Below are 72,089 nucleotides of genomic sequence, written 5' to 3'. Positions count from 1 at the left end.
TAAACCCACACTCATTCAAACCGGATAGCAATCCGGTTCCCTATTCGACGGGCCAGTCCTGTCCAGCCCGATCCGATTCTAACAACATTGGTGAGAATTAAATAACAATGACACAATTTTTTCAAAATTTTGGTAACATAGTAAATTGAACTTGATTGTAAATGATAGAAATAAATTTATAAAATTTTATGCACTTCCGACAACAGTAGGCTTAAATATCACCCATATCCCTAATTAAAACTAAGATAAGTCTAAAAAAATTACGTACTCTCATATTTTGTCAAATAAGTATTTGTATAATTTTTTTTTTTATCTAAAACAGAGATTAAATTTCATTTTACTAAAAATTAAAAATCTCAAAATTTAAAATTGTTTAAAAGTAATATATTTACTATAAAATCAAATTTTTTATTTTTTAAAATCATTATTTCAGAGTTTTTTTTATCTAAACATTCACTTTCTTCTCATCAAGTTTATAAATTTTTACACATACGAACACTCAAAGTTTTAATTTCAGTCCTTAAAAAAAAACTAAAAATCTCAGTATATCTCCTAGTAAAGAAAACATTAGACCATTTGAAAAAATAAAATCCATAAGGATTTTTGTGCTTTTTATTTTTTTAGACTTTAAGTTTACTTGGCAATCTTCCTATAATCCAATAGGAAGATAAAAGTAAAAAACAAAAAATAATTGGTGCGTGGACTATAGTAGAATTTTCACGCGTCCACACACTGAATACGTTAGCTTTCGAAAATTGAAAGAATATGACGTGACCCTCTTTCCCTATCTTTATCCTTCTTCTCCTTTCTAAATAAAGCTAAACCCTCCACTCCTAACTATACCCACACTCTCTTCTTCTCCACAGGAGAGATTCATAACTACTCTTTCAATATGGCACCATTCCTTTTCTTCATTTTCCTTACCCTCTTCCCTTCTTCTTCCCTTTCCCGCGACTTACCTAATCCTACTACCACCACCACCGTCCTCGATGTCTCCTCCACTCTTCAACAGGCTCAGAGTATTCTCTCCTTCCAGCCCCAATTCTCTCAACAGGAGCAGGAGCAGTCTCTTCCTTCAATTTCAAATTCTTCATCGTCTTTCTCACTTGAGCTTCACCCTCGTGAAATTGTCTATAAAACTGACCACAAGGATTATAAGAGTTTAGTCCTTTCTCGTCTCCAGCGGGACGCAGCTCGTGTTAATGCTATTACAACCAGGGTTGAACTTATCCTCAATGGAATTTCAAAATCAGATCTCAAGCCTTTGGAGACTGAGATCCAACCTCAGGATTTATCAACTCCGATTACTTCCGGTACCAGTCAAGGAAGTGGAGAGTATTTCTCTCGTGTCGGAGTTGGAAGCCCGGCGAAAGAATTTTATATGGTTCTCGATACCGGAAGTGATGTGAATTGGATTCAATGTCAGCCTTGCTCCGATTGTTATCAGCAAACGGATCCTATCTTTACTCCATCGGCGTCGTCTAGCTACTCTCCTCTCACTTGCGATTCTCAACAATGTAATTCTCTGCAAATGTCTAGCTGCCGGAGTGGCCAGTGTCTTTACCAGGTTAATTACGGCGATGGCTCTTTCACTTTTGGGGATTTCGTTACGGAAACGCTGTCGTTTGGACGGTCAGGATCTGTTAACAACATTGCCTTAGGTTGCGGTCATGATAATGAAGGATTGTTCGTCGGCTCTGCTGGTTTGCTTGGTCTGGGTGGTGGTCCGTTGTCCATGACTAATCAACTCAAAGCGTCGTCGTTTTCCTACTGTTTAGTGAACCGCGACTCATCTGCATCTTCCACTCTTAACTTCAACTCCGGCCCGGTCGGCGACCCTGCCGTAGCTCCCTTGTTGAAAAGCAGTAAAATCGACACATTTTACTACGTCGGACTCACCGGAATGAGCGTCGGCGGTCACGCGCTCTCCATTCCTGAATCAGTTTTCAAGTTAGACGAGTCCGGCAACGGCGGGATAATCGTCGATTGCGGTACGGCGATTACTCGGTTAGAAACTCAGGCGTACAATTCATTACGAGACGCGTTTGTGAGCATGACTCCGGATTTGAAACAGACATCCGGTGTAGCATTGTTTGACACGTGTTACGATCTATCAGGGCAGACGAGCGTGAAAGTCCCAACGGTGTCGTTTCAATTCGCAGAAGGGAAATCATGGGATTTACCAGCAGCTAATTACCTTATCCCAGTAGACGGAACAGGAACTTACTGTTTTGCTTTCGCGCCGACGTCGTCGTCTTTGTCTATAATAGGAAATGTGCAGCAACAAGGGACACGTGTCAGCTATGACTTGGCTAATAACCGTGTTGGATTTTCACCCAATAAGTGTTAAAAGTTAAAAGCTAAAAAGTAGATTTGGATAGGTTTGTTTATTTCTGCTTTCTGTGTAAAATCACCATTTCATCCCTGGGTAAACAAAGATGAAAATGGACCTATAGAAGGACATAGTGGAATTGTCATTATTAATTATAAATTGTTGTTATATTCAAATTCGGAAGTAGTAGGACCCATCTTAACTAAATAGCAGTAACTGTAGTGGGTGGGAGATGATAAATAAGAGTGGCATGTATAGTAAAATAACTCAATTGTAAGGGTGATAAAGGAAATAAATGAAATGAGCTGTAATATGTAAATGGTTGCATGGGTGACACGTGGAGGGTGAATATTAAATGGTGTAGTGAAGTTGCTTTATCCCCGGGGAAAAGGTTTGTCTGTTTGTATTGGGGTTGGGTGGGAGAATAAATTTTAATTTAAATATAATGTGGGTGGGGTCCAGGGTCGTATAGAAGTCCGTGATATGAGGGAACAGATCACATGAAATGGTGGGGAAGGTGTGGGGTCACGTGGAAGTGGAATGGTCGTTGTGGACAACATAGGTAGCCGAGAAATAATTGTGCTGCACAAGCAGCAAAATATGGTTCTATGCTATTTGGGTCCCAATTATTCACGTGGTGTAATGACCGTGATTGTCGGCAGATTTTACGTCCGTTAGGGTTTTATTTTCTTGTTTCCACTCTTTTGATTAAGTTGGCAGCAGTAATTTCTGGGGTGGACTTGGGGAAGTCAAACAGACTGATTGAATCTATGTCGCCTACTTAAAAGTTGCATGTTTGATTGGAATTAATGAAGGTTGAGTAGAATGTTGGCAAAAGACATACTCAATATCTGAATTATTCGCGGTTTGATTTATCTTTGATTTATCCATTGTTTGTTATTATTGAAAAAAAACTGTTTTCTAAAAGTAGGGATTTGTTAGTTTTTATAAAAAAAAAAAAAAAAAGTTAATTTTCAGCTATAAAAGACAAACATCAATTATAGATTTTCCGAGGTGAACGTGATCTCCCTTTCCGTCATTCTGACCATTGCCCTATCCTCGTTAAGCTGGTTAAATGTAATCGGCTTAAAGGGAATAAGCCTTTTAGGTATCTTATTGCTTGAGATTCACATCCTGAGTTTAAAAATTTTGTTAAAGATAATTGGCAACCCCACTCTAACGTTCTCCTTACCGCTGAGGGGTTCAGGAGGAATGTGGTGGGATGGAATAAAAACATCTTTGGCCACATTATCAGAAGGAAAAATAAACTTTTAAGAAGAATTGAAGGCATTCAACGTTGTTTGGAGATCCGCTTCGATCACAGTCTAAATTGTCATCTTAGATCTCTCCAAAACGAGTTGGAAGCAGTGCTTAGACAGGAAGAACTTCTTTGGTTCCAGAAATCTAGGAAGACTTGGATTAAGGACGGGGACCGGAATACCAGGTTTTTCCACCTTTCGACGATTATTATGAGGCAGAGGAATCAAATCGATGCTATCAAAGACTCCAATGGTGATTGGGTCTTTGAGGAGGAAGATATTCGTCGCCTTGCCCTTGATTTCTACAAAGACCTTTTTAAAGAGGAAGAGGTGGACCTGAATAGTGCCCACTCTGGGATATCCTTTCCTAGGTTGGGGGAGGATGCTATTAAGAAAGCTTTCCATCATATTGACAAGAAAGAAATTGATCTGGCTTTCTCCAGTATTGGAGCTACTAAGGCTCCGGGGATCGATGGTATTCCTGCTAGTTTCTACCATAAACATTAGGATACTGTGAAGGAGGGCATTTACAGTTTTGTTATAGGTGTTTTTGGTGGTTCCAACGATATTAGGCTGGTTAATAAAACCCTCCTGGTTCTGATCCCAAAAGTTGAAAAGCCTTCATCCTTTCTTCAGATGAGGCCGATCAGTCTTTGCAATGTGTTATATAAAGCTATCACTAAGATTGTGGCTAATAGAATCCGGCGTATTCTTCCGGAGATTATAAGCCAGAATCAAGGGAGTTTTGTTCCTGGCAGGCAAATGATGGACAATGTGGTTATTGCTCAGGAGGTGGTCCACTCCATGAAGATGAAGAAAGGTAGGAAAGGGGTCGTGGCTCTCAAGCTGGATCTGGAAAAAGCTTATGACCGATTAAACTGGAGTTTTCTTCTGGATAGTTTGAAGAAAGCTGGTATCCCGGAGAGCTGGAGGAAATTGATTGAGGATTGCATTTCCTCTCCTGTTTTCCAGGTTATGATCAATGGAGATATGTCTGACGAGTTCTCTCCCTCCAGGGGAATCCGTCAAGGAGATCCTATGAGCCCCTTCCTTTTTGTTATTGCTATGGAAAGATTGTCGCACCTGATCCAAGAGGCTGTGAGCAAGTGGATTCTCCATCCTGTGTCCATCAACAAATATTGCCCTCCTATTACCCATTTGTTCTTCGCTGATGATGTGATGCTCTTCATGGAAGGGAATGAGGAGTAAATTAGTACGGTAATGGATATCCTTAATTGTTTCTGTGCTGCTTCTGGCCAGAAGATTAATATCCAAAAGTCTCGGATGCTTTGCTCTAAGAACATGGACAAAGGCATTTATAGAAGACTGAGTGATCTTTCCGGCATTCCCCTTACTCACTCTTTGGGTAAGTATCTTGGGGTCCCTCTCCACAGTGACAGAGTCTCCAAAGCCTCTTTTAAAGAAATTTGGACAAAACTAATGGTTTGTGTGCTAGTTGGAAAGCTAATTCTCTTTCCCTAGCAGGCCGTCTAACTTTAATCCAGTCTGTCAATTGCGCGGCTCCTAATCATATCATGCAAGCCTGTAGACTGCCTGAGCCGGTCCTCAACGAGCTTGACAAAATTAACCGGCGTTTCCTTTGGGGAGAGTCTGGAGAAGGAAAAAAGATTCACCTAGTCCCTTAGAAGGAGGTCTGCCAGCCGAAAAGCAGGGGGGGTCTTGGTATTAGACAAGCTAAGGACAACAACAAAGTCCTTTTAATGAAGCTTCTCTAGAGAATGTGGCAATGTCCATCCTCTCTTTGGGTTCGTCTTCTCTGTGGTAAGTATCGAAAAGACAAAATCTTTGGTGGCCCTAAGGAGAGAGTTGTCAGTTGTTCCTTCCTCTGGAAAGGGCTTAGCGTTGTGTTTGCAGAGTTCTGCTCGGGGGTTGGCCTGGAGGTGGGTAATGGTAAGTCCATCAGCTTCTGGTATGATACATGGATTGGTGATAAACCGCTTGTAGAGGTGTGTAGCTCCCCCCCACCTAGTAACATCCGTAACTGGAGAATTGCCGATGTGGTGGACTCTGAGGGAGATTGGATCGGGTCAAAGTTTGATATCTTCTTTAGCCTGGAGACTCTCCTTAGAATTAGAGGAGTTAAGATTAGTAATCATGAGGAAGATAAGGATAGGCATTGCTGGGCCCTGACTAACAATGTCGCTTATTCTTGCAAGTCAGCCTTTGAAGCTTTTACCCCTAACAGGGCCGATCCTCTCTCGGATACTTGGAAATCCATTTGGACCCTTAAAATCCCTTACCGTATTAGGAGTTTCCTGTGGCTGGGAGTCAAGAACATGTTGCTTACTAATTCGGATAGGCACAGACGGCACTTGGCGGATTCAGGAGCTTGCAGTAGATGCAGAGGCCATGATGAAACTTTGTGTCATGCTCTGAGGGATTGCTCTAGAAGTAAAGAGGTGTGGAAGAAAATTCTCCCTCACCACATTCTTCCTTCCTTCATGGCCCACTCTGAGTATAACTGGTTCTCTGATGGTGTTAGTGGGAAATTAATGGCTAACATGGAGCATGGTGACATTTTCTTTGCTATCATCTGTCACCAAATTTGGAAGTGGAGGAACGAGGAGATTTTTGCTGATAAAACTGTCTTTATTCCTGACTTACTTGATTTCTTCTCGAAAAAACTCTCTATTATTATTGAGAGCTTCAAATGGAATTCCCTTGCCAGGTCTACCCAGAAAAGAGAGGTCCACCGCGTTGGTTGGAGCAGGTCAGGAGAAGGGGTGGTGAAGCTGAATACGGATGGCTCCTGCCTTAGCAATGACAAGATTGCTGCCGGAGGAGTTCTTCGTGATGCGGGTGGCGTCTGGCTGTCTGGGTTTACCCAGAACCTAGGGATGGGTTCTTCCTTTTCGGCGGAACTGTGGGGTATTCTCTCGGGTATCAAGTTTGCCATTAGCCTGGGTGTTAAGAGGTTATTTGTGGAGTCTAATAACATGGAGGCAATCAACAAGATTTCTGATAACCAGGCTATTTGTCTTAACAGCCAAAATCTTATCAAAGCTATTTTAAGGCTTCGCCCTTCCTTTGAGTTCTTAAAGTTCAGCCACATTTACAGGGAACAGAACCGGGTTGCGGATCGCTTGACGGCAGCTGGGCATGAGGGGATGTTAGGTGTTTCTACCCTTTCTGATCCTCCCATCTTTCTTTCGTCTCTTCTTTTAGAGGATAGGATTGGGGTTAGCCTTCCTAGGCTGATCCCAGGTTAGTTTTCTTTGTTTGTTTGTTTTCTTTTCCTGTTCCTACCAAAAAAAGAAGACAAACATGAACTATTTAACCAAACATCTAAAAATCTCAATTTTTGAATGAAAAGATAAACATGAAAAGAAAACGAAGTAATCAAACAATTCTTAATGTCCGATATTTTATTTTAACATGTTAAAACTCGGTTAATATAGGAGTGGTTTTAATATTTTAGAAGCTTTAGATACTTTCATACTTATTTTTCTATAAATTTAAAATTAATATATGTAAAAGATAATTAATGTTTGATTTAATGAAAAAGAACTAATTGAAGATCAAACATTTTAATAATTTGCAATATTAAGGGAAAATAGATTTAACCTCGTATATAAAATATGCAATTTCAAATAATAAAGAAAGATAAGTTTTTTTATATATGCAATTTTATGTTTTGATTATCCTACAAACCTCTAGCATTCTAAATACCTAATCAGACTTGAAATTGCACATACATGTTAATAAAAAAAAATCATGTTCTATTAATGAGGATAAAGTTGTACATCTTATAAATGGTAGACTTAAAATTGTATTGCTTTATACGCTTAGGCTAAATGTGCTCTTCCCATGATTAAATTTGTTATTATTATTAAGAGAAAAGTGGTGAGGCTAAATGTGCTCTTTCCAATAACCATGTGACTAAATTTGTTATTATTATTAAGAGAAAAGTGGTGAAATAAATTTTGGAGCTTCCCGTTGTGTTATTGTTATCGATTTTCAATTCCATTTAGCATAATGTACTATTAAATTTAGACACGTTATAATAATTTTTTATGAAAATAATTTTTAATAATTTATATTTTAATAATTATTATATTATATTTGAAATTAGTTTTAAATTTTATATAAAAAATGAATGAATCCCTTGGACCCACCTCTAATATCATTTATATCTATTTATTTGATTTCAATATATTATTTTATTTGATATTTTTTATCTTTAATTATATTTGTACATCTTATTCACTTTATATGCATTTGTAGTTTCAGTAATTTTCACCTGGTCGGTAATTTGGTCAATCACCATTTAAATTTAAACTTATTAAAATCATATGGTGGAGATTAAAATCATTGTAAAACTTAAATTCATACCTCTTAAAGATTTAAACTTACTATAATCATGTGGTGGAGATTAAAACCATCGTAAGGTTTAGATTCACACCTCTTAAATTTAATGGTAATTGACCAAATTCACATGGTCAGTTACTTACCCATCGAGTAATTTATATTTTTTTTTGAATGAAGGTTGGGACGCGAAGGAAGGCCGGGCATCCCAACTAGGTTGGCACCCCCAGCACAACCAACAACCCGTTTATTAATAAAGAAAAAAAAAATACAGAGAGGAGAGAGAGAAAAGGAAAAAAAGAAAGAAAGAAAAATAAAAGGATTACATAACTCTAATATGCGCTACATTGCATAAGTCATCAAACACGAGAGCCTGACAGAAGTAGGGAGCCGAGTGCCACCAGCAAGGGGAAGATGCCAACTGCCCATGATTCGCGAGCCGATCAGCGGCCTGATTTCCTTCCTTAAAGATATGAGAAGCTCTCTAATTCATAGCTGACAGAAGTCTTCTGCAGTGCTGCCATTCTCTTTTGATTTTCCAGGGAACCTCAGCTTGTCTGTTATTCAGAAGTTGTACTGCATACATCGAGTCAGATTCAATCCAGATATTATGCCAATTTCTGTCCCACGCAGCTTTGACGGCATACACAATTGCCTTGCGTTCATCGATGTGAGCCTGCGCATTCGGAATCGGAAAAGCGAAGCATCCGACTACGAATCCTCTTGAATTTCGAAACAGACCACCAGCTCCTGCTTCGGCAGTAATACCAGACGCACCATCAGTGTTTACTTTCAGCCAATGAGTCGGTGGGGCAATCCAGCGAACAGTCACAAAGTCAGGCTCCGGAGGCGGTCGGACAACATTAACCTCCATTCCTCTGAACTCGTGTATCAAATGACGCAGTCTGTGCTTGAGGGTTTGGATTGAAGGAAGCTCATTCTCAAAAATAGCTTGGTTCCTTACATGCCAAATGAACCAGATACAGGAAATCACAGCAAAAGTCCAAGACTTTCTTCTACTACGCCTTAACCTATGTTCACGCAACATATTGAAAAAATCCTCAAAGCAAGTCGAGTACCTGGTAGTAAAATCAAATATACCGAATATGCTGTTCCATAGCTCTTTCGAAACAGTACAGTTCACAAAAAGATGGTAAGCTGATTCTTCATGGGCTCTGCACAGTTCGCATCGTTGGGCAAGCGCAATTCCACGAGCTTGCAGCAGAGGTTGAATTGCGAGCCGACCGTGCAACAGCTTCCAACAAGTAGCAGCTCGCTTAGGAGGAACGAAGGGATTCCATATGAACCTGCTCCAACTCACCTTATCCCCTTGAACAAGATTCGAGTAAACATCCCTTGCCGTAACCTTTCCGGAGTCCGACGGCAGCCAGACGCACAGGTCAGAATCATCAAATGCCACCACTTGATGGATATTAAACTGAACTTGAACAGGTAGTTCCTGAAGATTGACCCAAGCCCCATTGAGTCTGTAATTCTGAATAGGTTCAACCAACTTAGCTTGCAGTTTTATGGGAATGTTGATTTGATCTGCAATTGACGGCACAATCCATTTGTCAGTCCAAAAATTCAACCCCGAGTTCTCCCCAAACCACCAGACAGCATCATCTTTTATTACTTCAAAATTGACTCTAATCGAAGACCAAATGGAGGAATTTGAGATGTATCGCTTAGCCATACCAGAGGGCTCCAGGAATCTGTGACGGACCAAACTGATGATGAATCCCTGTCCCTGAAGGAGATCCCAACTGAACTTCGCAAGCAAGGCAGAGTTAAAAAATTTCAAGTCTTTTATACCTAATCCGCCATGAGCAATTTGTTGGCAACAAATTTTCCAAGGAACCACTATATTCTTCCTTTGATCCCTGTCACCAGACCAAAGAAAATTACGAATAGCTCTATTGAGTCTTTTTAAAAGAGCACTAGGCCAACGATACAGAAGAAAAGAGTGCACAAGCGCTCCTGTCAGAGCAGATTTGATCAGCGTAAGCCTGCCAGCAAAAGAGAGAGAGTGACCCTTCCAGAGACTGAATTTAGAGAGGAATTTATCAATCAAAGGGTTCAAATACTGAGATCTGGGAGCTCCTTGGAATAGCGGCACCCCCAGATAAGTAAAAGGAAGGTCAGCATGTCGAATTCCCAGGATATCAGAAAGTCTGGCTCTTCGCGAAGGAGAGATAAAATTGCCAAAAAGAGCCTGTGATTTGCTCCAATTCACAGCTTGTCCTGAGAAATCCTCATGTAACTTGAAGAAATCCCTGATGCACTTCATGTTTTTCGTCGAAGCTTTAGCAAAGATCATCATATCATCTGCATACAGAAGATGAGAAGGGAAAACAGCATTGTTGGTATACAACATGGGATCAAACTTGCCCTCAGCAATCAGCTTAGATATCCATCTCCCCAGAAAATCTTCAGCGATTCCAAACAGAATGGAGGAAAGCGGATCACCCTGCCTAACCCCACAAGAACAGGCAAAGAAGCCTTTAATTCCGCCCTGAAGAGAAATTGAGATTCTAGCTGATCTCAGAATCTCCAAGATCCAGTTTCTAAATTTCAGAGAGAAACCAAACGATTCAAGAATGGCCAGCAGAAATTTCCAGTCAAGGGTGTCAAAGGCTTTTCTGATATCGATCTTGAGTGCTATGTTACCTCCGAAACATTTCTTTTTAAGCATGTTGATACCCTCAGAAGCCGCAACTATACAGTGGTGAATGCTTCTGCCTGCTATGAAGCCAAACTGGTTGTCAGAAATTATTCTAGAGGCGATAGGCCCAATTCTGTCAGCAATAATTTTTGAAATGATCTTGTAATTGAAATTCCCCATAGCTACGGGTATGAACTGATGAATTTCATCAGCCCCTTCCACCTTCGGGATGAGAGCCATAATGCTCGCGTTCAAGCCAGGAAGCATGATACCAGAATCAAAGAAACTGAAAACCATTTGACAAACGTCATGGCCAACAATATCCCAAAAGTGCTGATAGAAAATACCTCCGAATCCGTCAGGTCCAGGCGAGCTGTCTGTACTCATACTGAATACGGCTTTGCGAATCTCATCTGCAGAGGGTCGCTGCGTAAGAATTTCATCGTCCAGCTCTGTGACACAATGCGGAATAACTGATCTAACATCTTCGTAATTGACATGCCTCACTCTGCCAGTGAAAAGATCCTCATAGTAGCTCACAACGTGCTGAGCAATTGTGTTTTCATCATTGACAAGATTGTTGTTAATTAGGAGGCTTTCTAGAGAGGATTGGACCTTTCTAATTTGGGCAGACCTATGGAAAAAAGCAGAATTACGATCTCCAGCCTTTAGCCATTTTTCTCTGCTTTTGTCCCTGAGAAACAATTCTTGTCTGTAGAGATGCATATCAAGCTCTTGTTGAGCTTCTAATTCTTGTGCAAACCGGGTGTCGTTACAACCCTCTCTCGAAATGCTTTTCTGAATCTCTTCAAGTTTTGACTGAGCATCCTTTATGTTGTTATCAACCAGCCCAAAAGTCTCTTTGTTCCAAGCCCGTAGTTTCGGTCTTAGGGCCTTTAGTTTGTGACATAGCAGCTGCGCCGGCGGGAGAGAGATATTGTAAGAGGACCAATGATCAGACACCAAATTTCTCAGCGAGTCATGCGTGGTCCACATAGAGAGAAAACGAAACCTGCTTCTTCTGACAGCTCCAGAGGCACAAGAAAGAAGGATCGGGGAGTGATCTGACTTACTTCACGGAAGAATGGAGCAACTTATACTGTCCCAGCTATCAATGAAATCATCATTCACCAGAGCCCTGTCCAATTTGCATTCTACATGAGCCACCCCTCTTCTCCCATTCGACCAGGTGAATTGAAGACTAGAGCTATCAATTTCTGTCAATTCTCCGTTTCTAATGAATTCTCTGAAGTCCCGACAGCTGCCTTCAGAGGGGCTAATTCCGGTTTTTTCATGGGCACCCGTAAGAGCATTGAAATCTCCCAAAACAAGTCTTTTGTTGCAGACTTGATTAGATAGAAGAGAGCTCCAGAGCATTCTTCTTCTAGAAGCCGTGTTGCTGCCATAAACAAAGGATATCTGATAACTCTCCTGGTTCAGACTATATTTTAGAGAGATATATTGATCGTGACTGATAACAGTTGAGCACAGCCCACTGTAACCAACCTTGCAGAAGACCCAAACTGAATTATTTAGATTGTATTCAATGCGTTGCATACCAATAGAGTTCCAGAAGATGGGAGAGATTCTGTCAAATTCAACCATAGGCTCGGCTAAGCACAATAAATCAATCCGATTAGATATGCAGAGCTGTTTAAGAGCCCTCTGAGTTCCCTCGTTCAGAATTCCCCTGCAATTCCAGAACAGAATCTTCATCAGAATTAAACAGTAGAACCACCGCGCCCTAACAGACGCAACTCGCCTTTCTTTCCCTTAGCTTTCTTGCGGGTCGTTATCCAGTCACTTCCTTCAGCCGCAAAATCATTCTCAGAGCAATTCTCCCTGTTATGAGTCCGGATCATTTGTTGAGTCCATTCAACTGATTCTGATAAAACATCGACCCCTTTGGGAAGATCTACATGAGTCTGGATTTCAGGGATCCTTGAATTAGACACAAATCGCCTTTCATCATCACTGGGATCATCCCAGGCATCATAGACTCCTTTCTCTGGGTTCTGCTTGTGCGTTTCGGAATGGTGGATGATCACTTGCAAAGAATTGTCAGTGGGATTTCCAGCTCTCTCAACATCTGCAGAGTGCACAGGGGATGCAGCCACGTTATTCTGTACCGAATCTGCAAGCGGAGCTTTCTTCCAAACCGAGGTGGAAGGTTTAGCTTTTGAACTCCTTTGCGGATGAGGTTTTGGAGCGTTCCTCCTGCAAACAGAAGAATCATGTCCAATAGAAGAGCAAATATCACATAGCACAGGCAGGTTCTCATATTCGAGAAATACCCAATGTTTCTGATTTTCAGTATCAATCCGTAGCCTGTCTTGAATGTTCAAAGAAAGCTCTACATCAATGAGTACTCTAGCATAGTGTCCAAATTCACCGTTAACAGTGTTGTTATCAAATCTAATAGGTACGCCTACGGCTCTAGCAATACTGGCAATAATTCTGGTGTCCCAGAATTCCCAAGACAAATTATAAAATCTTACCCAGACTTGCGCAGACGTGGACTTGTGCATATCAGGGTTGAAGCCGGGATACCACGGAGAGAATCTGATAATTCCGGGCCTTAAAGAGATAGCTCCATGCTCCCAAATCACTTGCAGCGCCTTTTTCATTGGGCATAACAAATTGGTAGAATCCCTTACCTAGAGAAATCATTTTCCAATCTAGTTTATGTTTCCATTTTTGATTGAGCTGTTGTTTGAGGTCTGCGTGCTTCCATGGCTTCTCTCCTTTATTCAGAGAAACTCGCCCAATGACTGAGAACTTAACAGCTTTGATCCTTTCCTCATAAATCTTCTGTGAAATTTTCACTGCCTTAAAGCCCCCTTCCTCCGTTACCATCGACGAGGAGGAACAGGCTGAGGTAAGCGGCGTCGGTGGAGGGATTGAAAAAGATGGGATTGATTTCTTAACAGCCTCTGCGAAAGATGTTGCAGCAGGAAGCGAACTCCTGTGATTAGAGAAAGTGGAGAAGGCTTTCCGATCAAAAAGGTGGGCAATTGCAAATGCCGGACCATCGCCGGCCGACGAAAACTCCATCCAGCCGCCGCTAGGTCGAACCTCAATCTTCCAATCTTGAAAATTCAGGAATTTATTAAAAAAAAAAAAAAAAAGTTCAGGAATTTATATTTTTAATAATAGTTCAGTTTTTTTTAATATAAGTGATGTAATTATAAAAAGTTTATAAAAATCTCATGCATGAAATTCAATTTGAAACATAGATAAAACGCTCTTTATCTTTTTATTGAATTAAAGTTTTAAAATTAACTAATTTGATAAATATAAAATTAATATAGCAAAAATAAATAATTGAGAATATGATGTTTAAAAAAATTTAGGAGTTAAATCTACTAAAATTGGAATCATTTCGATATTTTAATATATTTTTTACTAGAATGTTCAAGGAAGATTTATAATTTAAAATTTGATTATAAATAATAAAATTTAACATTTGCTATAAAAGAAAGAATCATTTGAAAATATATGACCACCCTCCTTGGGTTAACTTACAGAAAAAGTAAAGTTAAATTTGACTTAAGTTTGATGAATATTTTTACTGAATTTGATGGCTTATAATTATATTTAAAGTGATGTGATTAAGTTACTTATTATAATAATGGTATCATTTTGACCTTTGACGAAATCTCAAAATCAAAATCACCCAAGCCAAGCCAAGTGGGCCAAACTGTTATGAATAAAGTATTGTTTTATATGTTCGTTCACATGTTTTTCATGACTTCAATTTTGTTTTGTTTTGTGTTTTTTAAGCACCTCACCTTATATAAAGATATCAAGCATTTCACTTAATAATAATAAAAAAAAGGTTTATGAGCCACGATGCTCAAAGATAAGGCTCCAAGTCTAAAATTAAGTCCGACATTGTTAATTAATTTTGTTTCAGGCAACGTTTAGGATGCGTTTGGTATATCGTAATGTAATGTAATGTAATCAAAGTTGTAATGTAATCAAACTTGTAATGTAATGGTGATTTCATTGCCACCGTTTGGTAAAAAAATGATGAAATGTAATTACCATTACAATACTTATGTTGGCTTAGTTAAATGTAATCGCAAAATTTTATTTACATAATTAAAATCAACAAAAAAAAAACATGAAAATCGTAAAATTAGTATATAATTTTCCGTGTTTTCATAGTATTTTTTTTACATTTTTTTCGGTTTTTTTGTTTTCCATTTTCACCGTTTTTTTTTCTATTTTCTCATTTTCTTATTTTTCATGTTTTTTTTTTGCTTTTTTTTCGTTTTTAGGTTTTTTAATTTTTGGGTTTTTGAGAATGATGAGAAGTGAGATTTGACAAATAAGAGGTTAGATAGAACTTTAAAGATAGAAATTAGGATTACTTGTTGGATGTAATGAGAATTCAATCCATTTTTTTTTTTTTTATGTAATGGATATTACAATAGTTGTTAAACAAAATTTAATCTATGGATTTCTCATTCCATTACAACAAAATTTTAAAGTGCAACCAAACATGGTAATGACCCTTCAATATAATGGGCATTCCATTACAAAGCCCATTACATCTCACCAAACGGACCCTTAGTGTTTTTTTTAAGGTCTTTTACATGAAATTCATATATATAATAATATTTATTATTTAGCCAATATTGATAATTTAATTAATATAATATCAAAAGTGTAAGTTTTTATTTGATAAATGCCAAACCTTGTAACTGCTTTAGTGGATGAAGTTATAGTGGGAATTCGTCTAATTGCCCACTTGACTTAATTGATAATTTTAATTGACAAAGTTATAAATAATTTTAAAAGTTGAATTTCCATGTAATTTTCCCTTCTTTTAAAATTGCAGAAAATATAGTTTTTACATCCTTAATTTTAATTTGAAATTAATTGTTTTATCCGGTCTAAATTTTGTAATGTATTGAAATTCTGGACGAATTGATAACTTTATCAAATATTCTTGCTCAAATTTGTAATTTATTAATTAATTACTCTTTCCTATTAGAGATTGTGTAACATGCAAAAATTTGGACCGGTTATCACGAATTCGTAATTAATCAATTAATTAGGCAGTATGTGTCTATGGTTTTTTAGTGGAGGAGATTGTGGATAAACAGTTGAGGTTACTGAACATGGAAAAAAATAGTTAGGAAGTATTTTTTGTTGAATGTAAAAAAAAAGTTGAGAGAAGTTACCCAAAGAGTATTTACATAATAAGTAGAGGATTTTGCAGGACATACAAAATCAAATTCAAAAACTAAAATTTCAATGTTATTCTAATAATTTTACCCATTATTTTATTCCAAGTATTCTCTGTTGCTAATCTATTCAATTCACGTAAGTTTGTTATGCAAATTCAATCTAAATTATTTCTCCAATTTTATGTGGCTCTAATTCTAATGAAGGATAAATATCACGTATTCTATAAGTTATTAGATTACATCTTGTAGTGTGAATAACGTTTGATATGATTTGCAGCGGAAGTATGAATCACAACGATCTTCGTATTACTAGCCACACGTCAACTATACCGACATTAAACAGAAAAGGAAACAACTGATACACGAACTAAGATCGACTGTAATAGTGAGAAGGGGGAGAGGCAACCTTTTATCGTCTTTAGGTTATTTATCCATATTAGATTAGATAACTAAGTTTATAGGGAAAGACAGAAGATGGGCCTCAATCTGTTATTCCAATCATGTGTTTATCGGAACTGGTATTTATCGACATGGGATGGTTCAAATTGTAGAAATTGGACAGAAATTGCTAATGACATGAGAGTGGGAGGATTACTTCAATGAAGCATCTATTGTGGCTGACGGGTTCAAAGGGGCGAGAGAATTTTTGAATTTTTTTCTTTAAATTTGAGCAATTTCGTGATGCAATTGGTGTATTTGATGTGTTGTCTGCTTGATTTGGAAGGTAATTTTTGTGTTTAGGCTGTAATTTAGATTATAACATGTGAATTTCCTTCTCTCAATATATGTAGACGAGGTGTTTGATGAAAAGTCTTAAATGAATGCAATACTCATCCATTTTTCATTGAGGATTACTTCAATGAATTTGACCAAAATGAACTTGGTAGTTCATATCACTTTGTTTTGGATGGTTATAAAATCTTTGGTTTTGTTTTAAAACAGTTTAACGGACCAGATCATTTTGTTTTGGTTGGTTATAGAATCTCACAATCCTGTGTTTTTGTCACAATAGATTTACTACTTTCACGAAACTTCAGGAAATGAGAGAACTTGATATAAAAGAAACACATGTATAAATCTGGTCCCCCAAGCAGGGGCGGATGTAGGGGGCATTTGCCCCCCTAATGTTTTGGGTCAGGAGCAATTTTATCCCTAACATTTAAAATGGTACAATTTTATCCCTAATGTTGGAAGCTAAGAGCAATTTTACCCCTAACGTTGATAAATTGAGTCAATTTGAGAAATAATTCATCAAACTGTCTTCTCGGTCATGAATAATAGTGTCTGAAATTGATCCAATTTATCAACGTTAGAGGTAAAATTGGTGCAAAATTACAAAATTGATATGCAATTGGTGCAAAATAAAGAAAAAAAATGACTGTATTTTATAATAGTATCTGAAATTGATCCAATTTATCAACGTTAGGGATAAAATTGCTCTTGGCTACAAACATTAGGGGTAAAATTGCACCATTTTAGATGTTAGGGGTAAAATTGCACCTGACCCAAAACGTTAGGGATATTTGATGCGTAACAACCCGAGAATCCTGGAAATGGATGATTACGAGTCGGAAACATTATAATTTACGTTTTTTGTAAAAAAAAATCATGAAAATAATGCATGACAATTGAACGATTTTGCATTTTTTGTCACAAAAAATTGAACAATTTTGCATTTTTTGTCATAAAAAATTGAACAATTTTACATTTTTTGTCTAAATTTTTTTTACATAGAATTTTGCCCCCCGCCCTCTCAAATCCTGGATTCGCCACTGCCCCCAAGTGAGTAATCAATGGGAAAAGACTAGGTTAAACCCTAGCCTCATCTCTATTGGAGTAGATCCATTCTATATGTGTTCGTTCCGTTTGAAGAAAGGAGTTCTGTTTGAAGAAAGGAAGGATTTCAAAGAATCGATTTAGTTGTTGAATCTTTCTTTGATTACGGAAGACTTGCCATAATCATACTCCAAATATTTTTTTTTTCACAGTTTCTAAATAAGATTTTTAATCTCTTATATAAAAATTGTAGAGCTTTCTAGATACATCTTACATTATATTTATACATTAATTAAGTTAAACATCATATAGTTTTTGACCGGTATTATCCTCTCTCTTTATTTTACATGATATACAGTAGTTTTAGTAAAAAAGTATATATATTAAGGTAATAGGATGAATATATTGAGATAAAAAAGCATATCTGTTAAAATAATAAGACGGATCGGATAATTAAAAAATAATGAGATAAAGGTTTGAGATTGGTACACTTATGAATACTATGCCTATAGTCCATCTCTGGATACACCGTATCTTCGGGGGAAAAAGGGGTCTAATTCAACCAGTTGTATCTTTGGCAACTACTTTCCACTTTTGGAATACACGAGTAGCTGATGTTTTCTACTTAAAAAAGAAGTTTATATATATGGTAAGGCCAAAAACATTAGTTAATAAAAAGATATGTTAGGTTGAAATATTTAATACATGAAATTAATTCACTCACCCACCTACTTCAGTTGTTACCTTACCTGCATCCATAAATTCCCTTTATCATCATCTCCATCCAACAATACATCAATTACTTAACCATCTTACATTTAGGGCCAAACCAACACCTTACTATGATTGCGGCTCTCTTCTAGATCCCCAGCTAGCCCTATCCTAGTCCAACAATCTCCTTTATTTTCTAAGTTCGACATCAATTTTTTATTATTTTTTCGGATTATCAAGAAAAGTATCAATTTAAGTTCTACATACACACTAACACTATCATTCCTTATGAGAGAAGTTAGAATTTCTCCCTATTGAGGAGCCCATGTTTTTTCGCCGCACCAAACCCTGTTCCACCCTCAAGCAAACCCTCGATTTTTACCGCAGCACCCAGAATTCAATCCAATTTCCGATTGTTCACGACCATCCCTCAATCGCAATCTCAACATCAAACTGCAGCACTCCACCCATCCGATATCCATCCTCAGCCACAGAAAAGTCATCCTCTAAATTCCCTTCTACCCAGGAACCCTGCGATCCCCATCGGCACCACACAAATCCAAGAAGAGTCTTTCCTCAGCTACGCCTATAACGCAAACTTACCAAGCGGTAATTTCAACAAACCCTTACCTTCGACGCAAATCAAACCACCAGCTATGGATAAACTTCCCGATGCCATACATAGCATAACCCTAGAAGATGAGGCAGCAGCAGGTTTAGTTCTCCATGTCGAGGACACCACGCTCCCAGCCAGACCAACATCGTGGAGCCTGATAGGAACTTTCGTGACATCAAGAAGTATCAAAACCCAATTCATAAAGAATGTTTTAGCTGACCTATGGAGCCCATCAAGAGGTATATGCATACTAGAGCTAGGACCAAACTCCTATCAGTTTGAATTCTTCCACCCAGTTGAAAGAGATAGGGTTCTAAAAGGAGGCCCCTGGACCTTCGAACAACAACTATTACTCTTAGCTCGTCTGGAGCAGGGTCAGGAACCGAAATCAATTGAATTACAAAGCACCGATTTCTGGATACAGGTACATGACATCCCAGCTGGTCTAATGTCAGAAAGAGTTGCAGTTCACATAGGGAATTTCGTGGGAAGCTTCGTGGAATCTGATCCAAACAACTTCACAGGAGCAGGAAGAACCTACCTAAGAATAAGAGTTTCTGTTAATGTTTTTCAGCCATTGAAGCGCAAGCTAAAAATAAGCAAAGAAGGAGGGGAAGTTTCATGGGTCTATTTCCGATACGAGCGACTACCGACCTTTTGCTTCTACTGCGACGCATAGGACACTCGGATAAATTCTGTGAGCTGTTACTCGATGTCCCAGACCCAGACAAAGCAGAAAGGCCTTATTCCACCTCATTACGTGCAATGACCTGGAGAGCTGCACAATAGGTACAATCAAAATATTTACTCTCATGCCCACCCAAGTTGCAGGAACCTACTTTTGCTACCCTGAACACAAGAAATGGAAACTTCAGAGCTACTTCAATCCAAAAGCAGAACACTTCTCCAGGTACTGATACAAGCACAGGAGAAATCAAAATCTCAGACCCGAAGAGGAGAAGGCAAGAGGAACCAGATACACAGAAAACAAATATGGAGGAAGAACCCCAGAGCCTTCTAAATCAGAGTAGTGGAATGAATCAGTCGGCACAGACAATGAACGAAAATAAGGTGGGTCCTGGAATCCAGGCCCGCCAGGGGAAATGAGTACTCTAAGTTGGAACTGTCGGGGGGCGGGCAATCCTCGCACAGTTCGTATGCTGAAGGACTTAGTGTCCAAAACAAAGCCCGAGTTTGTGTTCTTAAGCGAAGTAAAATGCAGTAGAGAGAAAATTGAAATCATAAGGAAGAAGATAGGTTTCGAGGGGGTCTTCACGGTGGATGCAGTTAATTACGGGGGAGGCCTCGCCCTCTTCTGGAAACAGAAAAATTCTGTCAATTTGCTCCGCTTCTCGCGGAGCTACATTGATGTGGAAATAAAATTAACAGGACAGGAAACATGGAGATTGACGGGTTACTATGGCTTCCCGGAGAGAGAGCGCAGGAAGGATTCTTGGGAGCTAATTAAATATCTATCAACACTTTCTTCTCTTCCATGGATTATAATTGGGGATTTTAATGACATCAGGACACAGGCAGAAAAATCAGGTGGTGTGCGACAGAGCTCTGCACTGATGAGAGGCTTCAATTCAGCTATTGAGTCAAGTGGATTATCAGATATCAGTATGGTGGGTTACCCCTTTACCTGGGAAAGGGGACGTGACTCTGGCAGGCTAGTCGAAGAAAGGATCGACAGAGCTCTTGCTTCCTCAAACTGGCGTCTCAGATTCCCCGAAGCTAAACTAATAAATGAGGAGGTTTCATGTTCAAATCACACAGCTCTATTTCTATCATTATGGAGTACCACAGCACAAGTAAAGCACGGATTCAGATTCGAAAATGCTTGGGTACACGAGAGTGCATGTAGAGACAAAGTAATATCAGGCTGGCAGAATGAGGTTGTTTCCCCTCTTCCACACAGATTAAAAGCTTGCGGTTCTTCTCTTCTTCAGTGGGGCAATGAATTGAGAAATCAATTTAAATTAAAGGTAGAAAATTGCAAGGCAGTAATCCGCAGCATGAAAAGAAGAGGCGATGTTGAATCCGTTAACACTTATAAGGAGGCGAAAGAAGAACTTGACACTTTGCTACTTCAGAAAGAGAGTTATTGGGGGCAGCGAGCTAAACAACAATGGCTGAAAGGAGGAGACTTAAACTCTGGCTACTTTCATAAAACAGCAACAGCACGACGAAAGAAAAACACCCTACACACACTAAAAGGGAACGACGGAGAATGGAAGGAGTGGGGTTCTGGCCTAGACGAGATCATTACCTCATATTTTAAGGAGATATTTACATCAGAGCTATGCGACCCGGACCCGATATTATCAAATATTTCGTGCAAAGTAACCGAAGCAGCCAATGAAGATCTACTTAGACCGTTTAGTCCTGAGGAAGTTAAAATTGCTGTTTTCTCAATGCATCCGGAAAAGAGCCCTGGTCCGGATGGTTTCAACCCCTGTTTTTACCAAAAGTTCTGGGGTGTGGTGGGAGCAAAAGTGACTGAGGCTTGCCTCCAGTGGCTCAATTCAGGCGAGTTGCCGGATGAAATTAATGAAACAACACTGGTTTTGATACCAAAGAAATCAGCCCCAGAATATGCTTCCGATCTACGTCCTATTGCCTTATGCAACGTGATCTATAAGATAATATCAAAAATTTTGGCAAACAGGCTCAAAACTATAGTACCTAGTATCATCTCAGAACAACAAAGCGCCTTCATACCTAGAAGACTAATCACTGACAATGTAATGCTTGCTTTTGAGGTAAACCACTATCTCAATAGGAAAACTCAAGGGAAGACGGGGTATGCAGCCCTGAAACTAGACATGGCAAAAGCTTACGACAGGGTGGAATGGACTTTCCTTGAAAAAATGATGCTCAAACTGGGATTCGCTCCTGCATGGGTCCACCTAATAATGCAATGTGTCACTAAAGCAAAATACAGTATCATCAACGGGCCACATGTGCTTGGTCCTATCATCCCGCAGAGAGGGCTTCGTCAGGGCGACCCAATTTCGCCATATCTATTCCTAATATGTGCAGAAGGATTGTCGGCAGCCTTGTCAGAACTAGAATCAAGGGGAAGAATCCATGGCTGTTCAATAGCAACACAGGCTCCGGCAATAACTCACTTATTTTTTGCTGACGATAGTTATCTGTTTTTCAGGTCTTCAATAGAAGAAAGCAAAGAAATTCGTCAATGCCTCAAACAATATGAAGAAGCATCTGGGCAGAAAATTAATCTTAATAAATCCTCTCTCCACTTCAGTAAGAATTTGCCAGCAGCAGTAAAGATGAGTATTGGCTCCGTCCTAAATGTGGAAATAGTAACAAGCCCCGGGAAATATTTAGGGCTCCCTTCACTGGTTGGCAAAAACAGAAGAGAGGTGTTCGAGTATATCGAAACAATGATTAGGAAGAGGATAAGCAGCTGGAAGAATAGGTTCCTATCTAAAGCAGGGAAGGAAATATTAATCAAATCCGTTATCCAATCACTCCCATCCTATGTCATGAGTTTGTTCCTTATCCCAGTTACGCTTTGCGAAGACCTCGAAAGATTGATAAACTCCTTCTGGTGGGGATCGGAGGATGGGCAAGGAAGGAAGATACATTGGAAGTCTTGGGAGAATCTATGCAAACCAAAACAACTTGGAGGTATGGGCTTTAAGAATTTTCACAGATTTAATATTGCACTTTTGGCTAAACAAGCATGGCGCATGCTGGTTAATCCAACATCCTTAGTTGCAAGAATATATAAAGCTCGTTACTTCCCTCAGACCACTATACTTGATGCCGAAATCAAAACAAACCCAAGCTTCATATGGAGGAGCATCATGGCTAGTATCCCATTACTAAAAACACAAAGCAGAATACTTGTAGGGTCAGGTACAGAAGTGAATATATGGTTTGATCCGTGGCTACCAGACGATATTAACCCTTATGTGGACAGTATTGCACCCCCAGAACGAGAAGATGAAATGGTTGCAGCTCTTCGAGAGAGTCCACAAGGAAATTGGGACCTAGAGAAACTTCAGGCTTTATTCTCTGTTAGGGACAGAATGCTTATCTCAAAAATACAGCTGAGCAAGAGAGAAACGAGAGACAGATGGACTTGGAAATTGGAAAGGAACGGGGCCTATTCAGTCAGGAGTGGATACAGACACATCCAATATCATCAACCAGAGAATGAGGGGGCTGATCTACAGGAAGTTTGGGGCAAAATCTGGAAAATACATGCTCCACCAAAGGTTAGACAACTGGTATGGAGGGCAACAGCTCGTTGCCTACCCACACGATCCGAACTGGTGAAAAGGAGGGTTGATATAACTGAGAGGTGCCCGCGCTGCAACTATGAAGAGGAGACTATCTTTCATGCACTAATATCATGCCCAGAAGCTCGTCAGGTATGGTTATTATCTGATATAAGAGATCTAAGCAGGAGAGTAAACAGTATTACTGATTTCTGGCTGTACATCAAGAACCATCTCGACAAGAATTCATTAGAAACAGCGGCCACCCTGTGCTGGGCCATCTGGAACGACCGCAATACAGTCCTATGGGAGGATAAACGGCAGCCACCGGCTATCACTCTTTGCAGCGCCAAGACGTTTCTGACTAAATGGCAATTAGCCCAAAAAACAGCAGATACGGGAGGATCTGCAGGAGCTCGTTCAGCATGGACCTGTGCGGTTGACGGGGGTCTGAAATTGAATGTCGATGCTGCACTTTTTCTGGAAACAGGAAAGGCGGGATTTGGTTTTATACTTCGCGGTCAGAATGGCACGTTCATTGCAGCAGGTTCAGGACCACTTGGATATTGTCAAGATCCCCTTGTAGCGGAAAGCATGAGCTGTCGGGAGGCGCTTAGTTGGCTAAAAAAGGAAAACATGGACGGTGTTCATATGGAAACGGATTCACAGCTCCTGGCTCTAGCAATCAACGGAACCACCGAGTTAGTTTCCCCATTTGGCATCATTGTTGACGACTGTAAAGCCATGATAAAAGGGCTTAATGTGTTATCTTTCTCATTTGTTAGGAGGTCAGCGAATACGATAGCTCACATGTTAGCTAGAGCTTCGAATTCTGCGTCTGACACTAGAATATGGAAACATATTCCTCCGGATTTTATTTGTAATGCCTTATTATCAGATATGCAATAAGAAGTTAATTTGCTTTCAAAAAAAAAAAAAAAGTCCTACATACAAAATATCATTAATGTAAACTTAACATTTAAAAAAAATACCAATTTAGGCATTGATAACGGGACGTGACACATCATTCATATTATCAATTGTATGTGGAAAGATAAATCAAAACTTAACAGAATAATACGAATGATGTATCACATTCCATTATCGATGCCCAAATTGATACTATTTTTTAAACATTAAATTTATATTAATGTTATTTTATACGTGAACCCTAAATTGATACTTTCTAAAAAATGTTAAACTATTTTGGTACCTTATCCTTTATTATTTTCTTACTTCTTTATTCACTTGTTTATCTGAGTATTTATCTTTTTATTTCACTTATTCATTTATTTACTTTCTCATTTAGTTGTTTCTCTTAGTATTTGTCCTTTTTATTTCTCTTATTCATTTATTCCCCGTCTGCAATGTCATCATCCCTTCTCAAGTTATTTAACTTTTTATTTTGTCAGTTCTTTCCGAGTCTCCAACCCTCTTCTAAATTTACATTCTTTTAGATATTTTCATCTTTTTCTCTCTTCTTGCAATTTTGTAATTTTAGATTTATGTTCTATAGATATTTTTGCCTCTAATATACATTTAATTCATGGATATCTTTTAAATTTAAGGAGCCAATTGATTTTATTTAACCAAATTTAAGGCATTCAAGCCATCAAATTCTCCATAGATAACCATTCCAATCACATGATAATTGATATGTACCTAAGGTCATATAAAGAAAATGATCATTATGAAACTTTTAGACTTGTTCCTAAATAAAGAGTTTATACTTTATTAAGAAATATAATTCCTTTGAAAGTCTCATTCGGATAAGGATTATTCACTGTTTTCATAATAGAGTCCTACACTATTTCTCTGATGCATGACATATAGCATAATGACAACTTGCTTTGCTTCTCAATGCAGCATTAACAGTTTCAATAATGAATATAACATTCCACAAAAAGAATACAGTTAATCAGTTCTAAGTTACTCTTTTTCCAGTAACAAACACTACAATATTTGAAACTTGCAAGAAATCTTTTATTTCCAAAAAATGGTTGAACTTTTACTTAACACAATGCACAATTTTCTCTCTTGAAATCATGAATGAATGATGGAGATTTGTTAATTAACTAAATTGCTCCATAGATTTGGTAGTGTTGACAAAGGTTGCACTTTTATTAAACCCGTCCAGTATAAGAATCCGGGTGGCTTCTACGCCTCTTTCAAATGTAAAATCCAACTGAAATCACAAAATAGATTGCTTTAACTATCAATTATGCTACAACTTACTCAGTAAATTTCAGATACATACCTCTTCGCGTTCTTGCTTATTGAAGGGACGGAGAACAAAGTTTGCTGAGTCCATTTTCCCAGGTGGTCTCCCAATGCCTACAAGTACAAAGATTTTGGAACTACATATATTAGTTACTATTATTCATGATGCATACATGTTGCATATATATAGGCGGGCTAAACCTACCTATTCTTAAGCGAGGAAAATCACGGTTCCCTTTCAAGCGATCAATGACACTTCTCATCCTGAAGGGCGGAGAAACAATAATCATCGTCATAATTAATCAAAACATACAATTTTTTTAAGAAGATCTGCATGCACAACATAACTTTTAATCAAGTAAGGAAGCTCAAGATCAACGGGCAGGCATACAATACAAATCACGTTGAAGTTAAAGAAGAACAATGGACCAACGTTGCTAAAATGAGCAAATGACAGAAAACGGAAGTGCAGATGCTACTGCAGCAGGATAGACTATAAATCGTATCTGAATCAGACTGGTTTTCCTTTCCAGGGAAGTCAAATGACACAGGAACTCAAAATTAGTTCTACTAATTAAAAAAGTTGCTAAAAACACCAAAATAATCACTAAATGGTCTGAAAAACCTGAAACGTATCCGGCAGAGGTAAACCACTGGGCAATATGAACAAGATTGACCAGACCCAATTGCCACATTTCGAGGCAAAAATTAAAAGAGACCATATTTTAAGCTTCAGGATGAGCATGCATCAAACACAATAATGATGTGTTTGAATTCCAATAATACACAAGATCATCATTATATTAGAAACTTTGGGGATAAAAACAAATCAGAACAAAATTTAAAACTGGATTGATTAAAAGAAAAAAGGCACCAAGAGCTAGGGAAAACAGGTACCCATTGTGTCCTCCATGTCCACCTTTGGGCAGTAGTCTTAACTTGGCAAAAGGTAAATCTAAGTCGTCATAAATCTGTAGCAAAGACAGTGACATCAAAACATGGTACAAAAAACATAATGGTCATGCACAAGTCAAGGGCAAAGAGAACAAAATTACCAAGAGAACTTGCTTCAGTGGAATCTTATAATATGAAACGATAGCCTTAACCTAGAGGAATGCATCAATGATGAACTAATTGCGGTCAGAACTTTGCAATACAGATTAAAGAAGAGTCTTTGACCATAAGTACACATAAATATCCAATTAGATTTAGCTTACTTACAGACTCACCACTTGCATTCATGAAAGTTTGTGGCTTGGCAAGCATTACTGGAACATTTCCGATAAAACCTGGAATATAGAAAACTTTGGTGTTGTAATTATTGATCGTTAAAATAGAATTGCTTAAATACATATTCAAATTTTCTCGCACCATTTGGAATGCTGAAGAAATAATGATTACAAATTGTAGATAGTCCATCCTTAATTAAATCCATTTTCAAAACTTAATGATATCAACTGTTTTTAGAAGAAATTACTGTGGCGAAATATGTCAGTCAATAAATCCGAAACCCATTATATTAATGACAAACATGTTTGTACAATTTGGATGGAGGAAGAGCAATATCTCCTCCATTTTGTTTGACAATGACAAATGGCCACCACTTATTGGTGGCAGTCTGATCAATGAATTAGAAGCCAAGTCTTTTTGTATTTGCCTACCTGCAAATACAATGTTTTTCCAGGCCTGTGAGCATAATGGCGAGAGAAACCAATTAGAGCTAACAAAAGTTCATGATTGTTGATTAAAACTAGCAAGTGAAGTTTGAGTTAGAGTCTCTCTGAGTGCTCCAGGAACATCCCGATGTTTTTCTTGTGAACTTGTAAGCGTTATTGATCCATATTTTTCCAGAAAAAGAAGAAAAAATTCCACAGATGAAAAGGAAAGAAAATAGAGGAGCACACCACAAATACAAAACAAATCTTCCTTCACTTTCCAATCAGTTGAGCATAAACTAAAAGCACTACTTTATCAATCACTGAGAGAATATTTTATCCTACAGAAATAGCAACTGCATCCTAAATTCCCAAAGTAGAAGCTAGATAACAAAATATAGTAGAAGCTAGATGATAACACCATAAACTTCGAGCAGTCTTCTTGTTGACAAATCTCTACTTTACATTTTCTAGAAACCTTCTAACTTTCATCAAAGATATGAAACAAATGAAGGTAGGGGGGAAGGTGTAATGAATAAATGGATGAGATGAGATCTACTCCTCTTATAGAACATCATTTATAAGTGCAAAAACATTCGTCGGTTCTCAATATTTGCAACATGTCGTCACAGCTTGTAATTGTCAACAATCTGAAATTAAATAAAGACCTCCTAACTTAGGCAGAAACATAGCAGCTAAAACTGTTTTGCTGAAGAAAAAAGATACGATAGTGCTTGTGCAAGAGAGTGATGTCAAGATTTGAACTATTACTGATGTCTTGGAGTAGGGGAGATGCTCCACTGAAAAATAAATAAATGGAGTTTACCTAACCTCACTAAACTTAAGTGGCCTAGGAAAGTAATGAAAGACAGCAGACAGAATAGAATACAAACCATACCTAAAAGCAACAACATTAAAAAAAAAAAAAAAAACAGAAAAGAAAAAGCTATCTTAACAGCATCTACCTAGAGAGCAAGTGCTGAAACAAAGCATCAGGCGTCCATAAGTAGTTTACCTCAAATTCATGTTGTAAACGTTGTTTGGGGAATACTGACTTTTGATAATAATTCTTCAAGCTTTGTTAAATATAAATGCTTAATTTGTATAAGACTATAAGTAATGTTAAATCAGTTGGGATCTCCAATCTTTGTTGGGATAAGAGTAAATTTTCAAGTTTCATTATTGCTCATTTCCATGCTTCTAATAGTCGGAACCCGAGCACATTAAGACATGATTTTTTCAAGTTCAGAAATTTATTGTATGCTTTGAAACATATTCACATTTGTCAATACAAACTTTGAAGCAATAATACAACCTGTTCTATCTATTGTATTTCAAGAGAACATCAAACTCAGCTAAAGGCATCATAAGGAATCACATATTCTTGTTGACAAATCTCTACTTTACATTTAGGAGCAATAAAAAAAAAGGCAAGCACACAGGTACCAAGATTAACCTGATTTTCCCAACTTTTAAGAATAGCATAAAGATGTGCAATTTGAAATTCAACAAAGGTGCAATTAGTCCACAAAGAAAGTAAAACAAATTAGAATTAAGCAAACCTTTTCCAAAAAGAGCTTTAAATGAAACACTACTCATAGATATCCCTTCAGCTTCAGCTATAGCATCCACCATCTCAAAACCCACCTAAAAATCAAAATTGAAGAAGCAGGTTTAGCAATCAGAAGTATAAAGTTATCTCAACCACAAAGAGAATGCATCAAAATAGAAAAAGGTACAGACATTATGGCGAGTGCGTTGATACATCTTGCCAGGATTGCCAAGGCCAACAAGGAGCCAAGGTTTCTCGTTTGGCTTGACGGAAGAGTCATTGGTGGAATCCACGGAGGAAGACGAAAGAGAGGCAGCAGAACAATAAAGGGGCAATTGCGACATGCTTCTCTGGCAACCAAAAAATGAAAGGGTCGATGTAAAAGAAGAAGAAATTTTTTCGCTTTTCCTTGTAAAGCGAAAAGTGGAGGAAATTGAGGTTGTTAATGCAGCAGTAGAAGAACCAAGTTTCATGGTTTTAAGTCTGGAAACCAGAAATTTCTTTTCCAGGGTTTAAGAAGAAGAGAGGAAGCAGCAGACGGATTGGATTGGAGCCTATGCTTGCTCCTCAAGGTCGATTCTTCGAAATAAGAAATTCAAAAACGCAAAAATAAAGTAATTAAAAAAAAGCTGTTGACATATAACAAAAAGGAAATAACTACCATTATACTAAAACAAGTTGATGTTTAGTGTGCCTGTGTTTAAACTAATAATCTATTTACAAGAACGGGAAAATAAAAAAAATGGTAAAAACGCCATTGCCGGGGATCGAACCCGGGTCACCCGCGTGACAGGCGGGAATACTTACCACTATACTACAACGACTTCGACTTGATATTTGGTATGTGTATGTTTAAATTATATATTTTCATAGAATCGAGAAAATAAAAGAATAAGAAAACGCCGTTGCCGGGGATCGAACCCGGGTCACCCGCGTGACAGGCGGGAATACTTACCACTATACTACAACGACTTGATGTTAGAAATCTGAAAACTTTTCTTTTTCTAAACTTGTCATGCTATTGTTTTTTCCCTCGAAATACCTTAAAAATATATTAAAGTATATAATAATGAGATAGATAAAAATACTAAACTATGAATAATGAGATAGATAAAAATACTAAACTATGAAAAATCTTATTGTGTTTGAAAAAAACTAAAGTAAAATAATCGCCTAATATTTATTGTATTTGTTTTGAGAGTAAGAAAAGATAAGACTATATATAGACTATTATTTGATTTGGGGTGAAAAATGTAATGTTATATTTGATTTAGTAATATATTAAAAATAATATAAAAAAATGAACCATCATGTTCCGAATATCTATAATGTATTCTTCTAATTATTAAATCCTATTATTGTAAACAAAGCTAATCTAGAGTTATTCGTACTATTCAACATAACAAGATAATACCACAAACGATATGTTTTATCTTTGACAACACTTTATCCAACCAATCAAATTATACGAACCATTTCTTTTGAAAGCTTCATTTTATTTTGTTGATTTCCTTTTTCAGAAAGTCAAATCAGAAAGTTGTAAGGACTCTTAAGTGTAATTTGTATCTAGGTGGCACCACTTAGGTGTTACCACCACTAGACATGCTGTTCCAAAGTAGACATTTTTGTTGAAGAATGATGACAGATAATTGACCCCCACGAATGGAAATTTATGTAAGCTTTAATGAAAGTGTGAAATTTTGAAGTTAACCCATGTGGACTCTTGTAGATACTATTCTGATTTTTTTGGTCTCTCTATAAAAGGTTTTCTGAGAGGTCTATAAATAATGACCCAAACAGTTGAAAATTTAGATGTGAATTTATGAATTAAGCTCAACATAATCTGTGTATATGCAAATTATGATACATCTCTTTGTTATTCTTACTCAGATTCCAATTATAAAAGAATTTAATTAAAGGGATTAGGTGCAAATTTGTCTCTAACGTTTTTGCGGAAGATCACATTTACACTTTAAGTGTCAAATAGCAAAATTTTGGGTCTATGGTTTAGTAGAGGTGCAATTTTGGGCCTCTTGGATGGTAAGTTAAACACCGTTAAACTTATATGCCATGTCTGATAATTTATATTAAAAAATTATCTTCAGAATTGTATATGTGGAATTACACTTCATCTTTCTTAATTACACTTTAATTACTATGATTACCCTAATTATGCCTGCGATTTCATACACGATTTCTTTCCTTCACTCTCAACTCGTGTTTCATGCTTGCATGTCTTCCCTTCCTCTCATTCAACCTTATTTTCTGCTATCTCTTCGTCCTTTAATTTCTAAACCTATGTTGTTTAATTTGCAAAGCTCTTCGCCTACCTTCTACTACCTAAATCCAAAACTGATTACGGAGAACCAGTTCCAGCTACCGAAATTAAATTTTTTTTTACCTTGATTTGAGTTGGGCGACATCGCGATAAAGCAATAGAAATGAATGATAGGAAGAAATAGGAGCTGGAACTGAAAATGGTTTCAGGGCAAAAATTGCAGGAGAGGATGCATAATCGCGATACAAGAGAAGAAGATAAGGATCGCTATTGAAGGGAAGAAGTAGAAGAAGAGAAGAATTGCGAGTGAAGTGAAGAAAGAGAAGGATTGGAAAGCAGAATCAAAATCCCAATTGAAAGGAAGAAGAAGAGCGGAATCATGATTGAAGGGGAGCCGAATCAAAATTGCAATTGAAAGGGAGGAGACCAGAATCTCCAGAATCGTGATTCTAAGGAAGATGGAAATGAATTATCTATGAGAGCATATACTAATCTTGTGTTGTGATATAATTAATGTAACTAAGAAGGATGATGCAGTGTAATTCCATATGGACAATTATGAATATAAATAATCTAACATAGTATATAAGTTTAACAGTGTTTAACTTTTCCATCCAAAAGATCCAAAATCTAGTAAAACCATAGGTCTACAATTTTGCTATTTCATACTTAAAAGGTAAATGTGATCTTTCCCAAAAACGTTAGGGGCAAATTTACACCTTATCCGTTAATTAAATTAAATTCCATCCATCACAATGCAACAGAGGTCCCCAAACCAAGACTAAAAACATTGTTTAGAAGCCAAATTCCCATGAATATTTGTCAAAAAGAAATTAGAATATGTTGTGCATCTAGAAGTGAATAGCATCTCAAGAGCCAACGAGGAAAAATTACCAATTGCACCTTCAAACATGGAAAGAAAAGCAGTAAAAAATGCATTATTATAATTGTTGTATATACATTGTATGTATAACTTTCCTATTCATAATATCAACACTTTTATGAACAGAAACTAGAGAGATACAGAGCATAATAAAAAACTAAAGGGCATGTGGAAGGTCTAGTTTTTTGTCTGCAATAAACGATTCTTCTCCGTTACTGCAAAAACATTTTAAAAAGAAACAATTTATTAGAACAAGAATAATAAAAACCAGGTGATTGATTATACATAAGAAGTTCAAAAATGATCACCTCAGATAGCTCAGAGCTGACATCCTATAGAGACAGGTGAAAACCAGGATATGTAACCCAATTGTGTAGAAAAATGCAAATGTTCTAGCATACCTGCATTTATATAATACACAGACAGTCAACTTAAATAATGGATATCATGTAGACAACAAGGCTGCTATTTCCTAGCACCTAACGATAGGAGTACCAAAATGGGCTATCGTGTTATGTGATCTATATATTCTACATAATTATATTATAATATAACAACAACAACAACAAAGCCTTAGTCCCGAAATGATTCGGGGTCGGCTAACATGAACCATCATATAAAACCGTGAAAATCAAGTCGTGTCAGCGACACAGATTCGCTCCCTCCACTCCGTCCTATCCACTACCATATTTTCCTCAATTCCCAATAAACTCATATCATTCTCGATCACCCTCCTCCAAGTTTGCTTAGGTCTTCCCCTACCCCTCACCACTACATCCCTTTGCCACTCTTCGGTTCTCCTAACCGGCGCATCAAGCGCTCTACGTCTCACATGGCCAAACCACCTTAGTCGGTTTTCTCTCATTTTATTCTCAATAGATGTAACCCCTACTTTTGTCCTAATTATTTCATTACGCACCCGGTCCTTTCTCGTGTGACCACACATCCATCTCAACATACGCATCTCCGCCACCGACATCTTATGGATGTGGCAGTGTTTCACTGCCCAACACTCCGTACCATATAACAATGCTGGTCTAATTGCCGTCCGGTAGAATTTTCCCTTCAATCTATTAGGCATGCCGGGATCACAAAGGAAACCCGTAGCACTCTTCCACTTCGACCAACCAGCTTTAATCCTATGGGCAACATCTCCATCTACTTCTCCATCCGTTTGGATAATAGATCCTAAATACCGGAAGCAATCCGAGGCCTGAACAACTCTCCCATCTAGGGTGATTGTCCCTGCCTCCCTACTCCTACGGCCGCTAAACTTACACTCCAAATATTCTGTCTTACTTCGACTCAACTTAAAGCCTCTAGATTCTAGAGTTTGCCTCCATAGTTCCAACTTCATCTCCACTCCTTCTTTCGTCTCATCAACCAACACAATATCATCTGCAAACAGCATGCACCATGGTATACCATCTTGAAGTGAACTTGTTAGTTCATCCATAACGATGGCAAAAAGAAATGGGCTTAGTGCGGAACCTTGATGCACTCCAATCGTAATAGGAAACTCTTCAGTTTTCCCAACACTAGTACGTACACTCGTGCATACTCCCTCATACATGTCCTTTATGATGTCAATATATTTCCGCGAAATGCCTTTCCTTATCAAGGCCCACCAAAGTACTTCCCTTGGTACCTTATCATATGCTTTCTCCAAGTCAATGAAAACCATATGCAAGTCTTTCTTCTTATTTCGATAGTGCTCCATTAATTGTCTCATTAGATGGATGGCTTCCATAGTTGATCTTCCCGGCATAAAGCCAAACTGGTTTTCCGAGATCTTCACCGTCCTCCTTAGCCTTTGTTCAATCACTCGCTCCCAAAGTTTCATAGTGTGACTCATTAATTTGATTCCCCGATAGTTGGCACAATCTTGGACATCGCCTTTGTTCTTATACAAAGGGATTAAGGTACTTTTCCTCCATTCTGATGGCATCTTATTGTTTCTCCAAATTTTGTTGAAGAACGTCGTCAACCATTCGATTCCTCTTTCTCCCAAACATCTCCAAATCTCAATAGGGATGCCATCAGGTCCTACTGCTTTCTTCAACTTCATCTTACTTAATGCCATTTTGACTTCACCCTTTTGAATTCTCCGCAGGCATTCATGATTTATCATATCGTGATGGATACTTATATCTCCAACATCTTGTTGGCGATCTCCATTAAATAAGTCATCAAAATAGGACCTCCATCGTTCCTTGATATCCTTATCTCCAACTAGGACTTTCTGGTCCACATCCTTCACACATTTAACTTTTCCGAGATCTCGCGTCTTCCTATCTCTCATCCGAGCAATTCTATATATGTCTCTTTCCCCTTCTTTCGTATCCAATCTTGTATACAGATCCCGATTCACCTTTGCTCTAGCATCTCGTATGACCTTCTTTACTTCCCTTTTAGCCTCTTTGTATTTTTCGTAGTTCTCGTCACTCCTACATTTCCCCAATAGTTTATAGGATTCTCTCTTACTCTTTACTGCTTGTCGTACTTCTTCTGTCCACCAAGATGTGTCCTTACCCGGTGGCATGCTACCTTTAGATTCCCCTAGAACTTCCTTCGCTACTTCCCTTATACTATGCTCCATCTTATTCCATATTGAATCTATATCTGAATCCATATTGCAAGTCCAAATATCTTTTTTGGTCATCTCATCCACAAATTTTTGTTGATTCTCCCCTTGCAATTTCCACCACTTAATCTTAGTCTCTACTTGAGGTGTTTGTTTTCTTATACATTTCCTACTTCGAAAATCTAGCACCACTACTCTATGTTGGGTTGTCGTACTCTCACCAGGGATCACCTTACAATCAATATAACTCTTTCTCCAAGCACTCCTTACTAAGAAGAAGTCAATTTGGCTCGCATTACCGCCACTCCGATAAGTCACTAAGTGGGATGTTCTCTTCATAAACCATGTGTTCATGATACTCAAGTCATAGGCTGATGCGAATTCCAAAATATCATTTCCTGCTTCATTCTTATCTCCAAAACCATACCCTCCATGAACACTCTCAAACCCATCTCGCCTAGAACCCACGTGTCCATTGAGATCACCCCCTAGTACCATTTTTTCATCCCTAGGAACCTGTTGCACCACTTCCTCTAAGTCATCCCAAAAAGCTTGTCTTATAGACACATCTAATCCTATTTGTGGCGCATATGCACTAATGACATTCACAACCTCATCCCCTATCACTAGCTTAACACTCATAATTCTATCGCTCTTCCTAGACACCGCTACTACCTCATCAATATACTCCCTATCAATAAGAATACCTACTCCATTTCTACTCTTATCCTTTCCTGAGTACCAAAGCTTATAACCCCAAGGAGCTATCTCTCTAGCCTTGGCTCCAACCCACTTGGTTTCTTGTAGGCATAATATATTTATTCTCCTCCTCTTCATAACATCTACAATTTCAGCTAATCTTCCTGTCAAAGAACCTATGTTCCATGTCCCAAAGCGTAACCTACTACCCTTACCCCTACCCCTACCATTACCGTGGACTAGCTTATTTACCCGCAACCCTTGCATATTTGACACCACCCCCGGGTCCTGGGGTGGCGCGCCGCTTCGGGGCGACGACCTAGCAACCCTTGCACATTTATCACTACACCCGGGTCTATTATAATATAAATGGCATAAAAATGATAACAGTGTCCCTTGTCATCAGCAATTGACAACCCTGCCTAACGAGACGAAGAAATGAAATGTATGGAAAATTATGTGAATAATCACATATAATAAGTAAGAAACAGCAATTTTTTTTTATTGGGATTAAGAATGAATTATACTTGTTGCCCAGAAGGAAACGCCCGCTGCTAAGTGTGATCCTGTCCCTGAAACCCAACTCCTTGTATCTTTGATCCCTTTCCTAATTACAAGTAAATAAATTGGTTAAATAAACCAAAATATCAAAGGCAGACTAGTAAGTAACACATATAATTATAGATCATGTAAGATATTTAATTGATGCTGGAACCAAATATATATACATATACATACATATATATATATATATATATATATATAATGCTACCACAACAATCAACGCCACAATTTGTTCCAAGTAATGACATAAAGAATATAAGTAATCCATTCCCCTTTTCTATAATTGCTCATTTGGAGCCGAAAACAGAAAGTTTTAAAAGAACTGAAAGCTGATGGACCCTAACAAAACACACTATGATTAAAAAAAAGGTAAGTAGTTCGTCCAAAAGAACTACAAGAATACCTTCTTGGAAAATGCAGCAAAAGGATTTATATCATCTTCGTATATTTTTTTGTACTTGGACTCAACATCTGAGGAAAATCCACTTTCCAGATCCTCTGCATACTGAAATGATAAGAAAACAGAAAAATGTCAGCTATAAAAAGGTAACGAGGCAAAATATAGAAAAGCAGGAAGGCACCTTCTTTGATCCTCTAGAAACTACTTTCTCATGATTGTAATCCTGGACATAACGTATCTTCCCATATAGTTTGACATTATCAGCTTTTGTCTTCTCCAGCTCTGCGGTTAGTGCCCCTATCTTTTCCTTCAACTGCCTTACCTCCTGCAATTTTGTTAAAGGTTCTCTAAATCACACCTTATGTTATGATCTTCTAGGCATATACTAATTAGATTAGAATAAAACCATTCCAATCATTAGATGGAAAGTGAAATAAAATAAAATGCAAGAATTTACAATTACACAAACACGCACAAAAAATAGGAAGGGCTTACTTCTTCTGTCTCTCCCAAACGCGTCCTGAATCGATCTCGCTGATTGCAGATAACCTTCAGCATTGAATTCTGGTCTTGATCTGAAGGTACTGTATTCTGCATTAGATGAAGCCATGCATGATTGACGAATTCAATGGAAATAAATGAATTATCTCACTCGTGGAAAGAAACAAACCACAGACCAAAGATATACAAACACAGAGTGCAAGCAACCAATATAACACAGAATCCACATAAATTTTTGTTTCCCAGTAGATTAAGAAATATATTAGATAAAAAGGGAACTGAGCTGGAGCTGCACATGTAGATTAGACCCTAAAAAAGGAAACCTGACAAAAGCAATGTATGCTTACTGTGCAATTACAAAAAAAAAAAAAAAAAAACTCAAAATCACCGGTTATAGGTAATTATACCAACACTGATCAAGATTCTATATGCCTCTTTATTCCCCTGAATACAAGGACCATACGATCACAGATGCCCCCACTTTGAAGAATAAGGAAGCTATAGCAGGCAGAACAGATGATTGATATATCTGAAGTGCCAAACATATGAGTTTACATGGAAAGCTGATAGTTCAAATGTTCCTTCCCCCTATGTCGAACCTGAATATGATTCGGCTAAACTGGAAGGACTTGGCTTTCACCAGTGCTTAATGACCCAACAATGGACTATTTGCCAGACACCACATCATAGCAAACCCTGAACTATTGGCTAGACATATCAAAATCACAATAGACCATGTACATGACCTCTGATTTCATCATTCAGTACATTAACTTTATCGATTTACTGTATGATGATTTTATTTTTGAAAACTAAATGATAGAAAAAGGTACCTCTGATAATTCAGTCCGCCCAGCCTCTGAAAGATCCCAATCTTCAAAAAGACCACCTTTTTTATCTTTAGAGCTGTAATCCTGCATGAGAAGTCAAGAAGGTTGCACTTAGATTTTTGAGTTGGTTGTAGTTGCACTTGTATCAGGAAGGGATTGTAAAGATGGATAAAACCGAAGACATATAGTGTGAAGGAAAGTTTTCACATTTGATTGTTTTATTATGCCACTGCAGGACGCATAATCAGATTATAGTTTGAACAGAATTAATGCATAGTAAAAAATATTCATGCCCATAACAAATTTCAATTTCTGGAACCACATTGTGCCAAATATCCAATATTCTGCAACAAATCAGTGGTAAACATGGAGCACATAAGAATAAGTTTACTCTTCATAGTAGCTAAAGAAAATCCATAAGCAATTGATTCGAACCTTCGATATATCATCTTCCAGCTTTTGTATTAATTTCTGCTGTTCATTAACTTTTGCAGTAAGCACTACAATCTTGCTTTCAGCTGCTTCCAGCAAAGACACTTTCTCAGAAAGTTTAACCTGAAAGCAGCAGACACTGAAGAATTAGTTACAATAAAGAACATGTATTATTACATCAAAGGACACCATTGATCATTCACACATTGGCCTCATTGAGGTGAAAATGTGGGGCCAAGACAAAGCATATTCAAATTCAGATTTAATTGGTTAGCTGAAACAAACAAAACATTCAGCTGATATCAATTTCTGCACAAAAACAAAACTAACAAATTTAAAAGAAAAAAAATGTAGGCAGATGCTCCTGATACCTTCAGTTGTGTGACTTCATGTTCCATCTTTCTATTCTTATCAAGAAGAAGAGACTCCATTTTGCTCATCTCTTGCCCACTAGTAGCTGCTTCCCAATCTTCAGCCTCAATTGAATTGTAGCCCACTGCCTACATGTGGAAGTAAAACTGTTACCAGATGCTATAAACATTGAGATATTAAGGTAAAACCAGGCCATTTAACCTGTCCAGGCTTCATAATGGTTATATCAAAGGGTCAAGTGTCAAACGCTCAACATGTAGTTTAATTGGGGTTCAACAGGAAATAAATACAATAACCATTGGGTGAAGTAAATAAATGGAGTCTTATGGCAACAATTATAGGGAACACATATATTTATAAAATAGAAATAAGTCACAAACAATATTCAATTAAAAAAAATTAGATCTTTACTAAATCTATAACTAAATGAAAACTATTTTGACACCAGTATATTCTGTTGAAAATATAAGCATACAATTAAAATAGCTTTCAGTAAATTTTAATACAATAAATTTTCTTGTAAGAGAGTTTAAATAGAATCAGAATGTAAAATAATAATCTAGTATGATAATAGTGAAAAAGGCTTAAATTATCATTGATTTTTTTTTTTGAATGGTTATGACAAATTACGAAATATAATTAAGATAAATAAATTAAATGATAGTAAATACATGACTGGAAATTGTGACTATTATATGTTTAGATAAAAAGGATAAGTGTAAGAGAGAATTCCTCAGACCAGGTTGAATTTAATAATCTGCAAGATGGCATTTTTTATGGCAGTCACTCACCTTAGGTGAATTCCCCCAACTGCTTGAGCCTAACTGGATTGACATTTTACCAGCCAGTTATTGGATAAAGATCTGGATAAAGCAGGTCCTATACCCAGACCAAACTGGCCGTAGGACCATTTCTTTCAGGTTATCAAACAAAGAGCAATTAACTGAAGTGGATCTAATATCCCAAAAAGATTCAAGAAAAAATATCATGATGAATATTCTAGTACACCAGTCAATGAGAAAACTCCGAGAGATACAGACCATCAAATCAACAAGCAGAAGAATGGATCTGGTCTTTGAAGTAAAGAAAGAATTATAATTTTCTTGAATTATTCTCAAGCATCTAAAATGCAAAACAAATAATATGTCTTTAAGATTCCATTAAATCTCATAAGCCACAAAAGATATTATGTGAAAACTGAGGGCACTAGTAGTAGCAACCAAATAGCAGTGAAATTATAGCATCATAGTTATTCCGTTGATTTATACTTCATAATGTCATATTTAGATCAATAAGCAAGCAATATTGTCGTTATAGGGTGAAGATTTTTGCATTAGGAGTATACTTCAAAGACAAAACTAGAAGCCCAGTGAAACTTCTCCAGAAAGTTCATTAAATGTTGTAAACTTTCAATAGTAATTAAAAAGCTATAACAAAGTTTGACAAAAGGAATATTCACAAACATGTTAACAATTAATTTGCACTACCTGCAAAATTTTCACTTTTTTCCGCAAGTCATCGACTAATTTCGCAGTTGGCCTTACTTGAAGATCCTTCTTCATCTCCTCAAGAGCAACTTCCTGTATGCAAAAAAAAGAGGTACACTTGCAATTAACAATGGAAGGAAAAGGAATATTGTAATAACAGAGTCGGTCATATTCATGATCTATCCTCAAATAACTAATGGATCTAAAATTTCTGTTTCCAATTGATTCTTCTATCTCCAATTCACATTAGAGCAATTCAGCAATAAGCATAGTTATTAAAGGCACATGGCACACTAACAAAGAATAAAATTTATAAAACTATAAATGATAATATTTAAACTGAAAGAAATTGGAAATTCTAAATCAAAATTTTTATAAATACTAAATCATGACAATATTATGTTTGTACACAAGCATAACATAGTTGTTAATGTTTGTTTAAGTGTTTGTTACTGTTTGTACACGTGCATTAGCATAATAATTGTATACGTAAGGCGAACACAATTCTGTTTTTATAAACATAGTACAAACCTAGTAGTGATAGTACGAAGTACAACCATTGTGGAATCAATCAAATATCAATTCTTAATTCTGTTTGTACACCTGCATAATAATTGAATGCAAACACAATTCTATGTGTACAAACATAGTACAAAGTACAAACACAGTGGAATAAATCAATATCAATTTGGAATCAGAGCACAGAGAACTACAACTAAACAGTAGACAGAAGCCCAAGTTTATTAGATCATTGTGTTGACAGTTGTGATGCTCTGACTCTTACAATTCAAATGTGTATCTTTTGTTTTCTTTCTTTGTTTATTTTGGACCCTTAGATGTCTCTAATCCAAGGTGAACATAAACCTATAATAGAACACTTTAAAAAACCCTAAATACATACATATGCCACTGAGGCACGTTCTGTGCCTTGGCACACAAAAGCGCACCTAGCGCGTGCCAAGGTGACTGCGCCCACCATGGAGAGTGGTGAGGCGCTAGGCCTGGAGCCTTGTGCGCCACGCGCCTTTGGCGCGCCTCCATTAATGACTATGGCAATAAGTCTTTTCAAAATCAGCATATGTTGCTTGGAATCACCAACTCCATCAACTAGACCTTGGTTTGGTTGCTCAGGAGAACTTCTGATGTTGTCACGAATGATTTTCAGCAAAAAGTAAAGTTACATTCACCAAAGAATAATGCAGCAGCAATGAAAGACCTCTAAAAAACAACTAATCACTCTCATTCTTTTGTGTGCATCATAAGACAGAAAATACAACATAATTACATGTGACTGCAAACCAAGCTTACATTTTATGAGCTTATCAGTTGAATACACTGCAATTTGCAAAACTACAAAACGACAAAGAATTTTACCTTCTCATTCAGTAACAAGTTCAGCTTTTTCATCTCATTCACATGCTGTTCCCGCTCGTTGGCCAAGGTGGCTTCAATATTATGAAGTTCCATGTTAAGTTCAGAGATAAGCTTCTCTTTGGTGCTCAAAGAATTTTCAAGGGCATTATTTGAATCCACACTGTCACTGCAACAAAACAATTCAAAAATGGTCTCAAAACTCTATCTTGATGCAAAATATGTGAAAGAAAGGAAATGTTAATTTCGAAAATCTACCGTTCAGCATATGCATATCATACCAGATCTTCAATTAAGTAAAAGTATCTCACCTGTTCCTATTTCCAATCTCCTCATTTGCTGATTGTAATTGGGAACGCAAGAGACCCTGAAAATGCTCAATTAAAATTGGAGCTTTAAATGGAAACTAGTCATTTACTTACTATAACAAATGAATGAGATACCAGTCAACTGAAGCACTTCTATTATTGGTTTAGACAAACAAAGAAACAACCCAAAGAGGTTATTTAGACAAGTCCGCAATCATATCATATCAAGAAAGTTACATAATGAGAACATTAATTTAAGATGAGCTACACAAATTATAAAGTAAGCCACAATTAACACTACAGTTTAGATTGTGACTGGCACAGACGTAGAAGAGTGCAAGACAGCAATTATTTTGAGCAGTTCTTAATAAACCCAATCAGAACATTCAAAAAGAAAAATAAAAAACAGAAGAGAAAGTTAGATATGTTAGTCTAGTATAACTTTTGGGGCAAAATCATTAACAGGGTTGGAGACAATTTGCATTATCCGATGCTAAACATACCTTCTCTCTCTCAAGGCTAAGAAGCCGAGTCTGAGCTCTTTCCACTTCATCCATCAGAAGATTGAGCTCCGATTGCTTTGCTGCTGTTTCTTCCTCTAATGTTTAAAATCACATGATAAGAAAGTTATAAGGTAACTGGGAGTACATTCAGAATTTAGATGAAAACTTGTAGACATAGTAACAAAAAACTAGAATTAGAAGGTAAATTGAAAGTATCCTGCAATAAAAATATTACAGATGAGATTGTCAAGATTAATATAAAAGATATTCTTAGGCCTTAACTATAAGCTTAAGCTTTCAAATGGTTCCTTCACATGGTATAAAAGCCTCTTAGATCAAGTGATCTAGAGTTCGAATCCTGACAACTCCCATTGATTAAAAGGAATTTCAACACATAGCAAGATGGGCGTGTGTTGTACATGCTTCAAGTGCAGGGGGCATTCATGTGCATGGGTGTGTTTGAGATTAATCTAAAAGCTATTATTGGGCCTTAACTATAAGCTTTACTTCAAATGGTTCCTTGACAAAGATGATTTGGTAATTATGGTATAATATAAAGACTAAGAGTTAATGTATCACCTGATTGAGCACGGACTTCAAATAATTGGCTTTGAGCAAATTCATGCAATCTCTGCATATTGGCAACACTTTCTTTAGCTTGTCGTAATTGATCTTGCAAAGATTGCTCCCTAATAAGAAAAGGAAGATAGATCCAAGATATCTATCAGCGGAATAAATATAAAAAATTCAGGGCACCAAACCAATAAACAACAAGAACCTATTCAGAACATACATTTTCTCATGGTTAGAAGCATTTCATCTATAAGCAAACCGACGGCAACAAGGGAACAGTTTTCTACGATGCAAGTCAGTTGCACAACAGTTTTCTACGATGCAAGTCAGTTGCACAATAAAATAGGTACCTTTCTTTTAATACTTCTAGTGTTTTCTGATTTTCTTCAGCCAAACTACGTTGCTTCATCTCCACAATTTCCTTTACCTTTTCTTCCATCTGAGAGAAATGCATAACTGAGTAAGAACTATTTTTTAAATCATCTTTGTATAAGCCAATGGACCTGATCGTTATAGCTCAAATTTATGAGAGCAGTCACATTTTCAACCCAACTAATGTGTTCAATTAATTTGAAGTGAAAGATACGTGTCATCCAATTTATCAATTGCTAAACAAAGAATATAATTTGATGCTTTCAACTATGTCACATATTGCATAATTGAACTTCAAATAATTGAAAGGAAATTTTTTCACCAAAGAGAGCCTCATATACGCCGCAGTCACCCACTTTCCCACCCAGCCATGTCCAAACCCAGAAACATACCCACGTGACTGATTTACACGAGCAAAATCATAACATTGCATTGTGCTGTGCAACTCCCAAGTTATATATATATATAAGCCCATGTAACTCTAGCCTCAAAGACACAAAAAGGCCATAAAATTTCATGCCCCATAACTACTATACTAACCACTTCTCACCTGTTGCTCTAACTGACGATTACGTTCTTCAAGTCTTCTTATTGTTGCCTGCTGATTCTTTAAGTGAGTTGCTTCTGTTCTGAACTCCTCAAGCTCAACTTTCATCTTCCGGTTCTCAGATTCTAGCTCAGACAATTTCAAATCTTGATCCTGCATAGAAGAACAGCATGAGAAGAAAGTTAATCAAAGCTGGTGCTTTTCCAGAAGAACAACAGATTAGGTCCAATAATTTAAAAAATAATTCCAACAATAATGCTTTATCCCAAGCAATGGGCTATTTAGGATCATTTTTCGGAGGGTAGCTTGAACCTGTAATCAACCATGAAAGATAATATGTACCATAATATAAAAGGGCGGCCCGGTCGCACTACACGTCCCCGCTGAGCGAGGGTCCGGGGAGGGGTCCCACCACAAGGGTGTACTGGGGCAAGCCTTCCCCTGCCAATTTATTTGGCAAGAGGCCGCTCCTAAGACTCGAACCCGTGACCTCTTGGTCACACGACAACAGCGTTTACCGTTGCGCCAATGTACCATAATATATAACAAAAAAAAAATAAAGTACATAGTGACTCTATATGCATATAGACAGGAAAGTGTCATGAAAGTTCTTTAGATAATATTCACTACGAGCATAGGCGCACTCCTACAGTTATAGGCTACATTCTTAAGCCTTGAAATCGTTAATGCTTAATATTTTTCACCCTGTAGCGTGTCTAATATATGTAAAATAGCACGTAGCAAGTACTTAAAATATGCTGGAAGCAGTTTGGGAAAAGAACACACAAGAAGAAATTTCCACTATATTTGGATGAAATACATTACAGTGCCCTAATCAGTTCCATAAAAGATTTGACTGGTTCTTAAAGAGACATATCATGCTTGAAGTTTTAAAATTGACAGCAATCTCTAATAATAAAACCACCATATAGATGATGTAATCTACATAAACTATCATTGCTCCAAGAGAATCAAGAAAATTTAATGACTTCATGTTACTGTCATAAAAACAACATTCTTGCAACGAAATGTGTAAACTTCCAAAAACGAATATACATATCAACACACTTAGTTATAGCAAATGATGCTGAAGCAAAGTAACAAAAGAGATCCTCGAACTGCAAAAATTGTTAATAAGTACATGAGTTCCTCTGTACAGAATAAGCAGGCATATGTTAGATGGAGCTCGGTCAAAGTTAAAGGTCTCTTTATTCTATAAGATTTAAATTGCTTAACACTGGATATTTATTCATCATATCCAACAATCACAGGAGAAATCAGCACGCGTTTCGCATATCCCAAGCAGAGGACTAAAGCAGAAAGGATTACTAGAGTGGAAGATGCTTCATGCACGGATTAGTCTGTGCGTGTGCAGACAAAGACAAAAGAGCCGGGTCTAAATAGCCAGCCACAAACAGAAAAAGGTATATTCAAATGGCAAAACCATCCCAATGTTCCATTGTGAAGGAAATGAAACATTGACGGTTCATTGTTGAAAACCAACCTACACCCTAATCCATTATCTTGCATATTAAATGACATTGCAAAACAGAAAAAGTAAATCATAGAAGGTAAACTAAAATCAGAAAGCATAGAACTTATCAAAATCAAATTTCTGGACGAACACCATTTAGTAAAGAGATCCGAATAGAATAGTATGGCACTTACAGCAATAGAAGCAAGAGCTGGATATGGATCTGGAGCCTCATAGAGCTTTTGATATATATTCAGAAAAGAATTTTCTCCAAATTTTGCCCTCTTAGTTAGATTATCAACTTCTTCTTGATAGCCCTTGAGTAAAGAATTAAACAAACTTAACTTTTCATCTGATGGAGCTTTTTTGAAATCTGTTCATAGAACACATAAAAAAGGTTTTAATCAGAGAGGCTTTAACTTATGCAAAGACAACATAGAGAATAAAGAACAATCATAAGCCCTCTAACTCTTAAGTATTACATTCCAGAAATAAAGAGTTTATATTAAAAAGCAAATCTCCCCATATTATTCCAATTGTCCTGCTTCCAGTTTTCATTTTCCATAAATTTCAGAATAAAATTTGGTATCAATAACACCTCTAGTGCTCTCTGCAAGCTTCCGACGGTTTTTTAAGCTGTTTTCCTGATTTTCAGCTATTCTAAGTCCTTGTTCATCCAATATACTTTTCTCCTTCTCCAGATCGAATTCTGCAAAGAAAAGCAAACATTTGAATTCATAAGACATTGTGTTAACACCCTACTTCATTTTCTATGTTCAAAATAGAGACTTTGAATACTACAAAATCATGTACAGTGCACCTTTTCATGTAAAAGGAATTTATGATAAACAATGTCACATAAAAGAAGGAAAAAAATAATTTAAATAAGCTAGTGCAAAAGGTTCAGCATTTTGAAGTCACAAGAGAATAAGGCCCTGTTTGATAACCTCAAAATTCACTTAGTTTAATAGTTTAAGCACTTATTTACATTAAGTGTGTTTGATAACAGTAATTTTTCAATCACTTAAAAATCACTTATTTGATAAGTTAAAATATTTAACTTAAAGTTTTAAGTTGAACATTCTCAACTAATATTTTTATAGTCAGTACTTATATTTAGTATTTATCAAACAGCACCTAAGATACTAACTTATCACCGAGGTGGAGGGGGGTTGAGTTTAGTAGGCGGTGAAAATGTATTTAGCACCCTAGATCTTTCTGAAGATAAAGCTTTAATTTTGTAATACAACAACAACAACAACAACAACAAAGCCTTAGTCCCGAAATGATTCAGGGTCGGCTAACATGAACCGTCATACGAAACTGTGAAATCAAGTCGTGTCAGCGACATAAATTCTCTCCCTCCACTCCGTCCTATCCACTGTCATATTTTCCTCAATCCCCAATAAACTCATATCACTCTCAATCACCCTCTTCCAAGTTTGCTTAGGTCTTCCCCTACCCCTCACCATTGCATCCCTTTGCGACTCTTCAATCCTTCTAACCGACGCATCAAGCGCTCTTCATCTTATATGGCCAAGCCACCTTAGTCGATTTTCCTTCATTTTATTCTCAATGGATGTAACCCTACTTTCGTCCTAATTATTTCATTCCTCACCCGATCCTTTCTCGTATGGCCACACATCCATCACAACATACGTATCTCCGCCACCGACATCTTATGAATGTGACAATGTTTCACTGCCCAACATTCCGTACCATTTGGTCTGATTGCCGTGCGGTACAATTTTCCCTTCAATCTATTAGGCATGCCGGGGTCGCAAAGGAAACCCATTTAATCCTATGAGCAACATCTCCATCTACTTCTCCATCCGTTTGAATAATAGACCGGTGGGGCAAGTACCTTCATTGCTACTAGGAATATTGGTGTTTATTTTATTTTCCTCCCACTTAATTTCAAAGTATTACCCCAACCACTGAATAGTTGTTGTATTTGGTCAGTCTAAGAACTAGTTAATTTGATTTAATTAGAACTAAATTTTATCATTTTATATATATATAAACAAGAAGCTGAGACTTGTTTTAGGGGCCAAATATTTCAACTGCATTAATCCACAATTGTGCGAAAATCCAAGTTACATTTGGCGGAGCATTCATACTGCTAAGGAGATATTTCAAAATCATTTTAGTTGGAGGATTGATTCTGGTAATGCTGCTAGTATCGGGCTTGATGATTGGCTGCTCCAACAGGAGAATCCTTGGGTTATTTCTTCTCTTCCCCCTCAATTGTTGGCTGAACCAGTTAGTAGTCTGATGCCTCCTAATGTTTTATCTTGGGATCTTCATATTATCGCTGGTTTATTCAACGATGCAGAAGCAAATCTTATCCTAGGCCTTCCCCTTCCTTTGTCTCATGAGCAAGATGTCACTTTTTCGCCGTGGGACTCTAGGGGGCTTCATACTGTTAAATCAGGCTATAGAGCATTATTCTCAAGTCGAACTGATTCTTCTAGTTCTTTAACACAGCAGTTTTGGTTGGAATTCTATCTGGGCTCTGCAAATCCCTCCCAAATTCAAGCACTTTGTGTTCCATGTTTGCAGCGACTCATTGCCAACAAGGCCTAATCGTTACATCGAAGGGTTAATGTTACTGCTTCTTGCCCTTTTTGTGCTTCATCACCAGAGACCATCTTTCTTCACTGTGATTTTTCTAAGGCTGTATGGTCCTGCTCGCCTATCAGTTATTCTTGGAATTCTGCGTCTTCATTTGATGATTGGTGGTCCAATAATTTTTTGAGCTTGTCCACTGATTCAAGGTGCATTGTAGCTTCCTTGCTTTGGGGTATATGGTCTACTCGAAATCAACTTGTTTGGTCTCAGCTAAACAGTACGGCTTTGCAAGTTATTCGCTGCTCTATTTCTCTTTTGTATCATGGCAGTCTGCTCAGAAGCCTTCGAGTATGGGGCCTGACCGCATCGCTTCTCGGATCTCAGCTGATGCCTCTCCTCACCATCGTTGTTTTGTTGATGCTAGCTTCAGTGCAGCGGGTTCTAATGGTTCTTTTCGATGCGTTCTCCAAGATTCCGATGGTTCTACTGTGGGTTACAAGTCTGGTCTGTTTGCTCATTGCTCCTCTCCTAGTGTTGCAGAGGCTCTTGCGATTCGTCATGCTCTTCAATGGGCACGTTTCCGGAATTTCCAGCACTTGATCATCCTTTCCAATTGCCAGTTTGTAGTTAATGCTATGAATGATGATTCTCAGGATCTTTTGGTGTTTGGGATTATTATTTCTGATTGTAAAAAGCTTTTGCTTGAGCTTTCTGATGTTAATGTTAGTTTTATTAGGAGAATTGCTAATGAAACAAGTCGTTTGTTAGCTAGATTGGCTGTTTCTTTCAGTCTCCGTGGAGAAATGTTAGCTCCTTCACTGCTTTTGCTGTTTATAACCAGCTTCTTGCTGTTTCCAGTTTATAAAGTGTGTTTTCTTTCAAAAAGAAGCAGAGACATGTTGATCCAGCAATCTAGGTGGGGAGCATTTAATCATTGGAGCAGAGTTCATTTCTAAACATAGAAAAGTCATGCAAGAGCCTAGTCCTACTGGAATATGCTTTCCAATTAAATTAATTTCCTTATTCAGTTTGATTGTGTTTCTTTTCCATCTTTTTTTGTGTGTATCCCTTTTTACTATTTTTTTGTTTGTGGCTAGGACTTAGGATTCCTTTTCAGCCTAAAAGAAAGGATTTATTCCACCACCTAGTTAAAAATAGAGCAGCAAGTCTATTATATTTTTTATTCATAATTTAAATCATAAAGATTTCCTTAAGTCTTCTCTAGTTTTGGCCTTCTGCAATGTAATAGAACATAATAGCTTTTAATGTTTTTGTCTCTTAACCAATAGCTCAAGTTCCATTGTTAGACACCAAAAGACAAACATTTCTTGTATAAATTATAAACACACTGTTTTTCATACTCATTTATTCAGCTTATGCATATATTTTTTCCCAATAGTGTCATTTCTAGATCTCACTTGAATGGGGATTGAACTAAAAGCTCGAGCTGATAGTTAAGGCCCAATCGAAGATCTTAAAATAATCTCTCACAGAATGGGGATCAAAGGTTCCAGCTGACTTGCATAAATATCACGTCTAGCTTAGCATTTTCAAGGCCCTAAAAGTTATTGTATTATATAATTCCTTTGCATTCCCTACTATACAGCTACTTTTATCATGTTATGTCAACATTCTAGACAATCTTTTTTTTTAAAGAAACTATGTGATTAATTGGTTATCTGACAGATGTATGTAACATGTATATTTCTCTAAAAATGTTAATGCATCGCAAAAAAGAAAATGAAAGCATAGCAGAGCAAAATACCTCAGTACTCACCATTATTTAAATTGGGAAGAGTACAGATAGCTGCAGATTGTTACTCAATCAAGCAGCAGTACAGTTCAACAAAATAAAAAAAAAAAAGAAAAAAAATAGAAACCATACAAGTAGAAAAAAATCTATGCAGACAAGTCTAAACTTGGAACGTGTTCTCTATTCAGTATATGGACTAATAAGCAAACCCTTCAGCCAGAGCTCAAGCCTAACTACATTTCCATTGAAAGTACAGCACTAGACCAGTACACAAGTAAGAAGCTAGAACTTCGAATTGGAGACCAACCCAATACAATACTAAAAATCAGATAAATAAATTCAATAAAATAGATTTGACAATGCATAAATTCAAGTTAAAAATCTACCATGATCAACAGCAGAATTGCTTCTTTCCAACATAACAGTACGCCGATTAAACATTCATATAGCCAGATAAATAAATAAATAAATAAATAAATAGAAGAAATTGAGGAATTACCTTTCCAGAAATTGGAGACAACGGGAATGGGAGACGATGTCGGGTGGTTGGACTTGTCCCTCTCCAATCCTCCTAGAGGTGCCTCCATCATTCGCAAATTTGGATCTTCCTCTTGGTGATGATTTTGTATGCGTCAATCTGATTGAATTTAATTTTGTTTAACTAAAACAGAAGGGGCGAAATGGAGATCGGATCTGATGAGCAAGGATTCTGCGAATTAAAACTTGAATTCTATGCTTTTCAAGTTGTTTTTCGAAGAAGTGTGCGTTTAGTGGCAGTATACATGGAGTGGGCTGGCCCAACCCAAGCTAAAACTTAATGTACTACCAGATGAGGATGAGCGCTTCTTAGTCCTTACTCTTTCACAAACTGCTTGGTTAGCTAAGCTGTTAATAGCAGATGAGTAAATTATTTGTTTGTTTTTTTTACTGAAAATTACCAAAAAAAAAAAAAAAGAAAAAAAAAAAAAAATTCAAATGGGAGACTCTCACTCTCCCAAAATAGTCCAAACCTTTTATCTTTCTCCTTCATTTCTATTGTTTCATCTTCCCCATTCCTTTATATTGTGCGAACATAATCCATTTTTTCATCATTATGTTTTTTATTCCTCTCTTAATCTTTCGGTTTTTGTACGAATCAAAGGCATAGTTCTCCATCTTTCTATTTCTTTCTTCATCTCTTTCTTTCTATGCGAATCGAAGGCATCGTTATTCGATGTTTTTCTACGTATATCATATGTTCATTCATTGTCGATTTCAATGGCAAAAGGCGGAAAGAATGTAAGTATCTACTATATTTGTGCATTCATCTTCATATCTTTCCAGAAAATGGCTTCACAGAACGAGTTTGTTTCACATTTTACGAAGCCAGTGAAGCAAAATCATCATCTAAAGTAGTATTTTCTCCAGAAAATAACTTCGCGGAATGAGTTTGCTTTACATTTTGCAAAGCCTGCGAAGCAAAATCATCATCTGAAGTATTATTTTCTCCAAAAAAAGACTTAGTAGACTTCGCAGTTTCGCAATATCTGAAGCAAAATCTTCCATTTTCAGGTTGTATTTTTCGTCGCAGACTTCACAATTTCGCTTTCTGCGAAGCGTTTCTTTCATTATTTCCTTAAAATGACTTAATTTTTGTGAAGGTTGAATATAAAGGCATCAAATTCAAGTATCCATTTAGCTTGAATACAAACGCATCAATCACAGTGAGAGGTGATTGAGATGTGATGAAGAAGGTGAAGACCAAATGTTCTAATTCCTTTTGCTTCTGAACTTCCTCCCAAATGTTCTGGAAGCACTACATTACTGCGGTTTAGGGTTGAATTATTGTTGCAATTTGTTGTAAATTTTGATAATGTTATGTTTTTTTATGTCATGTTGTTTACTTTTGTATATTTTAGACAACTAACAAAATATACCACTTCGTATTTTTCCAAAAATGTGAAGCCTGAGCAAAAACTGCAAAGGTAAATACTACTACAGTACATGAATTTGCTTCGCAGTTTGCGATAACTGCGAAGAAAAACTCAATGTGCGAAGTAGTATTTCTCTTTGCAGGCTTCACAGTTTGCAAAAATACGAACTAAAATCATATGCAGAAAGTATTATCCTAGGAAAAACGTACAAAATACTAAAAAACAGAGTGTCAAGTTCGTAAGAAGAAAGATTTTACGTATATATGAGTCGATAATTAAAAATATAAGCTGATAATTAAAACAGAGTGTCAAGTTCGCAAACTAAGAAAGAAACAAAGAGAGAAATGAAAAGAGAATGAAGGAAAAGTAAGAAATTTCTAAGTTGTTATATATATATGAAGAACATTTTGGAAAAGTCATAAATAAATAGTCTAGATATATAATGTATTGAGTAATTGGTCTAAATATATAAATGGTCCTCCAATTTGATCCAATTTTATAATTTTTCCTTTTTTTAACAAAATTAACTGCATAGTCCCTTTATTTATAAATTTTAAACAAAATGATAAATTTACTTTTTTATTACTAATTAATTTTTATATATATTTACTTAAATTTTATATAATTTTTTTTATTAAAATTATATTGTTATTTAGTGTATTTTTAATTTAAAATAGATAATCAAATTTATAATAACTTGGAAAAAAAATATAATAACTTAATATTTTAATTTGAAATAATAAATATATCTTTCATATAATATTTATCGATAAGGAATATGGGCCAAGTCCACTTAACACAAACAGATTACCTTACGGGTATCCGATCTAGGAAGTACAAGCCCATGGAAAAGCCTACACCCAACCAAAGTACCCTATATAAGGACCCTCATCCCCCAATAAGAAGGTCTGCTCATTTCTCTCCCTCTGCTAAGGTTCTATCTCTATTAAAGAAATACTGACTTGTGCATCAGAGTGTTCCCAAGGATTGTTCCTCGCATAGGTGAAGCTTGGACACCAAAGGTCATCTCAAATCCTACATCTCCATTATTTGGTGCGGTGAACGTGGAGAGCAAGCGAATTTCGGTTCAACCTGAAATCCCAACAAAGATGACCGAAGAGCAAACTCAAACTCCAGTGAAGGAGATGCTCGCGACATCTACCGAGAATTTTAATCCTAGGCATGACCACTATCAGCTCCACAGTAGCACCGGTGAACTTGACTCATTTGCTCACAGAAGTGGAGGTCGAATAAAAGGAAGCTAGTACTACTGCACGACTAATCAACATGATCTACAGTTTCCAAACAAGGTAAGCTGTTCAAATCGCGACACAAATGAAGATAATCGACCAACAACAAAGCCTGCATGAGGAGAAAGCCAAGATCTGGGAGTTCCTCAAAGCCATACCACATCAAGAGGATAGATTCCAGCCACAATCCATATGGTAGCAGCCAAATCTCCCCTGACACGCCCAATGGCCCCCGGTCTAGGCTTCTACTGATCCTCCATCCTGCACAATGGTATCTCACGGCACCATAGCCCTAGCTTTGGCACCACAGAAAGTTGAGGACTTGCTGGAATCTAAAATCTGGCATTCTTGGACAAGTGTGCTTTGGGCGGCGTGATGGGAGGCAATGTCACCTCTAGCAAAACACCTTTGGTTCATCGGATCATAGACACCAATTTTTCGAGAGATTGGAAAACCCCTAGCCTTTTACTTGGGCATTGAATACCCCAATGACTATGTAGCCTCTTTCATGAGCACTATCAATCTATACTGAAAGGACGAGGACATAATGTGCAAGGAATTTCCCACAACCCTCTCAAACAGCGCTCAGGAATGATATCATAGCCTTGCACCTGACTCGATCGACTCGTTTGATCTTTTGAAAGACCTTTTCATGTTCAAATTTACGGTTGCCTCCAAGGTTAGAAAAATAAGCTCAGATCTCAATGGCCTCCGACAAAGACCCACCGAACTGCTCAGAAACTTCCTCTCGAGATTCCATCATCTGGCCTCCTAGGTCAAAAGCCTCAACTTAGAGGTTTCCCATGACACTCTAGCAAAAGGGACCTCATATGAGCCCCTCAAGCAAAAGTGTTTCAGAAAGCTGCCAAGGTCCTTCGAAAAGCTCATGGCCATGGCACAAACTTTCATCCGCTATAATGATTATGACCGACCGGCAGGATATAAAGAATCCGAGAAGGACGAAGCCAAAGGTGACTCCAAGCGTGAGAAGAAGGGTAAGCAGCCCGCGGAACCCAAAGACTCAACAAGAAGCAAGAGAGGTGAAGTGCCAATTCCCTATCAACCACGAAGGGAGGCAAATCACATGGGCCACATGTTCGTGTCTAAACCAAGCCGTTCGTTAGGGTAAAAAGTACACTATTCTGAGCATGGTGCTCCCTAGCCACTCTATAAGGTTAGACAAACGCAAGGTTCTTCACAAGAAAGCGGATCGAGGACTCGAATGGACAAAGAGAAGTATCACAATTCCTCGGGACATTCAACAGATGACTAATACCAACTACAAAAAGAGATAGAAAAACTCTTTGATCAATGAGCCCCAACCAGAGCCATTCGACATTTAGATCTAGCATACAAGCCACAGGACCCAGTGCCTAGGCATGAAGAAAGCAAGAGACCCAGGTACTAGGGAGAAATCCAGGTAATGCCCTCGCCCATGGTGGAGCGTCAGCCTTTAGTGGCAAAAGAAAGGCGTCAAATGAAGCACTAATGGTGCAGCCTCAACTGCATACCCCACATTTAAAAGCTTTGGTAGTCACCCTAGCGATCGCTATTTTCAATGTACACATGATCCTGGTAGACACCGAAAGTCCAGTCAACCTACTAACCTGGAAGGCTTCGAAAGCCATGAAGTGCCATGTCACCAAGCTCCACAAAGGAACTTTCCCTTTAGTTGGTCTATCCAACATGAAGTACCTATTTGTAGAATGATTTCTCTACCTATCGTTTTCTCGGAAGAGGCAATGGAGGTAGAGCTCGAGGCTGAATGGGTGGTGGTTAATATCCTTCTAGCCTATAATGCCATTTTAAGCCATCTACTTCTTTCACCAGCCGTAACCACCATCAACATCTCAGCCCTAAGCCTAACCATGTCGAGCGTAAATGGCTACATCACAATAGCAAACAACAGACAACTGGTAAGAAAACTTCATTGTGTTATAATGTGCATCAACGGAGATCTACTGGATATGCAAGGATACATTCCATGGACCATCGAGCCAGTACTCGATTTATTCGTCACGGAGCAATATGCACTAAAAATTGGCATACAGGTCCCAACGGAATTAGAAGCCTCCATCAAAAGTGTACTGAGTGACAACGCATGAATATTTACATAGAGCACGACGGACATCGCGAGAGTCTCCCCTGAGCATGCCATGCACAAGCTAGACATCGATCCCACCCATACCATAGTCAAGCAAAAGAAGCGGCTCCATACCAAGGACAAGCAACATGCGATCAAGGCGGTGATCAGCAAGCTCCTCGATGTTAAATTTATTAGGTAAGTGCATTATCCAGATTGGCTCACTAATATAGTACTTGTAAAAAAAGAGCAAAGGAAAATATTGAATGTGTATAGATTCTACTAATGTCAATAAAGCTCGCCCAAAGGATTGTTATCCTTTTCTTAATATCGATCAACTCGTCGACCACACTTGGTTGTAACATCTTATCTTAGTTCGACGCCATCACAAGTTTCTAGCAAATCTCAATGGACCCAGTTGATGCACAAAAAACTTCTTTCATCACCCATGAAGGCACATACTGCTACAATGTGATACCCTTCGGTTTGAAAAATGCAAGAGCCACATATCAACGGCTAATCGATAAAATGTTTGCCAAATTCACAGACAAAATGGTGTAGCTTTACATCAACGATATGATCATCCTCAGCACCAACAAAACAAACCACCCACATGATCTCTCGAACATATTCGCAATACTCCACCAGTATAACCTCAAGCTTAATGTGGAGAAATGCTTTTTTGGCATTCGCTTCGGAAAATTCTTTGGATACGTCATCTCTGAAAGAGGTATTGAACCAAACTCGGAAAATGTGACCGCAAGCTTAGTAATGACCACTCCAAGACGCTACAGGAAGTCCAAAGACTCAATGAAGGTCTCATCACACTAGGAAGATTCATCTCTTGCTCAGCGCAGTGGTGCCTACCTTTCTACAAAATCCTAAACAAGGAACACCATGTCCTTTGGAACCCCCAATGTCAGAAGGCTTTCGATGCAATCAAAGCCTTCCTCACCTCATCACCACTACTTAGTGAAACCACACCAAACGAATACTTTTACCTCTATTTTACCATTGTTGAGGAGGCGGTCATCGTAGTTCTGGTCCAGACCAAGGATAATGAAATCTTCCCCATCTACTACGTCAACCAAGTACTTAAAGGAGCGGAGCTCCGATAATCTAACGTAAAAAAAGCCATGTTTTCCATCTCACATGCAATAGAGTGACTTTGATCTTACTTTTAGGCTCACACCATGATCATCAAGACTAATTACCCACTCAAGAAAGTAGTGCAAAAGTATGAGGTCTTCGGAAGATAACCGACTGGTCCATCCGCATATCCCAATTTGACATATGTTTAAAGCCAGAACCACTATCAAAGCTCAAGCACTGGCAAACTTTGAAGGAAAATAGGCAAACGTCTGACAGCAGAAATATAAATTTTTTAACCTATTTCCTTTAACCAAGATCCGTTAATCGTTATTTCATATAAAGATGGATAGAAGGAAATACCTTTTGATGAACTATCTACTGTTGCAAGGGTAGTGCCCTCAACTCTTATTCCGAGTTCACGAGCACAAAACAAAAACACAATTCAAACGAAGTTAGAACTCAACCGTATAATAGCAATCAAAATAGATTGCCTCTAATTAATCAACACAAGATCAAGGAGTAAAGGAAAGAGATGAAATCAATTGATTCAGAAGCAAGTGGTGAAAGATGATCCACTACAGTAGGGTTCAAAATTCTCTCTCTCTGGGATTAGTAGGGGTGGCCGAAATTTACCACTAAGGGGGGTTTATATAGTCTCTTCCATCTAAACCCTAGTAAGATAGAATTAGGTTACTGATTAAGAATTTAATTCAGAATAAAACTCTTATTGTTATTATCTATAATTATATCTAAATATAAAGATAATAATAACTTATTAATATGATAATAATTAGAAGCAATTTAGTCTGAATAAACCTCCTAACTTATTTATCCTATAATTAATTTAATCCATAATCATAATCTAATTATAATTGTTTAAATTAAATTAATTCCTTTATGTGACATAGCACATAAAATCGCCCCCCTTGTTACGGGGTCTTAGTGGACTCAGTTGGGCTTCCGTCAATTAATTAACATCTGTTTCTCTTTTGGGTTCCAAGTCTTATGTGTGACCCATTAGGTTCTTATTGCTTCTAGCCGTATACAACTATTAAATTAATTTCTCAAAATTATATTCAATCTTTGTATAACAGCATGAGTACGCGAACTGTGATTGGCAGATCCGAAACATTCCCCCAGAGCTATAAGAAGACAGGTTGATTCCGTCATTGACCTTTCCGTATTAGTTACAGTATAATTCGGTCCTTTATTAACTACATCCTTGAACAGAATCTTATGACTATAGATAATGTCAAGTCATATATAGCGAGATATTCGTTTTACTTGTATAGGCCGAGTTAACTCCAATTAGATAGGTTAAGTGAAATCTGCATTTCAAGTCTTAAGCTATCACCTTGCAAGGATTTAGAGTTAAGTCTTCCACAAGCGATCCTTGGACGTATCTACCATTTATCAAGAGTGACAAATGCTCAATCCAATGTTAACTATCCTGCAATTACTTCCTGTGATACCCAACGTCTGCCGTACACACCCCAGAGTCATCCCTTTTATGGATCGTGTTACAACAGGATCAAAGCATCATATTCCATAATCCAGAATCACTAATTAACATTCCTTTGAGTCTTAGGATTACTTATACCTATTAATACCAATGAGATGAACATGTGACAAGGATAAATCTACCCATCATGTTATCTCAAGTCGGGCCTCCAATCCTAATGAACCATTTCATTGGATCCATGTAACTGTCTAGATATCTGCATATTTGAAGCTTGTGAGATCAGCTCTCTGTCTCGACAGAAAACATTGTTACATGCAAGTCTCAATAGTGTTATATCAATCCCTATTCAAAAAATATCACTTGACTTGGGGTGGTTTTAAGTTTATTAGTTTATTATAATGTTTCGTCTCACTTCATGCTTGTATGAACACTTTATAATCACTTTAAATAAACTAAGGGATTTCCTTTTATTAGACTTATTTAGTTCTTTAAAAGAGGTTGCCTTTATACAGTTATGAAACCATATCTTATTAAAACAAATGACATAAAGAACAATTCATTTACATTAGGTTTATATCCTGGAACAATTGTCTATAGGACACTAAACCCCAACATACTCCCACTTGGACTAAAGCCAATTGTTTCTACAACTTATCCCAGTAGAACTCAAATGACGATCATGTACTTTCTGGGTTAATGGCTTTGTCAACAGATCTGCAACGTTGTCCTCTGTAGGTACTCTTTCTATTCTCACATCTCCTCTTGCAACAATCTCTCTTACAAGGTGGTATCGCTTAAGGTAATGCTTAGATGCATTATGAGACCGTGGTTCCTTTGCTTGTGCAATGGCTCTATTGTTATCACAGTATAGAGTAATGGGATTCACAATGTCAGTCACCACACCAAGTTCGGTAATGAACTTCTTAATCCAAACTGCTTCCTTTGCTGCCTCTGCAGCAGCGATGTACTCAGACTTGATCGTAGAGAAAGCCACGCTTCCCTGCTTGGAACTCTTCCAACTGACCGCGCCCCCATTCAAGATAAACAGGTATCCTGATTGGGATCTAAAATCGTTCTCATCTGTGAGATGACTGGCATCTGAAAATCCTTCTATTTTCAGATCCCCTTCTCCGTACACTAGGAACATATCTTTAGTCCTTCTTAAGTACTTAAGAATGTTCTTGACGGCATTCCAATGCTCGTCACCCGAATTACCTTGATAACGACTCATTATGCTTAACGCGAACGCTACGTTTGGTCTAGTGCAAAGCATAACATACATAATCGAACCGATTGCGCTGGCGTACGGAATTACATCCATGCATTTTTTTATCACCTTCGGTTTTAGGACATTGATGATTGCTTAACTTCATCCCATGGACCATGGGTAAGTTACCTCGTTTCGATTCAAGCATGCTAAACCGCTTTAGCACCTTTTCAATATATGTAGCCTGTGAAAGACCAAGCAGTCTTCTTGATCTATCTCTATAGATCTTTATCCCTAGTATATAAGCTGCTTCACCAAGGTATTTCATGGAGAAGTTACCTGATAACCATACTTTCACCGGCTGTAGCAGAGCTATGTCATTTCCCATTAGTAATATATCGTCCATATATAATATGAGAAATGCAACTGAGCACCCACTTGCTTTCTTATAAATACAAGCTTCTTCGCAATTTTGTTCGAAACCAAACTGTTTTATGGTTTCATCAAAACGCTTGTTCCAGCTTCTTGATGATTTCTTGAGTCTATAAATGGATCTCTGAAGTTTGCAAACCTTGTTTGCATCCTTTGATGTGAAACCTTCAGGTTGCATCATATATACATCCTCAAGCAGATTTCCATTTAGGAAAGCCGTTTTCACATCCATTTGCCATATCTCGTAATCGTAGTGAGCGGCAATAGCGAGCATTATTCTGATTGATTTGGACATGGCTACTGGAGAGAAAGTTTCGTCATAATCAATTCCTTGTTTCTGACGATATCCTTTCGCTACTAACATAGCTTTGTAGGTGCTAACCTTTCCATCCATGTCGGTCTTCTTCTTGAAGATCCACCTGCACCCAATGGGTTTTATCCCTTCGGGTGGATCAACCAAAGTCCACGCTTGGTTAGTGTACATGGAATCCATTTCAGAATTCATGGCCTCAAGCCATGCTTTAGAAGCTAGATTGGTGAGAGCCTCTTCGTAGTTTTCGGGTTCATCGTCTAACACGGGAACCTCATCATCATCTCCCACTAGAAAACTGTAGCTAACTGGGAGTTCACGAACTCTTTGTGATCTACGAGTAGGTGGTGGCACTTGAGTCTCATCTAATGGGACTGTTTCGGGTTCCTCAATCGCCTCTGTTGGTTTAGCTGGTGTTTCTTCTTCTTGAACTTTATCAAGTTCAATCATGCTTCCCTTTTGTGTTTCTTCGAGAAACTCTTTCTCTAAGAAGGTTGCATGCTTGGATACTATTACTTTCTGATCATCTGGGTGATAGAAGTAATACCCCATAGTTTTCTTAGGGTATCCTATGAAGAAACATTTATCAGATTTAGAATCCAGTTTATCTGATGCTATACGTTTGACAAATGCTGAATAACCCCATATTCTCATGAATGAGAAAGTAGGTTTCCTACCAATGAACAATTCATATGGTGTGGAACTAGCGGATTTAGTTGGTACTCGATTTAGGGTGAAGAGGGCAGTTTCTAAGGCGTAGCCCAGAATGTCTTTGGAAGTAATGATATGCTCATCATGGATCGTACCATATCTAGTAAGGTACGGTTCCTCCTTTCGGATACACCATTGTGTTGTGGTGTATAAGGAGGTGTCCATTGTGAGCATATCCCACATTCAGTTAGATAATTCAGAAAATCGTCTGAAAGATATTCACCACCTCGATCGGATCGAAGTATCTTTATTTTCTTTCCTGTTTGATTTTCTACTTCATTCTTGAAGCATTTGAATTTCTCAAAAGCTTTGGACTTGTGCTTCATCAAGTAAACATAACCATATCTGGTATGGTCATCTATGAAGCTAATGAAGTATCTGAATCCTCCTCTTGCTTGGACTGACATAGGACCACATACATCTGAATGTATTAATCCTAGAGTGTCTGATACACGCTCACCTTTATTGCTAAAGGGTGTCTTTGTCATTTTTCCTTTTAAACAAGCTTCACATGTTTCCAATGATTCACAATCAATTGAATCTATAAGCCCATGTTGATGTAGCTTAAGCATGCGCCTTTTGTTTATATGACCTAAACGACAATGCCACAAGTAAGTTGAATTATCTAGCTTATGTCTTTTGGTATCAATTGCGAATACAAAAAATTTATCGTCTAACACATAAATCCCATTTAATGATATTCCTGAAAAATAGAAAATCCCATCTCTATAAAACTCGCAATGTTTGTTCTTTATTGAAATATGAAAGCCGTCATCAACAATACAGCTAATAGAAATAATGTTTCTGAACATTTCTGGAACATACAAACAGTTCCTTAATTCTATTACAAGCCCAGAGGGCAAACTTAAAGCATACTCTCCAATCGCGAGTGCGTCAACTCTTGCTCCATTTCCTACTCGCAAGTTTATGCTCCCCTTCTTCAATTCCTTAGTTCGTTTGAGTCCCTGCATATTCATACAAATATGAGATCCACATCCGGTATCCATTACCCAAGATTCAGACTGTGAAATTGTATTTATTTCAATATAAAACATACCAGATGTTGAAGTACTGGCTTTTCCCTTCTTGAGGGTGGCTAGGTACTCTAAACAGTTTCTTTTCCAATGCCCGTCTTCACCACAAAAGTGGCACTCTCCTTTGGGCTTCTTCACTTCCATCCCCTTTGCTTTGGTAGGCGTGGCCCCCTTGCCTTTCTCGGGATAGTTAGGATTGGGAAGGTTTCCTTTCCTCTTCTTTGATCCCTCAATGGCAAGGGCCGGTATTGCCTTATTTTCCTTCATATTGGGCTCGACTGTCTCGAGCATATTTGCAAGCTCTTCAAGAGAGGTTTGCAAGCCATTCACTTGGTAGTTCATGATGAACTGTGAATAACTCTCAGGGAGGGATTGAAGAAGTAAGTCCACACTTAGTTTATGATCCATCGCATCTCCAATACTAGAAAACTTGGTAATAAGGCCAATCATCTTGACACAATGTGTCATTACAGATGTGCCCTCCTGCATCCTGCATCGATATAACTGCTTCGATATCTCATAGCGTTCGCACCGATTTTGATTCCCAAACAACTCTTTCAGGTGCGTGATGATGGAATAGGCATCCATCTCCTCATGTTGCCTTTTCAATTCCGGTGTCATCGATGCAAGAATGATGCATCCCGCGTGATCGTCATCAGCCTTATACTTCTGGTAAGCATTGATCTCTTTGATGGGAGCATCATCAGCCGGGGTAGGGGGTATCGATGTATCAAGTACATACCCTATTTTATCGAACTTCAAAATAATTTTGAGGTTGCGATACCAGTCGGTGAAGTTTGAACCGTTCAACTTGTTATCGGTAAGTATATTTTGCAGATTGGTTTTAGTCATGATTTTAGGAGTGTTTTAATTTAACCTGAGAGTGAGAAAGAGTAAACGTATGTTATTCATTTGCTTTAAAGTATATCAATCTAAAATTATAGGTCTTTTAATTCATTTTAAATTGCTCCCACTATTTTGCCAAATTAATAGCCCTCCATATTAATTCGAAGAATTTCACAAATCCTTTAGTGAGCTAGGATCCTAACTCTTGAAATTTCACCTTGAGCAACAAGCTAGTCCCATTTGTTAGGTAGATTCGTACAATCAATCACATCAACAATGCGATTCCTAGGTTATTGGGTTACTAACCACATTAGTAACTAATATGTGTTCATATTAATCCCAACCATATTGCCCATTAGTTTATGACAACATGAGTTTACCCATCCAATTATCATAATCTAATTTAAGTATTACCCCATATTCATGAAAACGATTTTCGATAATTCAGGTGTTACCATAAGACCCCGAGCTTGAGTTTACTCAACAACCCAAAGGCCCCCAGTACTGCCGGCTGAATTATAATATTAGGGAGGGGCAACCAATTTTAATAACTTGTTTATTTACTTAACTTTTAATTATTGAGAGATTTTTATTTTAAGTCTCATAATCTAACCTAGTCTTGATTTGCTTTAGCATATATCAGACACATACAATATACATTGGCGTTATGGACATATTATCTAAATTATTCCGTTGAGCCAGAAACGGAATAAAAGGTCAAACCTATGGAAATACTAACTATTACATATTTCTCTTTTAGGTCCTCCGTCTTCTCCATGACGCCTTGAAATTACATCAATATTAATTTCTATACTACTAAAGAAAACTTCAATTAATTTGAAGGGAATTAGAAGAGATGAGAAATTACAATAGATAGTAGATAGGCAGGACACACATGTCCTATTTCCAAAATACCAAAAGACTAAATAGAGGGTCCAAATATGTCCATAACTCCAACTATGCATAGACTCAATTAAATAAATTTAATTGGTTGATTACATAAAATATTTATGTAATATTTAGGTTAATCACATTAACTTGTCAAATTAACTTTCATCCAATTTTAATTCTATCAGTTTTGTATCTTCTATATCTAATATAATTAAAATGTAACAATTACATATTAGATTAACACAACTATACAAAACCTTTTGTTATGCATATCCCGGTTATTTTGTTTTAATTTATTTAACATCTTTGATTTACAAATAAGTAAAACAAACTTTTAAATAAATTCTTTTATTCGATAATCAAAACAGAAAACTATTTATTTCTGAAACTTATATATATAAATATATTTAAAACTATTTTACGAGAGGGGGCATGACCTAAAAAGGAGTAACCGCCCTCGGAACATGGCCTGAAAGGGGTAACCGCCCTCGGCGGTTACTTAAGAACACTTATAAAAAGCCCTAAGGCCAAAGGGGGAAAGGTACATTCACATTTTTCCCACAATACTATTGTCAATTTACCAACCCTCCTACAAAAACTGACTTGATCGTCAGAGAGTTTTCCCGGAGATCCTGTCTCCGGTTCTGTTTTGCAGGTAACTACGGCGGAGATCATCAAATCGGATCCAGCAAGTTATCATTGGTGCGATGAAGGTGGATCTTTTTTACCAACATTTGGTTAAAGGTACACAAAGAACATGTCAGAACCATCACGAACGACCGGCGTTACAACCAGATCCACTAGTATGAACTCAAGGGGTCCACGGATTGCGAATTCGCAACCTGCAAGTACGCAGCTTGTGGTGCCTAGCTCGTCAAGCCCTTCGGGACAATTGAGTCCCTTATTGGAGGTTCAAGTGCAAAATGAAATGGAGATGTCCAATAGCGATTTCGTACAAATGGCAGGACAAGTCTTGGCTTCAAATATGAGCCAAGCGGCGGGGGATCGAATGATTAGTTTGTTAACCGCAATGGCCGATCATAATACCGCCGTGGCGGCTGCTCCTCAACAACCTGTTGTTGTCTCCACACAACCATCGACTACTGCCGCCATATCTGCGCTTCCGCAGCCATCTCGAGAGCTAACCCAGATAGGTCAGAGTAGTCGCATGAACCCACGCAGCCATCCAAGCAACTACTCGTACCACGATCCTAGTATGACGATCCATCCGACCTGGCAAACATCCCAACCGACATCGGGAATGCCAGGAATCCTTCCACTACAACACACGGAACCCTTGGTTAACGGGCATTCAGAATTAATGGCGTCTGGGGCGAATATGTTTGGGCAGGAGCACACCTGGAACTTTGATCCTATAACCGGACGACTGCTAGAACCACGGCGAGAACAAATCTCAACATCAATTGGCGGGTGGATGCCACCTAGAGTTCACCAGCAGCGGATGGAAGAGGTTCGGCGAATACCCAATCTTGAGTTGGAAGATCAACTACGGAACATGATGGAGCGAATGGGGTACACGCCTAGGGCGAGAGCAGAGGTGCAGAGTGATTCGCCTTTTGCTCCGTCGTTGCGAGAATTTATACCAGATCACAGGATAAAAGCCCCGGCGATACCTAAATACTATGGGGATCCTAATTCTGATCCTGAGGCTCATGTCAGGAACTACAGAGAATTAATGGATGTTGCGGGAGCGAGTGAAAGTATAATTTGCAGATTATTCTCGACCATTTTGGGCGGAGCGGCATCTGATTGGTTTCGGTCTTTACCTGCTGAATCTATTCACAACTGGAATCAATACAGTCGTGATTTCTGTGCCAAGTTCGTGGGCTGTAAAGCAGCAGATGTGACGGATAGGCATTCAACGATATTCTGGTGCGGTTGCAGAACCCGGATATCGTGAGCATCCACAACATCATGGCGGATGGAACCACAGATTGGAGCATGCGAGAGGAAATCATCCGCAACAAGCCGCGCACAGTGGCCGAACTCATGAAGATAGCAAAAGAATTCATGGAAGTGGACGATGTCAATAGAGAACATAGAGCTCAAACCCGGAGAGAGAGAGATGCTGCTAGATCCACTTCGGACAATCGACGCCAGACCCAGCCCAAGGGTAATTTTGTTCGCAGAGGCGATCGCTCCTTTCAAGGGGGAGGATATCAAACACCATTGAATACGACTCGCCAGGAGGTGTTACTTTGGATCGAAAAGAACCCCCTGAAGAAGGATGTGCGGTTCCCCGAGGCGAAAGGCCGAACTAGTTTGGGGCGATATCCTAACAAATATTGCAGGTTCCACAGATTGAACGGCCATGACACGAACGATTGCTATGAACTGAAGAAGGAAATAGAAAAGCTGATTGAGAGGGGCAAACTAGGCCAATTCGTAAGAAAAGAAACGATTGATGAGAAAACAACGCTCCCGCATGAGGGAGAAGCAAGGCCCGAAAAGAAACAGAAGAAAGGGGTGATAAACATGATAGCTGGCGAGATCTATGAGCCGCCAACAAAAAAGGCTCGCCGTGAACAGCGAAAAAGCAACACGCATAGGGGGGATGCCCTCAATTACTCATTTGCGCGAATCACGGAGCCGTATGCGGATGCTTTGGTGATTACGATGGCTGTAGAAGGATGGGACGTCAAGCGGGTCCTTATTGATACTGGCAGTTCTTGTAATGTTATTACTCGGACTGCATTCAACAAGTTGGGAATTAATGACGAGCGAGTGGAACATACATTCATGGATGTAACTGGTTTTGGAGGTCAATCGTCTCAAACAAGTGGACAAGTGGTGTTGGAAGCAGAAATGGGCGATAAGAATCTAAAATGGCGAGGTGATCTAGAATTTGCAATTGTTGATCTCCCGTTGGCCTACAACATAATTCTGGGGCGTCCGTTCCTATCGGAAACGGAATTGCTCATCTCAATGAAGCACTTGACATTACATTTGCCAACACACCAAGGGCGAGTCATAGTTGAAGGTGATCAACTTGTATCTCAATAAGCCTATACATTGTCACTTGAACCAAAGCCAGGTGAAGAGGATAAAGTTGATGAGAAGTTGTCGGCAGAAGCATTAGGAGAAACAGAACTATTCGCCATCTCAAATGACAAGAATGTACGAATAGCAGCAGGACTCCCCGAGGAAACGAAGAAAGCCATTACCGAGGTGTTGATCCAATGCGAGTCGGCATTCGCCGCTCCGAATGAAGTGCTGAAAGGAATAAGTCCAGATATAGCAACCCATCGTTTGAATGTGGACAAAGGTGCAACCCCAGTGCGACAGAAAAAGAGAGGACACGCTCCAGAGCGGCAGAAGGCGATTGAAAATGCTGTGGCGGATTTGCTAAAATCAGATGCAATTCGAGAAGTCACCTATCCGGAGTGGCTAGCCAATGTGGTGCTAGTCAAAAAGCCAAATGGAACGTACAGAATGTGTGTCGACTTCAAGGATCTGAATAAAGCTTGTCCGAAGGATATGTATCCGCTACCTAACATTGATATATTGGTAGATGGAACTGCAGGATTTGAAGCTTTATCGTTCACCGACGTGAAATCCAGTTACCACCAGATACCCATGGAGAAGGCGGATGAAATTAAAACATCATTCATAACTCATCAGGCGACTTATTGCTTCAAGGTGATGCCCTTCGGATTGAAAAACGCAGGAGCAACATACCAGAGGATGATGAACAAGATATTTTCAGACAAGTCAGGCGAGAACTTCTCAATCTACGTAGATGACATGATCATCAAAAGCAAGAAGATGCGAGACCACCCGCAGGATATCAAAGAAATCCTGGAAGTGCTAATCAAATATGGCCTCAAGTTGAACCCAGAAAAATGCACGTTCGGAGCAAGGGCAGGAAAATTCCTGGGTTTCATTGTTAGTGGCAAGGGAGTTGAGGCGAATCCTGAGAAGGTTAAAGCAGTAATGGAGATGAAAACTCCGAGGAACGTAAGAGAAGTACAAAGACTAAATGGGCGGTTGGTGGCATTAGGGCGATTCATATCATGCTCGGCTAGAAGATGTCTACCTTTCTACAATGCCATCAAAAAATCTAAGTCCTTTGAATGGACGCCGGATTGTCAAGAGGCATTTGAGGGTATAAAGCGACTGCTATGCTATCCGCCCTTAATGAGCAGGCCGGAGGACGGAGAAGATTTATTTCTTTACGTATCCGTCACCAGTATGGCGATATGCACTGTAATGGTGCAAGAAGAAGAGGGCCAATAATATCCAGTGTACTATGTGAGCAAGGTCTTGAAGGATGCAGAACTTCAGTATTCGAAGTTGGACAAAATGGCTCTCGCGGTGATAACCACGGCGGCTAGGATAAAACCATACTTTCAGGCGCATACTATCATTGTGAGAACTGGAATTCCAATACGGAAGGTACTGCAGAAACCTGACGCATCCGGCCGATTAATGGAATGGTCAATTCGCCTGGGGGAATTCGATATTCGCTATGAAGGAAGACCAGCACTAAAGGGTCAAGTACTTGCCGATTTCGTGAATGAATTCACGTGGGATGAAGATGAACGTCCAAAGGCACAAAAAGAAGAGTGGAGCATGTTCACAGATGGGGCATTATCCACAGATGGGGCTGGACTGGGAGTCGTCATCAAAGGCCCGGAGGTTATTTGCATGTACTATGCGGCAAAGTTAACTTTCAAAACTACCAATAATGCCGCAGAGTATGAAGCAATGATATGCGGATTGAAGCTGCTTAATGAACTTACGCCAGAAAGAGTGGTGATCTACAGCGATTCTAAACTCATGATAAATCAGATCACAAAAAACTATCTGGTGAAACAAGAAGATCTAGTCAAATACCATCAGATAGTCGGCAGATTGACGCAGGAGTTAACACACAAGGGAGTCGTCTGGGAAATGGTGCATGTTCCAAGAGGCCAAAACACAAAGGCTGATGAACTGGCAAAAGCAGCGGCGAGTAGAGAACCATGGAATCAAAAAGCATGCAATTTGGAGATAAGATTCGCACCGGCATTTGAAGTCGATCAGATTATGGTCATTGAAGAGCTGGAAGATGATGAAGATTGGCGGATACCTATCCGCCAATATCTGGAGCAGTGAGATTTGCCAGATGACAAAAGCCTAGCTAGAAAGCTAATTGGACAATCAGCAAGATACTCAATTCGAGATGGAACTTTGTATCGAAAATCATATACATGTCCATGGTTGAAATGTGTTAGCCGCAATGAAGGAGACTACGTACTGCGAGAACTCCATGAAGGAATGTGCGGCGCACATGAAGCATCCACGGCGTTGGCAAGAAAGGTCAAGTTAATGGGATACTATTGGCCAAAGGTGATGGAGGATTCCCAGAAGATGGTAGCGGAATGTCACAGCTGTCAAATCCATGCGAATGAAAAGCACGTTCCCGGAGCCGAACAAATCTCTATAATGACGGCATGGCCATTCGCAACATGGGGAATCGATATAGTGGGTCCATTCCCAGAAACGACAAAGAAAAGGAAGTACTTGGTAGTCGCAGTTGACCACTTCAGCAAATGGGTAGAAGCGGAGGCAGTAACCGCTCAAACACCTGAACGAATGATCGAGTTCTTACGAGAGAACATTATCATGCGATTTGGAATCCCGCAAAAGCTTATAACTGACAACGGCACCCAGTTCAACTGTGTCAAGTTCAAAGCATACTGCGAAAGCATGGGGATCAAGAATCATTTTTCTTCCGTAAACCATCCCCAATCGAATGGTATGACAGAGGTTACCAACAGGGCCATGATTCAAGGTATCAAGAAGCGGCTAGGTGATAAAAAAACAGGTTGGGCGGATGAGATACCCCATATGTTATGGGCATACAGAACTTCTGTAAAAGCAGCAACTGGCGAAACACCTTTCTCGCTGGTTTATGGAGCCGAAGCAGTCCTACCTGTTGAAATCAAGTCGCCTACAGATCGAATAATTTATTATTGCGACACACAAAATCCTATCAACATTAGAGATGCATTGGATTCTGTTGAAGAACGAAGAGAAAAAGCTTACATGCGAATGGCAGTGTACCGCAATAGAATCAAGAAATATCATGATAGAAGGGTGCGAAAAGTGATAATCAACGAGAACGACTTGGTCTTGAAAAAAGCGGACAAAATACAATCCAGAGATGGCAAAGGCAAATTAGGCGTCAACTGGATCGGACCATACAGAGTATCCAAGAAGCTGGGACCATCAACTTTTGAAATAGAAGAAATGAGCGGAAAAAAGCTTCCGCGCACCTGCAATCTAGAAAATCTGCGCCTATATAAACGGGCCGGGTAGTTCAGGGAAATGACGAGTACTCTTTTTCCTTTTATGAGTTTTTTCCCACTGGGTTTTCTGATAAAAGGTTTTAATGAGGCTTTGATCCCGCACATTTCATATACCAATGTAACAAAAAGTCTTTTCTTTTATCAATAAAGATATTCAATTGTTGCATACGGCGTTTGAGTGCGGATCCTTTTTAGGACAACCACTTCAGTGTGTTATCTACAAACAAAAGGCGGGTAAATCTCGAAAAAACCTTATGGTTAAACTTAAAAACACATAAATGTGTTGCCTATTAAGAAAGGCGGATGCATGATTACGCATCACTCGCAAAAACCTTATGGTTGAACTTAAAAACACATAAATGTGTTGCCTCTTAAAGAAAGGCGGATGCATGATTACGCATCACTCACAAAACCTTATGATTAACCTTATGATTATATTATTTTCGAAAGAAAAATTATAAGATAAGGCATAAAATTAAGCGAATTAACGAGTACTCAAAAAATTGCAAAAAGGGTCTGGCCACCCTAGCGGAAACGAAGCTAAACTACGAGGAAATACAAATATGGAGTCGGCAAAAGGGCAAGGGTCGCGTATGAAAACAAAGGGCAATAAGGAATAAAGCAACAATCGCACGTATAGGTAAAGCGGCAAGCAAAAGAAAATATATATATACGGGCAGTTTGTTACATACAACAGTCCAGATATAAATCAAACTATGCTACAGCTTCCTCTCCTTCACCCTTATGGCCCTCCTCGCCTTCAGCGGCTCCCTCATCTCCTCCAGTGGGCGGATCTGTTTCAAGCGAATCCTCAACCCTCGAATCAGTAACCGCTTCAGAGGGCGGTACCTCTTGCTCAGGCTGAGAAAGGTCTGAGTAGGGATCTCGCAGCTAATTGGAGGGTTCTGTAAACTCTGCCAATCTAAGAAGAGTACCTCATCCATATCAGCATCCTCGGCTTCCAGCTTGTCCCACTTCTCAGTTAGATCCTTTTCGGGGATGGGAACCTTGGGGCGGCTAAGTACTCGATCTGGATGCCCATGCTCATAAGCAGCATGAATTCGCTCCCCATACCAATAGATGCGAGCACCATCTTCGGCTAGAATCTCCTCAGCTTTCTTCTTTTGCATCTCCAGAGCCTCCTTGGATGAATTTAGATCATCAAGGACCTTTTGCAGCTCGTCGGACTTAGCCTGGAGGGATCTGAGAGCTTCCTCCTTCTCGCTCATAACCTTCTGACAAGCGCCTTCAAGAGCCTTTACCTTCCCTTGGACATCATCATAAAGCGACTTCTGAGTCGCCAATTCAGTACCAAGGTTCTCCAACTCTTTAGCGCGTTCAGCGTCCCTTAGGAGAGCACCCTCCGTGAAGTTAATAATCTGCATAAAAGATGATTCGCAGATAATAAGAGCGGATAGAAATGTGCGGTTACTACAAATGCAAGATCCTTGAAAGAGAATATCACAAGTAACAATATACCTCTATGGCCCGCTTCTCAATCCCCTCCATAGCAGTAGGAAGCGGCACTTGCTCTCGCACGCGGGAAGCAGAGGGGAGTCGCCCAAGGACATTGCATATGGAAGAAACAGTGTCCCTACACGAGAAGCTCACAGCCATGCCAAAGGTCCTAGTCCACCACCCGCTGATATTGGGAATTGGCTGCGAATGCATAAGGAGAAAGATCTCATAAGGAAAAATTAACAACATAAAAAAGGGGAATAGATCAATATACCTCGTGGATTGGTGTACTGCTTTTTCCTTTGGACGAGGCGGATACAGGTGTACCGCCAACAGTGAGGGACACAGAAGCGTTTTTCTTTCTGGGACGAGAAGACTCTGTATCCGCAGTATTCTTCCGCTTCCTAGTTAAGGGAAGGTCCTCGGAAGCAGAAGCTGGACCTTGTGAAACGGAGGCCCTTGCGGGAGAACCCGCCTCGATAGAAGTAATCGCCCCTCCAGGAGAATTCGCCCCTGCGATTGAAGTGTTTCCCTCCATTCGCCTCTTCCTTCTCGCTAGGGCTTTAGCCTCCCGATCTGCAGCGACTTGAGATAAAGGATCACCCCTGTAAAGGGTTAAAAGAAATCATCAACTTGGAAATGAAAAGTACCTTGTACAAAAACGCGATAAGGGATATAGACAACGTGATCCCCCTCGCGATAGGCAATCGCCACTCGGCTCCTTAGCATGTGGAAAGCCTGATCATATGTCCATACAAAGGGATGAGTACCCTTTAAAAACTTGATCACAGCGGATTCTTCCTCGCTGGGGTAACCGAAGTTCAAACTCTTTACATTTGGTCGGCCCCAACGGCGAAGGAAGTTCGGATTCCCTTCGTGAAACTTGATGAAGAAATAAGATCGGTCCCACTCGCGGATTTTGTTCAGCTTCTCATCAAAACCATAGTAACCGCTTTGACGGATGAAAGTAAAATACCTCGCCGAACTTTTGAAATGATGAAGCTTGGAGAAAATTTTGAGCGAGAAGGGAACCTCCAGACAATCCGCCAGAAATTTGTCCAGAGTTAAATCGGCCCATCCATTGGGATGCAACTGACCGGATGCGATTCCGTAACCGCCAAGGACGGAGGCAACCTCATCCGCCAGCGGATACGTGAAGCCGCAGATGATCTGGGCGACGAAAATGGTGAAATACCCCTTTGGGTAGTCGCCCGGTCCTTTATCCTCCCCGGGAATAAGGGTTTCGAGGCCTTGGAGCCAAGGATACTGCTCCCGCAAATCGTCAATTGTCTCTTGACAAACTAGACTTCCCGACCTGTCCTTCTTCGGTAATAAACGGGGGGTTGGGATAGGTGGCGGAATCAACTTTTTAGGGTCAAAACCTAGGCCCTCATCGGTTGTATTCGCCAGATGGAGGAAGTCGGCGGGATGAGAATCAGACCCAGGAGAGCTGGTTGAAGCTTCATCAACCATCTCCTCGACCTCATGGGAGACCTCGCGGACGTAATTTTCGTCGAATGGTGCGAAGTCGAGGTCAGGGTTCGACATATTGATGAAGGAAAGTGAACAGAAGTAAAGAATCGAGCGAGGTACAAATTCTGGAAAGGAACACTTACATATGAAAGACGACACATAGAAGAATGGACGCAAAAAGGTTGATGCCGGAAGAGAAACGACGCAAAAGGTGGATGCCGGAAAAGAAACGACGGGAAAGGGAAAGTCACAATTTTTGAATTTTGAAAATCCAGACAAAAACGAAGAGTCTCCTATAAAAAAGACCCTAAAGGGCTCTTGCTAAACTAAGGGGGAGGCATGTGATGACCCGCGAAGCCAAACCGGGCCAAATTCATTACACGGGCCCAGCCCATACTTAGATCCATGGTCTAAGATGGGATGGGACCCGAATAGAGAAAGCGGGTGAAGTGAGTAACCGCCCCGAATTCCTAAATGGAGCATTAAAACTCCCACTCAAGACAAACGATACCACGTTTGTTGCCACGAAAGCCACGAGAGGGGGCATG

The 72,089-nt window shown here is 38.5% G+C and overlaps 3 protein-coding genes and 2 non-coding genes across 5 annotated transcripts; 1 reads left to right on the top strand and 4 right to left on the bottom strand.

Moving 5' to 3' along the window:
- The first annotated feature begins 824 nt into the window (after window positions 1-824).
- On the top strand, window positions 825-2,515 carry LOC136217928 (protein ASPARTIC PROTEASE IN GUARD CELL 1). Its single transcript, XM_066004635.1, has one exon. The coding sequence runs from the start codon at window positions 893-895 to the stop codon at window positions 2,348-2,350; it is 1,458 nt and encodes a 485-aa protein (XP_065860707.1). The 5' UTR covers window positions 825-892; the 3' UTR covers window positions 2,351-2,515.
- Window positions 2,516-25,011: 22,496 nt separating this feature from the next.
- On the bottom strand, window positions 25,012-29,235 carry LOC136217927 (peptidyl-tRNA hydrolase, mitochondrial-like). Its single transcript, XM_066004634.1, has 8 exons — window positions 28,755-29,235; window positions 28,574-28,658; window positions 26,578-26,645; window positions 26,412-26,462; window positions 26,254-26,327; window positions 25,562-25,620; window positions 25,394-25,470; window positions 25,012-25,321 (listed from the first exon to the last, which is right to left on the bottom strand). The coding sequence occupies exons 1-8, from the start codon at window positions 29,034-29,036 to the stop codon at window positions 25,208-25,210; spliced, it is 810 nt and encodes a 269-aa protein (XP_065860706.1). The 5' UTR covers window positions 29,037-29,235; the 3' UTR covers window positions 25,012-25,207.
- An 80-nt stretch (window positions 29,236-29,315) lies between these two features.
- On the bottom strand, window positions 29,316-29,387 carry TRNAD-GUC (transfer RNA aspartic acid (anticodon GUC)). Its single transcript has one exon. It is a non-coding gene; the product is annotated as a tRNA-Asp (tRNA).
- A 76-nt stretch (window positions 29,388-29,463) lies between these two features.
- TRNAD-GUC (transfer RNA aspartic acid (anticodon GUC)) lies at window positions 29,464-29,535 on the bottom strand. The gene has a single exon. It is a non-coding gene; the product is annotated as a tRNA-Asp (tRNA).
- Window positions 29,536-31,753: 2,218 nt separating this feature from the next.
- Window positions 31,754-49,860, bottom strand: LOC136217926 (protein CASP). The gene is made up of 19 exons (XM_066004631.1): window positions 49,565-49,860; window positions 45,340-45,450; window positions 44,936-45,114; window positions 43,271-43,420; window positions 42,699-42,787; window positions 42,355-42,464; window positions 41,776-41,870; window positions 41,276-41,331; window positions 40,968-41,133; window positions 39,594-39,686; window positions 38,106-38,234; window positions 37,738-37,857; window positions 37,306-37,386; window positions 36,467-36,562; window positions 36,153-36,296; window positions 35,975-36,076; window positions 35,535-35,614; window positions 32,033-32,125; window positions 31,754-31,939 (listed from the first exon to the last, which is right to left on the bottom strand). The coding sequence occupies exons 1-19, from the start codon at window positions 49,653-49,655 to the stop codon at window positions 31,882-31,884; spliced, it is 2,043 nt and encodes a 680-aa protein (XP_065860703.1). The 5' UTR covers window positions 49,656-49,860; the 3' UTR covers window positions 31,754-31,881.
- Between the last annotated feature and the right edge of the window lie 22,229 nt (window positions 49,861-72,089).

This window comes from Euphorbia lathyris, chromosome 2, assembly GCF_963576675.1.
Source record: "Euphorbia lathyris chromosome 2, ddEupLath1.1, whole genome shotgun sequence".
Taxonomy (NCBI): domain Eukaryota; kingdom Viridiplantae; phylum Streptophyta; class Magnoliopsida; order Malpighiales; family Euphorbiaceae; genus Euphorbia; species Euphorbia lathyris.
Note: the sequence above shows the minus strand (reverse complement) of the source record. Positions and strands in the feature narration are given on the sequence as shown.

What these genes read in the sequence shown, in the direction of transcription:
- LOC136217928 (XM_066004635.1), top strand. Translation starts at nt 893, where the DNA reads ATGGCACCATTCCTTTTCTTCATTTTCCTTACCCTCTTCCCTTCTTCT.
- LOC136217927 (XM_066004634.1), bottom strand. Translation starts at nt 29,036, where the DNA reads ATGAAACTTGGTTCTTCTACTGCTGCATTAACAACCTCAATTTCCTCC. An exon ending in TGAATGCAAGTGGTGAGTCT is followed by an intron (nt 26,463 to 26,577) that starts GTAAGTAAGCTA and finishes GCATTCCTCTAG; the next exon opens with GTTAAGGCTATCGTTTCATA. An exon ending in TTTTCCTCGCTTAAGAATAG is followed by an intron (nt 25,471 to 25,561) that starts GTAGGTTTAGCC and finishes TTGTACTTGTAG; the next exon opens with GCATTGGGAGACCACCTGGG.
- LOC136217926 (XM_066004631.1), bottom strand. Translation starts at nt 49,655, where the DNA reads ATGATGGAGGCACCTCTAGGAGGATTGGAGAGGGACAAGTCCAACCAC. An exon ending in CAGCTCTTGCTTCTATTGCT is followed by an intron (nt 43,421 to 44,935) that starts GTAAGTGCCATA and finishes TCTTCTATGCAG; the next exon opens with GATCAAGATTTGAAATTGTC. An exon ending in TTAGCCTTGAGAGAGAGAAG is followed by an intron (nt 41,332 to 41,775) that starts GTATGTTTAGCA and finishes GAGCATTTTCAG; the next exon opens with GGTCTCTTGCGTTCCCAATT.